The sequence below is a fragment of the Homo sapiens genome, chromosome 1 (genome assembly GCF_000001405.40).
Source record: "Homo sapiens chromosome 1, GRCh38.p14 Primary Assembly".
Taxonomy (NCBI): Eukaryota; Metazoa; Chordata; class Mammalia; order Primates; family Hominidae; genus Homo; species Homo sapiens.
The window spans coordinates 106,445,202-106,517,290 of record NC_000001.11 but is presented as its reverse complement, the minus strand read 5'-3'; the positions used below and the strand labels follow the sequence as shown (position 1 = coordinate 106,517,290).

Sequence of the window (72,089 nt, the reverse complement as noted above, 5' to 3'; positions counted from 1 at the left end):
AGGCTATAATACCCACGTATTTAACCAAATAATAATCTAAGCATTTCTGAGAAGGGATTTTGTATATGTATATGTATACGTATATGTATATATATATATATGTATATGTATATGTATATATATGTATATGTATATGAAATCAATCGACTTTATGTAAAGATTACCCTTCATAATGTGAGAAGAGGCCATTATTGAATGGTTATAGGTCTTTAGAGTGAAGACAGGTTTCCTGAAGAAGAAATTACATATTATCTATATTACATATGATATATACACACCCGCTCACATGTGTATATCTTATTGGTTCCTGTTTCTCTGGAGAATACTGAATAATGCATCTCCATTAAAAAAAAGTAACAGGGCAATTGGAGCCTCAAGGAAAGAGCTATTCCTGGTAAGATCTAACTTCCACAGATTGGGCAAGAATGCTTGACTACTGAATATTGCCATGGATCAAGTAGATGTGAGGAAGGGAGCCTGAATTTGGTAACTATGAAAATAATTATTTCCAAAGGTCCACCTGGAGAGGAAGCATAATTCCACAAGGGGCTGAACTACTTGAAGTCAAAGACAGGAAGTTGTAATAAATGCTCAGCTAGAGAAGGCATCATTATGTTAGAGACATCAGCTAAACCCAATCTAGGAGTTTATAAGGGTTGCTAAGAGTGAACAAAACCACCCCATGAAAGTTAAAATCAACATTTGAGTAGTTGCACTGAGGGCAGATCATAACCCCATCAGTCACTTTGTTCTTTTCTTGAATTCCTTCTGCCGCCTTTGCTCTAAAAAGGAGAATCTAGAAAAAGCAGTAATAAAAAGGAACAAAGCAAGTAAAAGGAGGGGTGAATTCATCACTGTTCCCTTTCTAGGCTTCAAGGCCTTAAATTAGAACTAACTATAGGAGATAAAAGTATTAAATGTAGGTAAAAATGAGAGAATAAAATTATATTTAGATTACTAAGAATTTACAATACATAAAAAATACATTTGTTAATACATATTTTAACTGAGAAAACTATGTTATCTACTATTTTGTCCAAGTTCATGGAAGAATGACTTTTGGGAGCAAAGGTACAGAAGAATAGTATTTAATTTATAAATTCACATGAGAAATTCCAGTTTATTAAGCAACTGGTTATATTTCTATAATAATGAATTTTGTCTAAAAATATATTTGGCTCCACAGAAATATTATTCCTTCAGAAAATATATATTATTAGAAATGATACCATAAAATAATTATAAGTTGAAAAAACTTGATGAGGAGCTCAGAGTTTCAGAGTCCTAAAGTTATTTTTTCTTATAAAAATTTCGATATAAACCTTTTAACAATTAAAATAATATATTTAATGCCAAAGTATTAAATAAACACCAATCATTACTTGATTATTCATCTATTAATTAGGTAAATATATTTGTTTAATAAAACTGATCAAAAGAAATTTAAGACCATTAATTTAATACTTAACATGGTCAGACCAAAATTTATGTTTCTAAATCATCATTCTTAGTTATTATAATAAAACAAAAATGGAAATGTGATTGTTTAAAGAAAAAGTACCTGATTTACACGACAGTTCATAGCCAGCATTTGTAAGGAAAACAAATTAGATGTCAATGAACAGTCACTAACAATGGTTTTGGTATGCTGCATTGCAGATTTCCTCACTTTTAACCAATATTTAACCAGCTGTGTTCCCATTGAATCACTCAGCAAGTACTGCTGAGTGCCCAGTAAGTGCAGCAACTACAGGAAGAAACACAAATGATGAAGTTGGGTTTGTTGAGCTTCTACCCTGAGGGGAAGAGACAGAGAAAAAGAGATATGAGTGTCATGAAGTGCCATTAAAATCGTACACCAGATGAGGACTAGAGCAGGTGGCTTAGTGGTTGCGGGTGAGGTGGAGGAGGAAGTTCTCTCAGGTGAGGTGGCGTTTGAGCAAGGTTCTGAATGAAGTGAGGGAGTATCCAAGGGAGTGCAGTGGGAATAACACGTTTGTTCTCTAGATAGTACTGAACAGATACAAAATCTGGCTGCTCATTTACCTGTATCTGAACGCCAAACCCTTTAGTTTTTCTTTCATTGTTTTTTCTTCTAAACGAGTAGAAACCTTAGTATTTCTAATCTATTCTCGTATTTTTATTATTCATTTTTATTGAAATTATCCCTACATTGGTAGTGCAGATCAATATTTTAATTTGGCTTAAGCTTCAACAATTTTATTTACAAATACAGAGATCTAAAATACCTTCTGGTTAAGTTATTGTGGTTTAATTTCATTCTTAGCAGTCATCACTATAATATCAAATTTTTAATAAATATTTTATTTCCTTATGGCCTGTACTCAACCAAAAACTTATACACTTTGTTCGAATCTGTTTCATATTTTAAAAAATAATGTTTAAAGGAAATTCATAAAGTAAAAATCCAAGCTAAATGTCAGTGATGAGAGAAAAATGTAAAAATTTTCATAACAGGCATAAAATGGTATAGACCTATATTATTAGATTTAACTGTATGTTCCATGTTTCAGATAACTATTTGTGCAATAAATAATTCATATATTTTATTTTTTATGAATTTGTATGGTACTTTTTTTGGCTTATAAATAACTTTAGTAATATACAATGATCTTATTTTAAAGTAAACGAAAATACGGAATACAACTAAAATTATAAGGTACTAATATAATTGCATATTTAATGATTATAAATGCTCGCATGTATTTTTCATTCATTTTCTTTTTTAAAAAGTGTTCTTTCATTCAGTGTATGTAATACCACTCCATCATCTTCTCCAGGGTGAATAAGTATTGTAGTTTCTTGAAACTCTTTTAGGATAGAATATATTACAACAGTACTTTTTCCCAGTGAGTATAATAATCACCTTGTTATTTTACCTTTTAATGCTTCTCCTAACCACGTGGCTTGCCAAAGCTTTTAAACTATTGATCTGTGTGCCAGCTATAACGTTACCATTTCATAACACATGTTGTAGGCTATCCCTATGCATGCATACTTCTCTTTTCACTGGGACACACTCTCTTAGTGCTTAAGCTTCCTTACATTTGGAACAATCATAAAAGTTCCATTTACTATTTTAGGCATTAAATCCAATAGTACAATCCTTCCAGTGTAGTGCTATGGGTTGATAAGTTATGCTGAACTTGGAATACTGGACGTGGAAAGCAGAAATTATGACTTACATTTTTGGTCTCTTCATCATTTACTAGCTAGATGATGTCAAAAAGTCACTTCATCTCTTTGAGTCTGGTCTTCTTAGCCTTAAATTATTAGATAAGTATTACATAAATTATTAGTCTTTACATTGGATTCTTTTATTATAAAAGTTTAGAAGACATTGTCTAGCAAGGATAATACATAGCTAAAAAGCAGAGGGAAAGCTGTGATAGATATCTCTAGCAATCTCAAATGCATTAAAAACCCAGTCAAAAGATCACATTTAAAAAACACAACTTAATATGAAATACGTTGGCTTAAAATAAATTGGCAAATGTCTTCAATCTATCTTGTAGAAAGTTGACTAAATTTTTTGAAAGGTTATGGAAGAAATAATGTAGTAGAATCATGTCTGAATAAGAACTGTGATAAGAAGAAAAGGTGAACTCATAAAGCAAAGGAACTGTGAGATGCCTCCAGGAGCCGAAAGTCCCCTTCCACTTCCAATAGCTGGCAAGAGAAAGAGGGCCTTAGTTTTACAGCAGAGCATGTATGCACACACACACACACACACACACACACACACACACACATGAACTCTGCAAACTCTCAGGTGAGCTTGAAAGAAGACCCCAAGCTCCAGAAGAAAATGCAGTCTAACTGACAGAGTGATTTCACCTGTGAGACCTTCAGCTAATTCCCGCCCAGAATTTCTGACCGAGGGAAACTGTGAGATGACAAATTTGTGTTGTTTTAAGCAGTTCAGTTTTTGGTAATGTGCTATGCATGCAGAAAACAAATACAGTGCTCTTTAAAATACATTACTTCTTCAGATTTTTTTCCAAATTAGTTAAAATAAAGTCAACATGGGTAGACAGATGAATTAAACAAATGCATGTATTTTTAAATTTTAAAACATTACCAGGATATTATACTTAAAGAAAAATTTCTTCCCCACAAGAATTTATTACATTCACGTAGTCCGTGTGACTACCCTAGTACCAGTGACAGAAATAATCTCGTATCACAAACATTAAAGCATTTATGTGTGTATAGACTCTATCTTGGCACTCAAAGTGCAAACAAGGAATGGGAGCATCAGCATCTTCTAGAAGCTTGGTGAGTATGCAGAATTTCAAGGCCTACCCTGGATCTACTGAATCATAATCTGCATTTTAACAAGATACCTGAGTGATAATGCATTCACATTAAAGGTTGAAATGCATTTTCCACCTATTTTGTTAATAGTACATACCTCTAGGTATCTTCTGCTGGGGAATGTTTAACTATCCAACTCAGGAAGTGTCATGAAACAATTCAAAGTGAGATCCATTTCCAGGACTCTAAGAGGGAAGGAACTACCTCCAATAAGGCAGTTAGAGAAAGGAACACATACATGGCCTTTATTTGATGTTGGAGTTTAGTCATTAAAAAGAGAAATACTTTTTTTGTAGCCATAAAATTTAGTGGTGGGAATTAGGGTCTTGTGTAGTTACATACAAGGAATAAGGTTTATTTAACAATGTTGCAGTAAGGATGCTAAGAAAAGAACTGGACAAATCGAGATAAGCAGTGTCCCTCACAGATGTATATCTCAAAATCTGATGGTTGTATTCCTCAGGACTCTCTAATGTCCTCCTGCATTGGAATCTCCACTCATCAGTTTTAAGCATATGAATTTTAACAATCCTCTGTAGGTGATTCTGAGTTATAGTTTTAAAACTACTTGTTTAAATTCTAAAATAACATTGCTTTATTTTGTTGTGTAACATGTTACTAGGTACATAATTAATTTGAAGTTGTTGACATTTTCAAATTCTTAGTTTCATTGCTGTAAGGTTTATTTACTGATTTTTTGGGGTTTGCTTTCATTTGTGTAGTCCTGTTTTATAAATATATTTTGTGATCTTATGTTATTGAAGGAGATTTCATATGCCACTAAGTCATGTGTGTGTAATGTTACAAATTGTTACATAACCTTAATGGATCTGGAAATAGATTCAGCTAAAATAATTAAAATAGGCATAAAAAGGCATTAACTCTGAGTAAATGCATTAAGTTTATGGGATAATTTTATATTTGAAGGTTTAGATCATTAAACAATGATTTATTAATCTGATCCAAGGTTAAGCAAAATGAATCTTGCATCATGTCTACCCATGGATCAGAATAGGATAGGAAGAGGCATGGGCAAGTGTTGGGCATGAAGATAGCAAATGGAGTGGCAAATCCATATGCAGACCAGACACCCTTGCCCTGAGGACAGTTTGTGTTAAAAAATAAAAAAAAAGAGCCTCTGATATTGGAAGCTTCGTTACAAACAATAGATCGGTTGCTGAAGGTCCTAAGTAGATGATGTACCTCCAGATGAAATTAGCAAAACAGATCTCAGCAGTGAAAGCAATAGAAGACAACACCATGATTAGTTAGAATAAAGGAGAAGAAAATAGTGAATGACTCCATACAATGAGAATTATTTGAATGAATTCAGCTATACTTAGAAATTTAGAAGGGATTGGTTTAAAAAGGGGGCAAGGGTCCATTTCTACAGATAGCCTAGGAGGAAATCAGAGCAATATTAAATTATGGCTACCATTGAGACATAAAGAAAATGTAGCCTGGGAAATAAGAGATATTCCTGAATCATATCGTGGACCTATTTTAGGTTTTATGCCCAACTTCTCCTTTTATGCTAGCTATAATTGATTTTGAGGAGATCTCCATCTTCAGAAGTTACTATGGAAACAGTTGCATTTGTTTAAAAGTGACCTCACACCTGAAAACTGATTGTATGAATTTGGGGTATTTTACCTAAGGTGGGTCAACTAGTTCCTTCCTGAAATATTTAGGTGAGAGACTAAGGAATTCAAGACAGTCTTTTCACATAGTTGCAATGGCTACATTTACCCTTGGAGATTGTGGTGACCATGTCTTTTTCCACATGAACTTGTCTGCAATAGGAAAGAAAGATACTTTGCAGAGAAGGAGTGTTGTCACAGTTAATTTTATGTGTCAACTTGTCTGGGTCATGAATTGCTCAGATATTTGGGTAAATATTATTTCTGAGTGTGTCTGTAAGAGTGTTTCTGAGGGAGATTAGCATTCAAATCTGTAGACTAAGGAAAGTGGATTGCCCTCTTGATCTAGTTTGGATATTTGTCCCCTCCAAATCTCATGCTGGAATTTGATCCCCAATGTTTGAGGTAGGGCCTGGTGGGAAGTTTTTGGGTCATGGAGGCAGATCCCTCATGGACGGCTTGGAGCTGCCCTGGCAGTAATGAGTAGGGTTTCACTTTATTAGAGTCCAGGAGATCTGATTAAAGATCAGACTGAAAAGAACCTGGCATCTCCTTTCCCTCTCTATTCTTCCTCCCTCTCTCATCATGTGATCTCGCCAGCTCCTCTTTGCCTTTGCCATAGTAGAAGCAACAGAAGCCCTCATCAGAAGCAGATGCTGACATCATGCTTCTTGTATAGCCAGTAGAACCATGAGCCACATGAACCTCTTTTCTTTATAAATTACCCAGCTATAAATTATCCTTTGTACCAACACAAATGGACCTATACATCTCCCCAGCATAGATGGGCATCATCCAATCCCTTGAGGGGAACCAAAAGGCATAAGAAATAATTTTTTTTCTCTGCCTGACTGATTGATCTGAGACATTGGTTTTTTCTTGCCTTCAGACTGGGACTTATACCATCAGCACACCTGGATTTCAGGCCTTCAGATTCAAATTGGAAATATACCAATGGCTTTCTTGTGTCTCCAACTTGCATACAGAAGATTGGGGGAATTCTTAGCATCCATAATTCAATAAATCAATTCTTTATTATAAATCTCTCTTTCTCTCTCTCACCTGTTAGTTCTGAAGAGTCTTGACTAATGCTCTAAAAATAAGAGTAAAGATTCAAATATTTTTAAAACATAACTTTGGCTATTTACTAAAACATCTGTGTGTGAGAAGTTGACTATGACAATTCTTCAAAGATCAGTTTTATATTTTATTTTTCTCACATAAATATGACTCAAGATCAACCCTCCCACCTGCTACATGGACACACATACATAATGTTCTGAAAAATGTTTTGCAATCCTCAAATAAGGGAGGCCCTTATATTCATAAGTATATAATATAAACTAAAAATGACACACATACTGCACACACACACACACACACACACAGATAGAGAGAGAAAGACAGACAGACATAAAGCAATTGAGCACATATTTTGAAAACAGGAAGAGTAGCATTATAAGAGGTCTTTAGAATACAGTAAAAGAGAATAAGAATTTCATCACTTCCAGTTTGTGGTCCCATTTGTTTCTGAAACCTGGATAAATTTTGTTTCATAGATTTTATTAGACTCTTTTAAAAGACTTTTCAAGCTAAAATTTGTTTCTCTTACTACTACCCAGAAAAATTTGGGGAGAGGACTATTAGAGGAGAGGTATAGGAGACATACATGAGCTGTGGACAAGAATTAAAATGTCCAAGTTGGTTAGGAAACAGGGTGAGGGTAGGAAAGAATCTCAAGATAAGGACAGAAACAGTCTGCCTTGTTTTCTGAGTTAATTAGAGGTCAACTCCATACAACCAACTCCATACAACAATTGGAGTATGAACTGCAAGATCTTTTTTTGGAATGAATGAGCTATGTTGTACATAAATTTGAAGGATTACTGTCCTGTGAAGCCATAAGGCATTTAGTAGAATATCAAAGTCCTAACAAGTACTCTCTTCAAGCATTGCTTACAGTACTAGTTAAAAATTTCATTAACCTAATTATGACACGCATGGAGAAAATGATACTTAGGACCAAGAAATCCTGGTGGGCAAGAATATGTGTACATTTGCCTTTAGTTTATTTCTACTAAAATAAGCATCGACTAATGTGATCAATAAGTTTGAGCACAGTGGAAACACAACATTGAAAAATATTCTCACATCTCAAGAACATTAAGATAGAACTTTAATTACACATATTCCACTGGTAATTATTTTGTTGTTGTTTTAAGTCATAAATCACCAAAACAAAGGAGAAACCCTAAAGTCATGTTGAAGCAACTAAAAATTTACTGTACTTCAAGGGGAAATGTGAACGCAAGATTGAAACATGAGTATCTAAACAAAAATCATTCCTTCTTTATTCACTCATGCATACATACACTCACCAAATGTTTACTGAATAGATACAGTGTGCCATGCACCATAACTACTTTATGTAAGTTAAAACAGTGATGCTTGTGTGTGTAGGAAAACTGAGAGTGTATTTCTAAAGCACCTTCTGTCTATGACATCCTATCGACCTTCTAAAGATTCTGCCTCTAGTGCATTTTGAGTGAGAAGACGTGTGCAAGACCAGTATTGTATTTTATTTCATTTTGTGTTGCAAATAGCCTAGGGCACAAACATACATTTCCTGGTGTTTCCAGGCGCAGGTGCATTTGACGATTATTCCAAAATTCTGAAACTGCTTCACAGAACTCCCAATAGACATATCAATACTGTTATGGCCAGTGTTAATCTTGTCAAAAGAGTGTGGATTATATGGATTCTTTAATCACTAGCAACTTTTAACTCTGAGTTCTGGGGGATCTACATTCTCCTTGGACTTTTATTTCTAATTTTAATAGATTCAAAAGAAAATATCTACTTGTCTACCTATATACTTATTTACTTTTTTTTTTAAGAGATGGAGACTTGCTCTGTCCCTCAGCCTGGGGTGCAGTGATGCAATCGTACCTCACTGCAGCCTCAAACTCCTGGGCTCAAGCGATCCTCCTGCCTCAGCTTCCTGAGTAGCTGGGACATACACCATCACACCCATATTTATTTTTTAACGTGTCAAAATCTCTTTCTGAAACTGACAATATTAACAAAAGTAGACTATATTTATGAGTGCTTATCAACCCACAGATTGTTCTAAGTGCTGTCAGAAACCTAAAAGGCAGGTACTCTTTTATATGCATCTTACAGAAAAGGAGAGAAGATATTGAAACAGTAAGAAACTTTCCTAGGAGAAATAGCTAAGAAATTTTGGTAAAGTCCAGGTCCTAAAGCTTTGTGGCCCTGCTATACATACTGCTTTTTTAGCAGATTTAGTAGTATTTGGGATGCTGATAGATATTTGTCTAAGAAAACTAGAAATACCCAAATCGTGCTGGGATAATTTTTCTCCTCTCTCTGTAGGTTTCAAGGGACATGTTTACAACTTTGAACAGTAACAAATGAAGAATCAAGAAATCACTTAATTACTAACTAGGCTAATTCCCAATTACCTACCACAGAACTCTTTTTTTTTTTTTTTTTTTTTTTAAGACGGAGTCTTGCTCTGTCGCCCAGGCTGGAGTGCAGCGGCTGGATCCCGGCTCACTGCAAGCTCCGCCTCCCGGGTTCACGCCATTCTCCTGCCTCAGCCTCTCGGGTAGCTGGGACTACAGGCGCCCGCCATCACGCCTGGCTAATTTTTTGTGTTTTTAGTAGAGACCGGGTTTCACCGTGTTAGCCAAGATGGTCTCGATCTCCTGACCTCGTGATCTGCCCGCCTCGACCTCCCAAAGTGCTGGGATTACAGGTGTGGCCCACCGCGCCCAGCCTAGAACTCTTAATGAACTGGACTAAATTAAGAGTTTTATACCTAAACTCTAAGTATTAGTAGTAATAATAATAATGTTATTCAATATTGGATGCTTATTATCTGGCAAGTACTGTGCTTACCACTTTATATGATGCAGTTATTCTTTCCAATAACCTTATTATTATCTCCATTATATAGATGAAGAAACTAAGGCAAAAATGTTTTAATAACTTGGCCACAATCAGAGAGTTAAATAGTGGTGCCATGCACCTCTGCCAAGTGTCATGAAAAGCTTGCATCCAGGCAAAAAGAACTTAACCTGGATGCATACTTTCTTGTGAAAGGTGGATCAGAATACAGATGGCTTGACCTCCTTATTAACTCACCTTTGGCCAATCGATTGCTCAGAACTGATGTAATATGTATTAGTATTCTTTTTCTTTGGTTAAAAGGGAGTGCTGCTTGAGGAGGAGGGTCGGAAGAAGAAAAAGAGACACCCTATCACCACAGCATCTATTAGATATACTAAATGATACTTATATTTATTCCACTATTTATTTTAATAAAATACTTAAAAATGTGAAGTTTCTAGTTATATATCTTTCTTACTGTAGCAAATTATTCTTTCAGTTGTACAATTTGTATTGTATGCTCTATGCACTAAAAATTGAACTGAACTCATTATTTTTGTCGTTTAAAAAACGTTTCTCAGGATCATTATAACAATGGTGGCAAATCTGCATACCACGGCACATGAAAAATGAATTATAACAATATTGTTCTAGAAATGAAATAATCTATGTTAAATATCTCTTAAAGATTGCCTCATGATAATCTTCCTCTTTTTAATGTTTACTTGATCTTCTGTCTTACTGCCTATTTATCATAAGGAATAAGGCCAGATTTAAGTTAAAGCTCTCTTATGTTTAATTCCACATATGCAAAACTTTTCTCTTGATCAGAACCTTTAGCTTTTGGCGGGCTTTGTACACATGTACCATGAAGGGACTCTTAATTTTCATCCCTCGCCAGCAGTCCATTGCTATTGTTTGTTACTCTGTGCAAGGTTTATGGGGTTTATGGTCATGGTGGGAGTTGAGAGTCCATTCTCTTGCTCTGGTTTCTGTCTCAGTCATGGGGTTTTCTCAATATTCTCATGCCTCACCCTCCTGGCTCCAGTGGCAGCAAGGCTCTGCCCTATATCTGGTATAATAAGCCTGTGTTCTGTCTTTCCAACAGTGGCGATGACTTTTTCTTCTACTTTTCCTCTAGCAGAAGCCAACTTTTGCAGCAGACGATGTTTACTTCTATTACTTTTCCAACAGCAATGCATATTTGCTTGAAACTAGGTGAAAGAGGGCATCTTTTTACTTCTGTGGTGCCAAGCAGCTTTGCTTCATAAGAAACATGCTTCTGTATACCAGAGAGGAAAACTTTCTCAGGTCTTTGCCCTACCCACAGTCTTTCTTGTGGGCAGCCAGTAGAGGCCAGTGGAAGAGTTGGAAGTTGGACATTGACTCCACTGGTATCTGCAACTCCCAAGAATTTTTGGATTCAAAAGGTCAATTCCCAAGGAACTGATACTCTGGCCTGTAGTGGTCTTTAAGAATTCATTAAATTTTAATTTTAGTTATTTTCATCTTATCTACTTTTTTTTTTTTTGAGATGGAGTCTTTACCCTGTTATCCAGGCTGAAGTGCAGTGGCATGATTTTGGCTCACTGCAAACTCAGCCTCCCAGGTTGAAGCAATTCTTCTGCCTCAGCCTCACCAGGAGCTGGGATTACAGGCATCTGCCACCACGCCTGGATACTTTTTGTATTTTTGGTGGAGATGGGTTTTCACCATGTTGTCCAGGCTGGTCTTGAACTCCTGACTTCAAAGGATCTGCCAACCTTGGCCTCTCAATGTGCTGGGATTACAGGCGTGAGCCACTGTGCCCGGTCTTATCCACTTTTATGATTGTTTTTCATTCCTCCTGTGCTCTGTTGAAGGTTAAACAACTAACGCATTCTGTCCCTATTTAGGTAGTCTTGTCACCCTTAAGAATTGACTTTATTTGGTTACCTTGTGACCTCAGCTTCCTATCAACTCAAGGTTATAATTTTGCAGAATATCTGGATCTTCATCATCATTAGGGTGAGGATACCATTCATTTGTGATATTTTACATCTTAAATAATCTATAACAGATTTTTTTGGAATTCCACCAAATATCTAATTTTAATATAAGGAACAAAGATAACTTTTAAAATATAACTTATTGGTTTACTACCATCTTTATAATAACATAATTTAAAATAAAAATATTAATTGGATTAACTCTAAATAAATAATTATGCTATTTTATATTTAATAAACAACATTATGGAGACTAGGAAGACTTTTCAGAAATGTAATTAGAAACAAACTTTTTTGTATAAAAATAATTCATGACTTCATGACTAGAATTTATTTTGATAACATGCAAATAACTTTTGTGTGTATTTACCTGAGCTTAAAATAAATATTTATAATGGGAAGGAATTTTTCTATAATAACTTCTGTTTTTCTTAGTAAGACATTGTTATTTGTGATGCTCATGTAATTATATGCCAGTGTAATTCAAGTATGTAATGACATTTTTCTTTGAAAGCATTTAAATAAGTCAGGAAATTGCTTTACTCTTCTGTTTCCTGACTTAAAGCCCACTTTTGCCATGTTTATTTTATTATACAATCTGCTTCGACTCATCCAGGCAAAATATATTCCACCCAGTATAATGTGCACAGAATGTTTTACTGGTTGATAGCCATATATTTGTATCCATTCTTGCATTTATATTTGTACGTAGACATTTAGCATATTATATACAAATAGTTGGGTTTCTAAATGTGCATGCAAACATATCTGAAGAAGGATTTGCACGTATTTATTTTCCTCTCTTTATTATTCCAGTTGATTTTAAAATCAGATATTTCATGAATTAGTATTTATTTTATGAATTATAAAAGATTCACTAAGGAAGGTTGAAAGAAGAATAACTCAATCAAATTGTAGTGTGTAATTAGTTTGATTAGAAAGTAGAAAAAGAATTAGGCCTTTTACCTCTCTAAATGTATTGGTGTTTTTCAGTTCATATCACATAGCCACCTTGTGTACTGATTACAATGAATTAATACAATTCTAGGTGACAGCATACATTCACGTATTATGAAGGTAAAAGAGCTATTTGCACTCAGGTGGCAAGATAGCCACTAACGTTTATGAACACACTTGTAAGCAAATGCTTACTAAACCCCTTTCCCATTGATATCAAGAATTCTCACTGGCAGGAATTTGATCTCCGTTACATGGGGGGACCTTGCTTTGTCACCATTTTTATTTTGAAATCTTCTTTTAAGTGATGTTCCTCATCTCTCCTGCCAAAATGAGCATGGAGACAACAGTCTTGTACTATTTGTATGTTTCTTTGCGTGAATCTGTAGAAATATTTTGAAGTACTAATGAAAGCACAAGGACCCAGGCTCAGAGAAAAGTACAAGTTACAGAACAAAGGATGAAAGAAAAAGACTAAAATAACACATGCTAACAGTGCTGCAAAGATAAACATTGTCGGGAATGCATATTCCCTCTATTTTTTTTTAAACAAAGTTATCTTATGTGTACCCTGGAATACAAACTTTGACCCTAATAATGTTTTGATTAGGTGCCATTATAAATTGAAAACCATGTTTTGGAATAACAATTTATTGTCCCTATAATCATGTCTTGATAATTTTTTCAAGGAACCAAGTATGCTTATATTCTATGTCTTTTATATGCTTATTTTAATAGGCATTAAAAAAAAACCTTCTGAAGTAGGGATGATTTTTCTTCCATATGCTGCTTTCTTTCCCAATTTGCAAGAAGCTGACCTCACAATCAATTGCTGGCCCTTTGTGAAAACTAACTTACATACGTATTCCCTTCTCAATTCTGTCTTTTTCCTGTTTTACTTCCTACCCTTCGTGTGAATTTGTTCATGTGAGGGATCAGGCAGAGTGGAGATAACATTGGACTCTGCCATTAGCTAATGTATATGAAATTGAAAAGTTATTTGGTTTCTCTAGGTGTCATTTTCTTCCTCTGAAGACTATTCCAATGGTTATGGAAGTAGATGCCAGCTAGGACTCAAATAAATAGGAATGCGAAGTTAGCTAATTTGTCTCCTTTCAAAACCAAGTGTTTGTTCATATCTACTGGTTTATGTGGTTTTCATGGAGCCTCCTAAAGAGAGAAAATAAATTGTCCCTCTCCTCAATCCATGATCAAATACTTAAATTTTGCCTGGAAGCTTGAGATGGGAAGAGGAAGGAGCAGCCATTAAAGCTAGAGCTCTGCAATGCACAGACAGGCGCTACAAGAGAAAAGTCATCCCAAAGGAAGAAGAGTAAACCAGAAAAGAAAAGAGATCTTTTTAGATGGCTCTGAGATCAGCAAGATAAAAAATTCTAGAATCCCTGCAATTTTAAGTTATGTTGGCTACAAACAAATGCCTTGATGATAAAATGGCTTTTTGTATGTTCTAAGTATGATAAAGCTTGGGCAAGTCCATTCTTGAGTGTGGGCATGTAACCAAAAAAAATGCATTCTTTGTTTGCCTCAATCTGACAATCTACTGGAACACTTTGTGTCTTGAACAGCCCAGTGGAATTGTAGGGATACATAACTTCTCACTGACACAGAATCAGATGGCATAATAAGGGTCACCTGAGTTCAGAAGAGACCGACAGGAATACTGTTGAGGGCATAGAGTAGCTTAGGCCAGTAGAGTACCAGCCTGAACTCAAGTGTTAGTGCCTAGAAGGCATTCCCTCTCAGTATGGGATTTTGGAGCCATCATATTTGAGCTTTAGTATTAATGTGACCTAATTTGCAGCTGTAGGGTATGGAATATCACAATTACATTCTGTTTTATGTATCTCCTCTTCACTGCCTAGTTCCAAGAAAAAAAAAACTTTTTGTGTGGAATTTTAAAATTAACCTTTATAAAAGGTAAACTCAGCTGGGCATGGTGGCTCATGTCTATAATCATAGGACTTTGGGAGGCTGAGGTGGGAGGATCCTTTGAGGCCAAGAGTTCAAGAACAGCCTGGGTAATATAAGGAGACCTTTGTCTGCACAAAAAAATAAAAAATAAAAAAAATTAGCCAGGCATGTGATGCACAGGTGCTTGTCATCCCAGCTACTAGGGACACTGAAGCAGGAGGATCATTTGAGCCCAGGAGTCCATGACTGCAGTGAGCCATGATCACGCCACTGCACTCTAGCCTGGGCAACAGAATGAGACCTTGTCTCAAAAACAAAAACAAAAAAGTTATAAAAATAAAAATGATTAATTCTCTTGCACTAATATATTAGTGAAGATCCTCTTAAATTTCACCTTTATTTCTAGCTAACAATTGGCACTAAAATAGGAAACTTCTGATGAAATGGTACTAATTACTTTAGGAATCTTAGACAAAGTAAGAGAATAGTAAAGTGAGGGGACCGTCACCTGGAGCTATTCATACTACATAAACAAACCTGTGTAAAATTTTAAATATAATTGAGTTTGCCAATTTTAATAAAAGAAACACTGAAACACTAAATTAATATAATTTGTACTTGAATGAAGAAAAATAAATATTTTATTGTGTTTTTGTTAAATATAAGTTTAAATGAAAGATGTGTGTTTGAAAAATTTTGATAGCTTTAGGCACCATATCAATGTCCAAAAGGTGATTATCTTGAGATGGGACAGTTGTGAGTAGAGTTTGTGAGTAGAGATGAGACAGCTGTGAGATGGGACAGTTGTGAGTTGTGAGTTTGTCAGCAATGCAGAAGTAGAAAGTAAAATAAGTGAAAAGCGGGGTTTAGCTGGTGGAGCCTCTCACAGTACAAATAAATGAGTTAAGAAGGATGGTAGAAGCTCCTTTAGGAGTTCCTCCAATAAAGCCAGAGGCAGAAGCTGAGACTTGTCAGATACTGTTTTAAATTGCTGTTAAAGAAAGTTAATGGTTCCCACACCATTCACCCTGGAGTCCTAAAGATTTGCAGATATGGATGAAAGTGTTTTAAAATAAGAAAAAGCGTGGGCTAAAGGGGGATATTTACATGGTGGCTGAACTTTTCTTTTCCTGCTGACAGCACAGTGTCTTTTTAGTGACTGGTGGCTCACACTGTCCATTAAGCCTAGCTGATGTCCTGTTGGAGCAACAGAATTGCCCCATGTTTTCTTCCCAGTTCATCTGCAAAACTTCTCTCTTTCATGTTCACGTCCTCTCATTCCAACGTCCAGAAAACACTCAATGCCTTGAAAACCTAGCTGTGGTGCCTCTGATTTGCATTTCTTTAGGGTTCAGATGAAGGTGGCTGTGGCTATTTTTTTTTTAGCTCTGAGATATCACTGGTACCTTACTCCATTAGAAATAACCATGAAATTTTCTTATTTTAATTTACATAATTCATCTAACTTCTGTTTGTTTTACTTTTCACTATTATATTTCCAGATATCTACAAATATTGGTTTATTTAATTAATTTTTAAGTAAATACATTTCTGTAATATTTCACTTATACAGCATAGTACAATAGAGAGTACTTACTCATCAGAGAAACCAGAAAATATATTAACTTTGGATATTTGAGCATTAAAATATTAAGTATCTTCTTTATTAAAAGAATAAAAATGGAAAGCTTATTTTTCCAAAGATGGTAATTTCTTAAAATAGTAGATTTTTAAAGGTAATATAAAACTGAAGAAAGTTAGACAGTGGTAGATGTGTAGCCATGATGTCAAATATTGAAGACAAGGAAAGAAAGATTGTGCCATGAGGCTTATGTATGTCGCTGTCACAAGACATGAAAGTGTGAGTAGCCTAAGAACCCCTCACTTTATGAAGCCCAAGCTATGTGGAAAATCCATGGAGGAAGAGATGACATATAGAGAAAGAGGGAGCTAAAAAGAGAAGCTCATGTAAGTTACTTAGTTTTGACACAGTTACATAGCAAAGGGGCAACAAAAGCACTTGACCAAGGTCATAGCTAGTAAGTGTTGGCATTGAAATTCAACTCAGCTATCATGTTCCAGAGGTTGAATGTCGAACCTCTAAGCTGCCCAGAGTTTTCTTAGCTATAAAAAGGAGATAATTGCATATATTTAATCAAACTGTTATGAAAATTTAATAAGTTATTATATTTCAAGCAATTAGAATAAACTCTGGTATGTAGCAATAATTATATATTTAACTTTTGGTTTAGTTTTCATGATTATTGTTAACAAATATAAGCAAATATATGGGACCACATTTTAAAAAACTTTTCAAAAATCCTCATCTAGATATTTTATTTTATTTTATTTATTTTTTATTATGCTTTAAGTACTGGGGTACATGTGCAGAACATGCAGTTTTGTTACATAGGTATACACGTGCCATGGTGGTTTGCTGCACCCACCAACCCGTCACCTGCATTAGGTATTTCTCCTAATGCTATCTCTCCCCTAGTGTCCCACACCCTGACAGGCCCCAGTGTGTGATGGTCCCCTCCCTGTGTCTATGTGTTCTCATTGTTCAACTCTCACTTATGAGTAAGAACATGTGGCGTTTGCTTTTCTGTTCTGGTGTTAGTTTGCTGAGAATGATGGTTTCCAGCTTCATTCATGTCCATGCAAAGGACATGAACTCATTCTTTTATATAGCTGCACAGTATTCCATGGTATATATTGCCATATTTTCTTTATCCAGACTATCACTGATGGACATTTGGGTTGGTTCCAAGTCTTTGCTATTGTGAATAGTGCCATACGTGTGCATGTGTCTTTGTAGTAGAATGATTTATAATCCTTTGGGTATATACCCAGTAATGGGATTGCTGGATCAAATGGTATTTCTGGTTCTAGATCCTTGAGGAAACACCACACTGTCTTCTACAATGGTTGAACTCATGCTCTTCTAGATATTTTAAAGTTTTGTTATGGAGAGATCCTTTTTTTGAATTTTTATAAACAAATTCATTAAAATTAATGAAGTTAATGAATAAGTTAATTCATTACCTTAATAAGAAAGTATTAGCTAATCATTGCAAGCTACTTTGCCATCAAAGGTTGTAGCCATTATGTCAAATGTATATTTTTGAGATCAAAGGGTAAACCACTAAAAATGAAAGTAAAGGATTCTAGCATATGCTAGTTACACAAATGATTATAATTTTATATATATTTTTTCTAAATGAAATTCAGTTAGGTCTAACTGCTTATTAAATTATTTTTAAATTGAATATACTTTTATATCATAGATAATATAAATTCTTATCAACTTTCCTCTAAAAATAAATCATTTTTATAAACTGATACATCATTATTTTCCTTAAAAATATATCAGCTTATATCGATTTGAAAATAACCCATTGAAAATCACCCTATTATTTAATCTACTTATTTACTCCCCAAATATTTAAAATGGGTTACAGAAATACATATAATATAAAAAGGTTAAAGAATGTAGACAGTATCTGAGTGAAGGAGAACAAAGAAAACCCTGGAAAAGAAGCTAGTAAAACAAAATTAAATTCCATAAGTACCTTTTCAGTTTTTAAAGACACACTGGGATTAAGTGGGAAGGAAGATGGAAATGTCATATACCCTGATAGAGTTCTGGGTTATTTAGTTGTATCAAAATTTGTTCAGTTTAAAATATGTAAATTTTACATAAAGTAACTGTGATTATAATGAAAATTGTACAAATAGGAAGTGGTTATATGAAACAAAAACTGCAAATTAGTTGTTCAAGTTTAATGACCGATACATGAGACTGCAAATAACTATTCTGTTTATTTTGAATATACTTGAAATTTTTCATAATAAAATGTTAAATAAAAGTAGAAGCCAAAAACTTAATTCTACAAATTCTATTCAGTTAAAGCAGACTTCATATTACTATTTATAATCTTACTAGGATATACCAGACAATCAGGAGAAGTGCATGTTTTCTTGATTTTGATGCCTGAAAGAAATTGTTCCCTTGTCTCTCATAAAAAAGAATGTAATATGATGTATTTGACCACATTTTCAGTAAATAAAATAGTACATCTTCAATAGATGAGTCATCTTCCTTTGTGGCATAAATGCAAAAGCAGTTCTGAAGGTAAAAGAACAGTTAAATGATATTGACAAGTGTTTCTCTCCGGTTGTTTAGCTTGACAAAAATCCTCTAATTTAAAAAAATTAATTTGCAAGTTCCAGGACCTTATTAAAAGTAACAAATTATTCTCAATAACTTTCTACTTTGTTATAGCAAAACTGAGCACTGATTTAGACACAAAAATAGGTTTCAAATTTTTTAGATAGTCATCGAGTTTTCTAGTAAGAACTGAGACTTAAAACGCAGCAGTCTGGACATTTGAAGTAGTCAGGTAAACTTCTATGCCTCTGCTTTGTGTCCTTCAAAACTTACTTCAAACATAACTAGTTAAGCAAATTAGGTTGATTAACCAAATCACATGCCACCACACTGCCAGAGGAAAGATAGCTTTAAACTTTTATACCAAAAGAGGTGAATCTGTCTTGACTATAGACCAGGCGAGATGGTGATGATGGCTGAAGGCACAACAAATCCTAGGGTACATACTAAAACTTGTTTCCACTTAATTTGAAAATATTTGTTTAACAATTATTTCAGTAGCATTCATCCATGTTTCACTTTCAAAACTCAAAAACTTGATCAAATTTCTGAGGTGCATAGTTGTGAGTGGATTGCGGCAGTGGGTGCTTCAGGCCTACCTGACTGCAATTGTTCTAATCAGTATAAGAGATTTATGTTAACTCTTCCCACCTACCTGTCAACTTACCCACGTGTGAAGAAATTATAATTACCTATTAGAAAGACCTAACTTTAAATACCTTTGATATTTTCAGAGCAAGACCCTCCTCCATCACATACTTTAATTGCTTGAAATTCTCATGTTCATCAGTCTGTCGAATATGTGCTCTGTCATAAACACTGTCATCTTTAATTTGTTGGGTTTTTTTTGTGTTTTGTTTTTTGTTTTTTACTCTTTCCTCTACACTTAGAAATGGATGGCATGAAAATTAGGGAAACTTGTTTTTATAATCTAAAAAATAGCTTTAGTCTATTAATTCCCCTGGGTTTTTATTTTGGAATAATTTATTAAACTTCATTCTCAGTATGGTGATCTTTTGTTCTATTATTTTTATTCATTAGCAGAGCTTTCCTCATTTCATTGTTCTTCAGTGAAATTATATTTTAAAATGACTTTAGGCAATTGGTTGTACATTTTTACATTGTAACTTCTGTATTAAAGCATTCGATAATTAGTTTTAAAAGAGATCTTTATATCATTGATGGAAAGGGACTCAGTCATAAATTTTAACCTTACAGTAAAATTGATTAAATCAGAAATTATGAGACACTATGTATAACAGTTTTACCCTTCTCTGAACCTCAAAGGTCCTATTCGGACAGACATACCATCTGCTATGCATATCAAAAGGTACTGATAGTACTTTAATTATCAATATTGCATAGGATGAATTCCAGGGAGTTCACACCTGTGATACAAAGCTTGGGACCCAGTGCTTTTCCAGAAATGTTCACGTTTTTCAGAAACTGTACCAAGTCTTTGTCAGACTGATGAGGATTCAAGTTTGGCTCTTTACGACATTCTCTCACTGATACCATTTTGGTATGAAGTGTAAAGCATCAGTGTATTAAGTGCTAAAGGTCTACTTAAGAGCTAGAATTGTGGAGAAACACAGAGGCCCATTAAACAAACTCTGACTATAGACTTAGTCTATGCCAATATGATATTAAGCATATCTATACTGGGCTTACTCAATCTTATCTGACCACCAATAGCACCTTATTTAGTTTGATCTTAACTTATAACTTGCCATGCTTCACAAGTCAAGTTTCTTTCCTCTAATGAGTGCGTACTTTTATGTGTAGCATTCAGGTACGCCTTCAGCCTTACCTACCAAGTCCTCAACCTTGCCTGGAATTTTCATAATTGATATTTATTTTGATATAAGACTTAAAATATTTGCTAAGTCAATTCTGTTATCCTTGAGTTGCAACATGTAAACTAGCACTGTATTTCTGTAGCAAGAGTTAATTCATGTGAGTATTGCCTCTTAGTACTGTGTTGAGTCCAGGCAATTTATCGGGGTAGGTGGGACAGAGGTTCAGTACTCCATTGGTGCCTTGAGAACCAGGGTGGATTGACTAGAGTCAGGTCCTCTGGGCAGCCAGGTGATTTTTACCACTCAGGTAGAAGAGGAAAAATAGAAGAGATGGCTCCACGATGGGAACGAAACAAGTATTAGAAACACATTACACCTTTGGTCCATCAGTATTCTTTCACAACTACATGCAAATGAAAATACCAGAATAATTTACGATTTTTTTTTTTCTTTTTGAGATGGAGTCTTGCTCTGTTGCCCAGGCTGGATTGCAGTAGCACAATCTCGCCTCACTGCAATCTCCATCTCTCGGGTTCAAGTGATTCTCCTGCCTCAGCCTCCCGAGTAGCTAAATTTATGATTTTTTCCCCTGCTATAAAGCAGAATTATTTCTGGATTTCTCAGAAAGCAATTCACTAGTTTATGGATTATCTAATCTTTTTGTTTTTTCTTTAACCTCTTTCCATTTCTTGTTGTCATTTCTCTTTTGTCTAGAAAAAGGATGAGGTCGAGAAAAGGCTGAATTAAATTGTGAGGTTTTCTATTATATCTAACTTAATGCAGATGAAATGTAATTATAATAATTGAACCAGATATCTGGAAAAGTATAATATGGTAAGGTAGCCTAACCTCCCACCCAACAATAACATTTTGTCTTAAATCTTCAAATGCTTTTTAAATAAGCTATTGGATCTAATATTTGCCAAAGTACTAAATCATTTACTACAATAATAACAACCATAATAATGATAGTATTCTTAGTAAAGTAATATGACTGCTATTTAATGAGTATTGTATACTAGGCACTGCATTTAGTGATGAACATAATTGTTATGAGGTAGATAATATTACTATTCCCCATTATATGCCTCTATTCAATGAAATATTTTCTCTTTTATGCAAAATAATAATGAATAATCTTATCATTTATACAAAATAGTAATATGCCTAGAATAACTTCCATACTGGTTGCCATTCTACATGCAACTGTACTGCCTCCTTCTTTCAATGACATCACTTCGTGATAATTTTTCAAAACAAGTGTAATTTCCCCCAAATTTTCTTTCTCTCCCATAATCATCTCCTTTCTTCTGTCCATTATATTATGCTGCACCTATGAATCTTCTTCAGGATTTCAACATCTCCTTTATACTGTGCTTCCCAGAACTGAACATAGCACTACAAATATGATCATGCAATTGCATTTAATTTCCACTCTACAGTTGAAAACCGGCTTTCATACAATTGAACAGTGTTCCAAATATTGTGTTCAGATACTGTTTGAAGTTTGGGAGCAAGTTCTAAGACCCAAAAGTTTTTTATTGAGTTATGGACATTTTAATTAATAAATAACATTTTCTTTATCACTTAGTTAACATATGCACCTAGTTAGAATTAATATCCAATTAGTAGTATAAATTCGCAAAGAATATATCTAAGAAGAGATAAGGGTGAGGAGTATACCAGCTTCTCTGTACTGATTGTGCAATCTATGTGAATATAAATTTGTCTCAGCATTAAAAATTAAAAATAAAAGTTAATACCTAGTGTTAGTAAGAATGCAGATAAAAGCAAATATTCTCTTGCAAACTACCAGTACAAGTGAGTCCAGCTGGCATAAGAGGTTAGAGCTAAATTTAGTAGTAAGCATCTAAGGCCTTGAAAATGTATATGCTATGATCATAAATTCCTCATAGAAAACTTAATCCTGAAAAACTTAAGGTAAATGTGTTAAATATTTATCTACATATATTATTCTATCATTATAGTATCAAATTATTAGAAATCTCCAACCTTAGGAAAATAAATGAAAAATTATAACTATGAAATAATGTATTATATCAAATAATGTTATAAAAAATATGTGTAAAGTACATTTTATTTTAAAATTTTGCAACACATACATTAAACATTTTACACTTTATTTAAATATTTGTAAAATAATTTCAAGCACTGCTATAATCACTTTACAAATATTGATATGTTTATCCCTCTTACAGCTCATGGAGTGAGTATAATTAAAATCTTTATTTTAGTGATGACAAAACTGAGGCACAGAGAGGTTAAACAAGTTGTTCGAGGTCGCACAACTTCAGTGGCAGGATTTGATCCAGGTTGTCTGGCTCTAGAGCCTATAATCTTAGCAATCACATTTACTTTGTTTACCAACAATCAAGTGAAAAAAATAGTAATGTGTATGCTATGACTATGTAATCTAGCAAAGAAAACAGGGCTGCAAATATTTTTAATCGAAATCAGCACTGACAATTTTACTCTGAAAAGGAGCAGCAAATAAGACCTCACTACCCTCACTATCACTTTAGAGGGTTTTTACAAACTGCATATGGGGTGGAAATTAAGAAAAAATAAAATGTAAAAGAGAAAAAGAAAATCCATTGGTAATATTATTTGCAATTAAGGCAAAGAATAGTGGGCATACAGAGACCAATGTTATTTCTTACAAAACATGTTGTTATAATTCCAATTGTTATTTGCATATAACAAAAAATTAGGGTTGAATGCTTAAAGATAGCTCTGTGGTTTAACAAAAACAAAACTACAATAGTGGGAGAGTCCTTAGCTTTTTATATTGAGTGGAAGGGAAACACAACAGAGAAAATCTGCCCCATAGGATAGAGAAGAAAACATATTTAAGTAATCTTATTAGGCCCTTTGTTCAATTTAAAGAACCAGTTCACTAACGTGTGCTGTGTGACTTATTATGTTATAAATTTAGTTTCTTATCAGTACAGACTAAGATTTTTCAAAGCACAAAAGCTAAGTGAACAAATATTTTTGCACATAACGAAGTTGCTTTGTGTATGTATAACATGATTTTTAATCCTATGGTTCCCGTTTAATACAAAGCAGGGTAAAAAGGAAACAAATAATTTTTATTTCATATTGCTTTTCAGATAAAAATAAGACCAGTTCCACAAAGCATATATCAGCAATGAGCCCATAATTTTTAACTGCTGAGTACATTCATAGTCACAGTATCTCCCAATACCTGCCAAAACCCTAATGGGCCAATAGAAAATAGTCATTATCTTAAGAGATATTCTTCACCAATACTTGTACGAGTCCCCAGTTACGTTCATGCACATACTCTGGCATTCCTCAGACCTCACCAGTTTTGTGGGCCAGAGCAATGTCACTCTACACTATTACGTTTTCCCCTAAGACTGCAGGATTAATAATAGCCTCCACCTCTCTGGGAATCCCCAGGGAGAGATGGCGCCTCAGCCATGGTCAGAGGTCTTTGCCTGGCCATTTCCTCTCTCCTACTCTAGCTGCCTCTTTATAGACTGATGTCTTTCTGCTCATTTCAGGTCATTCTTCCTGCCATTTGCTTAGCTATCTGTACTGCTAATATCCATTTAGTCCATAAATTCCTTGCCACCTTTGACTTTCAACATCACTTGGGTTATATGGCATTGCTTTGTCTGCAGCGACAAGTTTCAACACCACTTGGGTTGTGTGACATTGCTTTCTCTGCAGTGATGATAGAAAACTCTTCATTGTGTCCACTTCTCTTAGATAGGGTTCCCATAACTGAGCTGCTTGTAAGAGATGTGTGTGTGTATTTCTATATATATGGTTATTATTGTCACATGCATAATATAATATACATATTATTAGTTAATATATTTATGTTTAATTTCTACCATAGTCTTCTCTATTCTAGAGCAGAGAGATACTCAGGGTTACAAGGCTGGGTTTAAATAAATGTGAAGCTACTGAACTATTATTATTATTATTTATTATTATTTTTTGTGACAGAGTCTTGCTCTGTCACCAAGGCTGGAGTGCAGTGGTGTGATCTCAGCTCACTGTGCCCTCCACCTCCCAGGTTCAACCAGTTCTCCTTCCTCAGCCTCCTGAGTAGCTGGGATTACAGGCAGGTGCTACCATACCTGGCTACTTTTTTTTTTTTTTTTTTTTTTTAGTAGAGACAGGGTTTCACCCTGTTGGCCAGACTTGAGGTCTCAAACTCCCGACCTCAAGTAATCCACCTGTCTCGGCCTCTCAAAGTGCTGGCATTACAGGTATGTGCCACCTTGCCCAGACTGAAGCTGCTGAATTATATTTATTAAAGTGGCACTATATGTTCCGCATGGTCTTGGTCACTGGAGAATAATCATAAATAGGCCAGTCCTGAAACCTTAAGAGATTCCTCATCGGGTTGGGAGACAAAATTTACTCACAAGGTAATAATTTACCTTAATGGTTCTAAATATGAATAAGTATCAAAATTACTGAGAGTAGCTTCTTCAAAATACAAATGCTTGGTCTGTGTTAAGATACAATAATCAGAATTTCCTGAGGTGGACTTAAGCAGGGATATGTATTTATAAGCAACTCACGGGAGATTCTCGACTATCACCTAAGAGCTGAATTGTGTGCTATGTATGATCTCTAACTCAAAGCAGTTTTCCCTTTCCCCTGAATACAGTAAAACTCCATCATAATACAGTAAATGTGGTCCAAACATTCAACCACTTATTAAAAGACTAATGAAATGACTGTCAGAGACTGGCCTGTATAGCTGGCCTGCTGAAATTTTTGAGTTCCATCTAAGATTCATTCTAATGCTGGCTATTCTAGTGTCTTTCGTGTTCCCTGCCATAATTGGGAGGAGGATCTATATCCTGGGCTGGGTAGGAGTTCCTGGACAATAGCAGATATTCAGAACTCACCAAGATAGTGAGAACTCACAATTCACTCTATCCAGGAAGATTTGAACTGAATGAATTTGAGTAAAGCTGCCAATCCAACTTCCCAAGACATAGTTACCTAACCTTTCCCCATCTGCCTCATCTTTCCCTCTTCATTTACAAAAGATAAGGAGTTTAGCATTTCCCCATTTGAGAGAGTGGGTTGAGATGCATTTAGGTACAAATTAGCTAAGGCCTAATATCTAAACTAACAGTTATATGAAAATTTGCAGTATCACAGGTGTGTTATAAAGAATGCTTTTCTTGAATTCTTTGAATGATCGATTATTCCACATTTACAACATACAAATAAACATATTTAAGAAGTTTGATTTTTTAAAAATTCTTCCAAATAATTTCAACATGGACATTGTTATTTGTAATGTAATATCTCTAAATGATTATAAAAATTGAATGGACTTCTAGAGTGCATATTTTCTTTAAAAGCCATCAGAATCTAAAAGGCAGAAAGCTCAGGTAAAGCAGCCAGAATCACTCATAGATTTTTCATTTGTTTGAGTTTATTAAATAAAAAATATATCTATTGTTCCAACACACAGATTCAAGCCACTCTTTAGGATGAGTGATTAATAAAAGCTTTACCTAAATCCATAAAGAAAAATTGGAGTCAAATCCTAATCCAAACATAAACCCTGTTTGCAAATTAGAACCCAAATCCTAATCCTTCTGAGGCTTGTCCATCTCTACTCAAAATGGCATTGTTGTTCTGATTTAAAATCTAGCCTTCCATAACATCTTTTAAAAGTGATTGCTATTTCTTTGTCTCATTAAACACAAAGGCTTTTAAGAGATTTTTTTCTCCAAAAATGTGCTCATAAATAAAGCTGAATATTCAGCTTACCTAAAAATGAGGAGAAATGTGCTTTAAAAGAAAACTGTTAAACCGAGACCATAGATAAAATATTTTTTGCTCAATATGACTCAGTTTTCAGGTCTAATTTTGATAGATGAACTGAAACTCACATAAACCCAAATTATTTACACCAATGATCTCTCTAAATTGCGGGTAATTCCTAAGATGTATCCATTAAGATTAGATTTAGCTAATGTGACAGTGACTTCCTTTAATTTTCAATAATCCCAAAGATAGGGAATCCAGAACCGGTGGAATAATTCCACAAAAGATTCATGAATCCAGGAAACTTTCAGCTCATTATTCCACAGTCTCTGTATGTGACCTCTATTCTTGGGTTCAAATGGCCTGTTGAACTCCAATCTCTCAACTACATTCCAGGTTGGATGAAGAAACAGAAGTGGAGGAGAAAAGAATGTGCCTTTTTCTTACCTTATAAAGTAAGTATTTCATAGAACAACCACTTAACAACTTAATCTTTCCACTTATGTTACCCAGTTGTATGGTCACAACAAATAATAAAGACAGCTGGAGAATAAAGTTAGAAAGTCATGTGACTAGATAATTATGTTTTACTTAAGTAACAAGAGGAATATAGATGTTAAAGATAACCTGAAACTTTTGCCACGGAAGTGCAGGGCAATAGTGTTTAGAATAAAAAAAATCTTGTATGTGCAATTAAGATCATAATATTTATTGTGCATGTACCATACTTCCTAGTCCTCAACTAAGATAGGTTTCAAATGGCCTTGATTTCTTGCCCTCCCAGACACGACAATTGTCTATTCATCTTTAAATATCTAAATAGGATGTGACTTCTGGGAGAGAAGTCTGGGCAGATGGCAGAATAAAAAACACCAGGAAACTGTCTTTCTACCTAGACAAAAATGCACTGGCAGAATCTGTCTGATGTAATTATTTGAGAATTCTGGATCCTATTGAAGGGTTGCAACTTTGAGGAAAAGGCTTGGAAAGTAAATTGTGGTAAATTTAAGCCAACTTAAGATCTTAGTCCAGTAGATATTACCTGTCTTCCACCCCAGCCCTGTGGTGGGCAGCTGTGAATTTCTTCCTAAATCAGCTTATACACAGCCCTTGGGAACCAGGATGACCAAAAAGGATCTTGTCCTCCAATTACTGGAGATCAGTATTCTGATTGCTGATTGCTACTTCTAATCACCGAAATGCACAAAGAGGCAGACTGCCATTGATGTTGTACTTCCTGTCATTTTTGTGAGCCACCCCTTATCCCCTGCAGTTGAAAGGATCTCCAGAGGATTTAGGGCCAGCATTGTCCTCCCCACTTCATTTCTCCCACCTTTCAGAGCCAGACTTACAAAGACTAGAACATTTAAAAACAACTCCATACACAGAGAAAATTAGAACATGACCACACATGCCCAGGGAGAGGCTCAAAAACCTGAGAAGAACTTATGTTCGTACTGCAGGCTGAACCTTAACATAAAGACAACATACAACATTGAAAAAAATTACAAAACTCAACAAATCCTTGGGAAGGTGGAGGATCTGCTTTCCAGTTACCACATTTGATTGAAACGTCCAGGTTTCAAAAAAAAATCACAATGTATAAAAAGAAACAGGAGACAATGGCCCGTTTGAAGGAAAAGATCAACAGAAATTGTTCCTGAAAGAGATGTGATGGCTGATCTACTAGACGAAGACTTTAAAACAACTGTCTTAAAGAGGCTTAAAAAATGAAAGAAATATGTGGTGAAAATCAAGAAAATGATGGATGAACAAAATGGCAATATCAATAAGGGAAATAACTAAAAAGAAACCAAAAAGAATTTCTGGAGCTGAAATATACAATGACTTAAAATTAAAAAAAATCAAATCACTAGATGAGTTCAAAGGCAGATTTGAGCAGGCAAAAGAAAAAAATCAGCAGACTTAAAGATAGGACAATGGAAATTATTGAGTCTTCCAAATGAAAAAAAATGATTGAAAAAATCAAATAGAGACTCAGAACTGTGAGACACCATCAAGCAGACCAATGTATGTACTGTGGGAGTCTCAGAAGATAAATGGAGAGAGAAAGGAGAACAGAGAATATCTGAAGAGATAATTGCTGAAAACTTCCCACATTTGAAGAAAGGCAAGAATACAAATATCCAACATGCTCAACAAAATCCAAGTTAGAAGAACTCAAATAGATCCACACTGAGACACGATATAATCAAACTTTTAAAAGAGAGAATGTTGAAAACAGCAAGAGAAAAACTTCTTACATATAAGAGATCTTTAATAAAATTATAGTCATCCCAATAGGATAATTTTTTCAACAAATATTACTGTGAAAACTAGATATCTGCATGCAAAATAATACATTTGAATCCTTACTTAACAGATACATAAAAATTAACTCACGGTGGATCAAATACCTAACTGTAAAACCTAAAACTATCGAACTCATAGAGGAAAATGTAGGGCAAATCTTCATGACATTTGATTTAGCAATAATTTCTTGATTATGACACAGAAGACGCAGGAAGCAAACAAAGACAAATTTGCACTTCAAGAAAAAATTTTTAAATTATGCATCAAAAGACAATAAACATCAATAAAAAGACAATTGTGGGATTGGAAAAAAATATTTGAAAATTATATATCTGAAAAGGGATTAATATCTATAATATTTAGAGGACTACTAACATTCAATAACAAAAAATGTGATTCAAAAATGGTCAAAAGACTTGAATAAACATTACTTTAAGGAAGATATATAATTGGACGATAAGCACATAGAAAGATATTCAACATCACTAACTTATTAGGGAAATGCAAATCAACACTATAGATATCACCTCACACACACTAGGATATCTACTCTTAAAAAATCAGAAAATAAATGTTTGTGAGGATGTGTAATTTTTTTTTTTTTTGCACTGTTGATGGGAATGTAAAGTGGTACAGCTACTGTAGAAAACCTTATGAAGGTTTTTCAAAAATTAAAAATAGAATTACCATGTGATCCAGCAATTTCACTTCTGGGTATGTACACAAAAGATTTGAGAGCAGGATCTCAAAAGATATTTGTACACCCATATTCATAGCACAATAGCTGAAACCTAGAAGCAGCTCAAGAGTTCAGTGACCAGAAGAATGGCTAAGCAAAATGTGGTATATACACACAATGGACTATTTCTCAGCCTTTAAAGGAAAGGACATTCCGGCATATACCGTAAGTTGAATGAAACTTGACGACTATGCTAAGTGAAATAAGCCACATACTTAGAGTAATCAAAACTATAGGAGCAGACAGTAGAATAGTAGTTCCTGGGGCTTGTGGGAGGGAATAATAGGGAATTATGGCTTAATGCATACAGAGTTTCAGTTTTGCAAGAGTGAAAGATTTCTAAGGATGGATAATAGTGATGTTTGTATAGTATTATGAATATAATTTACACCATTGACCTAAACCCTCAGTGAGGGTCAGAAGAGTTAATATGGTAAATTTTTTATTATATGTATTTCACCTCATTCAATTGAGAAAAAATCTTTCTTCAGAAAGCTCTCCTTTACCACCAGACTCTAATCTAGCACGAGTGACTCACTCTCCTCTGTACTCCTATGTCAGATTTCATAGCTGCTGAATGTAGAATAAGATGCCAATATGACATCAAATTGCTGCTCAACTCAAGTTCTGTATGGTTATAGTTTGTCAGCTCTTAATGTGATTCTTAACAAGATAACTTGTGAAGTTAAATTCCTGCCTCTGTTTAGTCAAAACGTAGGAGTTACAGTATATCTGTTGTCCTCAATTGGAAGATGTCCCCAACTGGAAGCTATGAATCTCAAACCAGGGTGCAAACAGCTTTGTCTAAGTCAGATGTCAGTAACCAATTAATTAGTGTGTTTCTTATTGGTACACTTGTTTAAAAAATTCTCTAAACTCATATTTTTAATCTGCATTTACTTAACTTCAGGTGATTGTTTCTTATCTTTCCAAACTTTAGACTGTTTCTTTTGCTGGGCCCTAAGTTCTTTACATATTTCACCCCTTAAAAACTAAGGACCTGACTTGAATCCACCACCTCCTTAGATATGCAACATCTTCTAGAATCTGAATCAGGCAATTTTCTTAATGAAATTAATTGCTATTTTAAATTTTGCTGGAAAACATATGAATAGGAGCTCTCTTGGGCAAATGGCGATATACAAACATCCTGGAATAATGGAGAAACTAGAATCCTATAATTTAGAAGATACTTTGGCTATTCTTCCACTGGGCAGTGTTCTGGGAATAAATTGTAGTAGGAGAGCCTAATAGCTGCAGCAAAGAGAGTTAATATATATATTTAAAAAAAAAGCTCCAAAAGTCAGGACAAAAAAATATTATAAAGGCATTCTGTGACACGGGCATGCACTGTTTGAGACTGTAATAGCTCCCCAGACCATGTTGTATAAGCATGACAAAGTAGGGTTAGGGTTTTTGTTTCTGTTTTTATTTGTTTTCCTTCTTGTGCAAAGGCATGGGGTAGATTACATTAGACAGCTAAAGTCTTAAACATTGCCAGTTCCAAGAAATAAGCTGCACATCCCAGCTGTAGTTTTGAAATCAAAGGAAAGCGTTTATGTGTGTTTAATATGGTAAGGGGGAAATAAGCAGGTAATGTCATTTCAGCTGCTTCAAATACTTTCTCCTGACCCTTATGTTAACAATTACGTATATTTTGTGACAAAGTTAATTTGTGGAAAAAAACTTGTAAAGCAAGTTTGATAAATCTGATGTATTTTTTAGAGGCGTTTTCTTTTTCAAAATAACCATTTTATTATCACTCTTTATGTCTACTCTCTCAATGCCCCCTACAAACATGAAACATAGAAACATACTCTAAAAACCTGGAGTTTTGGAATTTAAAATGTTGCATTGGAAAGAATTTAAAGAAGAGGCTTTGGTGCCAATATGTATAGCTTTTACCATTATCCCAGAAAAGTTCCCAAGGTTTCCAAGCTGCCTGAATTTCCGTTAATCTGGACTAGGCTAAATTAAACATAAAATAGTTCAGCTGTGTTTGTTTTTAATTTGCAAAGGAATTTAGTGTTCCCGAAAGTGAGGAACTAGCAAATGAGGCTTCAATCAATCAGGAATATTTTGGGCATCTCTGCCAGTAGCTTTAATGGGAAAGACTTGCTATTATAACCCAGAAGTTCTTTGGCAGGTCCTGAAACGAGATAAAAATAAATTTATAAGAGAATATGAAGCCTAAAAACTGGTTAGGGAAAGAGTTGGTAAAACTAACATATGGAATTTTAGCTGAGGTGCAGGAGTTCTAGGGTTGAAGGAGCCTTACATTAGAGTGTGGGAAGTTTTTAAAGAAATGCTATTTAAAAATGAATGTACAATTGTATCCATTTAGGCGCACCATTTAAAATTTCAAGTCCTACTACAAAATCCTGAGAACACAGTTTCATTCTCCCTGACCCTGTCACGCTCCTCAGTGAGCCATTTCAAATTGTTTAATGTTTTCTTCTGTTATTTACCACCCTATTTCTAAATACTAAACTTGTACTGCTTTCTTAGTTCCTAAGCACCTGATGTTAGCCAACAATAAACTATTACAGGAGATAAGAATTTCTTTCACCACCTTTTTCCCTCCTAGGAAGAGTTATAACATAGATTTTATTAAATACATACTTATCATGATTTTTTAAATGTGGTTCACTGCTGAGTCATATAATACAATATGATTTTTTCCTTATATATATTATTGTTTTCTTGCAGTAATTATGCATTTTTTAAAAGTTCACTTAGTTTTTACTTACAGTAAATTTTTCATAATGCTCAGGATCATGGATTAAACTCTTCTCAATGATATTTTCCAATACATGAAATAATTTATTGGTTCTATTTCTTTTTCTAACAGTTTCTTTCCTGTAAACCTCTGACCCACTCATCAATTTACACTGTTTTCTGTAGGCTGCTGGCATAGCTATTCTCCTGGGTTATCTTTTATTACTCACTTTTGTTGGAGCTCTTGATTCTGCTCTCCCAATATCTTCTTTTTTCATTTACTTTCTTATTTTCAAGGAGCATGTCCTCCAGGAGTTTCTTGAAAAAGAATGCATGGGTGGTTAAAAAAAAAAAAAAAAAAAAACAGCAAAACAACAACAACAACAATGTGACAATTCTGAAGTCCTAAAAATATTCTTGTTGTCCCTCACGCATAAGGGTTAGCTTGGCTGAATAAAGGCTTCTGGATAAAGTTAAAAACATTTTCCTCTTACACTTATGCAGACATTTGTTTATTTTTTTCCTCTAACGTCTTGTGATGTAGATAATACCTGACATCATTCTAATTCCCAAAATTTTACGTATAACCTTTCCCCGCACTACCGCCAAAGCTTTTATGATAATCATAATAGTGATAAATTCTTGATTTCTTTCCCTAAGATACTACTGCAAGAGCTTTGTGTGCATTTAAATAATTTAATCTTCAGAATAGCCTTAGAATAGAGATAGTATCAATATCACACCCATTTTACAGATAGGAGATAGAAAACCAACATGTCCAGTGAATGGTCCAAATTCCTGCAACTGACAAGTGGTAAAGATGAGCACTGAATCCAGGCAATCTGGCATTAGATTACGTATGCATAGTCACTATACCATCTGCCTGTCTTTCACAGGAGTTCTGAAATCAGTAATTGTTGGACTTTCAATTCGGATACATGCCTCAGTGTTGTGAAATTCTGTTATGTGATTATTTTTCTTTATTCTATTAGTGGGATGGGGAAACTCTTGATGAAACTTCTAATTTAAAAACTCATTATTTTGCTTTTATTTATTTATTTGTTTTTTGAGACAGAGTCTTGCTGTGTCACCCAGGCTGGAATGCAGTAGTAGCATGATCTCGGCTCACTGCAACCTCTGCCTCCCAGGTTCAAACAATTCTCCTGCCTTAGCCTCCCGAATAGCTGGGATTACAAGCATGTGCCACCACACTGAGCTAATATTTTTGTACTTTTAGTAGAGATAGGGTTTTTTCACCATGTTGGCCAGTCTGGTCTTGAATTCCTGACCTCAAGTGATCTGTCGATCTTGGCCTCCCAAAGTGCTGGGATTACAGGTGTCAGCCACCACACCCAGCCTGCTTTTAACATTGTAAAAACAGTTTTATACTTCTTTTCAAGAAATTCCATAAATCTTCCAAACTTTCCATTGCCATTATTATTACAAGTAATAGTATATAATTTCACTGATCCTTGTTTTTAATTTTCAGGGGACATTTTCTGTTTCTTGGCTTTTCCTGTTAAATACATAGTACCTTGCATTTCTTTATTGATACGTAATAGTTTTACATGTTTATGGGGTACATGAAATATTTTTTATATGCATAGGATGTGTAATGATCAAGTCAAGAAATTTAGAATATCCATCGCCTCATGTACTTATCATTTCTGTGTATTGGGAACATTTCAAGACTTTTCTTCTAGCTCCTTTGAAATATGAAATACATTATTGTTAACTATAGTCACCCTACTCTACTATCAGACTTGTAGATCTTATTCCTTTTATCTAACTGTACGTTTGTACCCATTAACCAGCCTCTCTCACCCTACCTCACCCACACTCACCCTTTGCAACTTTTGGTAAACAGCACTCTACTCTCTACCTCCATGAGATCAATTATTTTAGCTCCCACATATGAATGTGAACATATATTGTTTGCATTTTTGTGCCTGGCTTATTTCACTTTAGATAATAGTTTATCCAGCGTGGGCAACATAGTGAAACCCTCATCTCTACAAAAATTAAAAAAATTAGCTCACCGAAGTGCAACGATTGTGTCACTACACTACAGTTGGTTTGACAGAGTGAGACTCTGTCTATGGAAAAATAAAAAAGAAAGAAAGAAAAAAATAATTATTTCCAGTTCCATTCATGCTGCTGCAAATGACATGATTTTATCTTTATCTTTTCAATTACTAAACAGTATTCCATTATGTACATATGACACATTTTCTTTTTATTAATTAATATTATTATTTTATTTCAATTATTCTGGGGGTTTGGTTATTTGAATAAATTCTTCAGTGGTAATTCCTGAGATTCTTAGTGCACCTGTCACTCGAGCAGTATACTATACCCAATATGTAGTACTTTATCCCTAACCCCCTCCCAACATACCCTATCTGAGTCCACAAAGTTCATTACATCACTCTGTATGTCTTTGCATCCTCATAGCTTAGCTCCCTCCTATAAATGAGAATTTATGGTATTTGGTTTTCCATTCCTGAGTTACTTGGAATAATGACCTCCAGCTCCATCCAAGTTGCTGCAAAAGACATTATTTCATTCATTTCAATGGCCGAGTAGTATTCCGTGGTGTATGTATACCACGTTTTGGTTTTCCACTCATTGGTTAATGGGCACTTAGGTTTGTTCCATGTCTTTGCAATTGTGAATTGTGCTGCTATAAGCATCTATGTGCCTGGGTCTTTTTCATATGAACACTTCTTTTCCTTTGGGTAGATACCTAACAGTAGGATTACTGGATCAAATGGTAGATCTAGTTTAAATTCTTTAAGGAATCTCCATATTATTTTCCATAGTTGTTGTACTAGTTTACATTCCTGAAAACAGTGTAAAACTGTTCCCTTTTCACCACATCCACAACATCTATTGTTTTTTGACTTTTTAATTAATGGCCATTCTTGGAAGCGTGAGGTGGTATCTCATAGTGGTTTTAATTTGAATGTCCCTGATGATTGGTGATATTGAGCACTTTTTTCATGTTTGCTGGCTGTTGGTGTATCTTCTTTTGAGAAATGTCTTTTTGTGTTCGTTGCCCACTTTTTGATGAGATATTATTTTTTCTTGCTGATTTGAGTTCCTTGTAGATTCTGGATACTAGTCCTTTATTGAGTGCATAGTTCGCTAATATTTTCACCCACTCTGTAGGTTGTCTGTTTACTCTGCTGATTCTTTCTTTTCCTGTGCAGAAGCTTGTTAGTTTAATTAGGTCCCATTTATTTATTTTTTCTTTGGTTGCATTATCTTTTAGGGTCCTAGTAATGAATTATTTGCCTAAGCCAATGTCCAGGAGAGATTTTCCAATGTTATCTTCTAGAATGTTTATGGTTTCAGGTCTTAGATTTAAGTCTTTGATCCATCATGAGTTGATTTTTGTATAAGGCAAGAGTTGGGGATACTTTTTTATTCTTCTACATTAGCTTGCCATATTTCCTAGCATGATTTATCAAATAGGGATCTTTCTCCAATTTATATTTTTGTATGCTTTGTCAAAGATCCATTGGCAGTAAGTACTTGGCTTTATTTCTGTGTTCTCTATTCTTTCCCATTGATCTATGTGCCTGTTTTTATACCAGTACCATGCTGTTTTGGTAAATATAGCCTTGTAGTATAATTTGAAGTCTGGTAATGTTATGCCTCCAGATTTGTTCTTTTTGGTTAGTGTTGCTTTAGCTATTTGGGCTTTCTTTGGTTCCATATGAATTTTAAGATTTTTTTTTCTATTTCTGTGAAAAATAATGATGATATTTTCATAGGAATTGCATTGAATCTGTAGATTGCTTTGGGCAATATCATTATTTTCATAATATCGGTTCTTCTCATTAATGAGCATGGGAAATGTTTTTATTTGTTAGTGTCATCTGTAATGTCTTTCAGTGTGTTTTGTAGTTTTCCTTGTAGGGATCTTTCACCTCCTTGTTTAAATGTATTCCTAGATTGTTTTTTTCTTTTTGTGCAGGTGTTGTAAAAGCAATTGACTTCTTGATTTTTTTCTCAGTTTGGTCATTATTGGAGTACAGCAGTGCTACTGACTTGCGTACATTGATTTTGTAACCTGAGATTTTACTAGGCTCATTTATCAGATCTAGGAGCCTTTTGGATGAGTATTTAGGGTTTTATAGGTATACAATCATGTCATTGGTAAACACTGACAGTTTGACTTACTCTTTTCCAGTTGATTGCCCTTTGTTTCTTTCACTTGCCTGATTGCCTAGGCGAGGACTTCCAGTATTATGTTGAATAGAAGAGAGGAAAGTGGGCATCCTCGTCTTGTTTCAGTTCTTAGGGAGAATGCTTTCAACTTTTCCTCATTCAGTATGATATTACCCATTTGTTTGTCATAGATGGCTGTATTAGTCTGCTTTTTTTTTTTTCTGCTAATAAAGACATACCCAAGACTGGGAAGTAAAAGAGGTTTAATGGACTTACAGTTCCACATGGCTGGGGAGGCCTCACAATCATGGTGGAAGGCAAGGAGGAGCAAGTCGTGTCTTACATAGATGGTGGCAGGCAGAAAAAGCTTATGCAGGGAGACTCTTTTTTAAAACCAGCAGATCTTGTCGGACTCATTCACTATCATGAGAACAGCACAGAAAAGACCTACTTTGTGATTCAATCATCTCCCGCTGGGTACCTCCCACAACATGTGGGAATTATGGGAGTTACAAGATGAGATTTGGGTGGGGACACAGAGCCAAACCATGTCATTCCTACCCTGGCCCCTCCTAAATCTCATGTCCTCACATTTGAAAACCAATCATGCCTTCCCAACAGTCCCCTAAAGTCTCAATTCATTTCAGCATTAACTCATAAGTCCACATTCCAAAATCTTATACAAGACAAGGCAGGTCCTTTCTGCCTATGAGCCTGTAAAATCAAAAGCAAGTTAGTTACTTCCTAGCTAGAATGGGGATAAAAGCATTGGGTAAATACAGCTGTTCCAAATGGGAGAAACTGTCCTACTACAGGTCCCATGCAAGTCCAAAATCTAGCAGGACAGCCAAATCTTAAAGTTCCAAAATGATCTCCTTCAACTCCATGTCTCACAGCTAGGTCGCACTGATGCCAGAGGTGGGTTCCCAAGGTCTTGGGAAGCTCTGCCCCTGTGGCTTTGCAGGGTACAGCCTCCCTTTTGGCTCCTTTCATGGGCTGGCATTGAATGTCTGCAGCTTTTCCAGATGCATGGTGCAAGCTGTCAGTGAATCTGTCATTCTGGGATCTGGAGGACAGTGGCCCTCTTCTCACAATTCCACTAGACAGTGCCCCAGTCGGGACTCTGTGTGGGGGCTCTGACCCCATATTTCCCTTCTTCACTGCCCTAACAGAAGTTCTCCATGAGAGCCCCACCTCTGCAGAAAACTTCTGCCTAGACATCCAGGCATTTTCATACATTCTCTGAAATCTAGCTGGAGGTTCCCAAACCCCAATTCTTGTCTTCTGTGCACTGCAAGGCTCAACATCACATGGAAGCTGCCAAGGCTTGAGGCTTGCACCCTCTGAAGCCATGGCCCAATCTCTATTTTGGCCCCTTTTGGTCATGGCCAGAGTGGCTGGGACAGAGGGTGCCAAGTCCCTAGGTTGCACACAGAACAGGGACCAGGGTCATAGCCCACAAAACCACTTTTTCCTCCTAGGCCTCCAGGTCTGTGATGGGAGGCGCTGCCATGAAGACCTCTGACATGCCCTGGAGAAAATTTCCCTATTATCTTCGGGATTAACATTCACCTCCTTGTTACTTGTGAAAATTTCTGCAGCTGGCTTGGATTTCTCTTCAGAAAATGGGATTTTCTTTTTTATTGCATTGTCAGGCTGCAAATTTTCTAAAACTTTATGCTCTGTTTCTCTCTTAAAACTGAATGCCTTTAACAGCACCCAAGTCACCTCTTGAATGCTTTGCTTATTAGAAATTTCTTCTGCCAGGTACCCTAAATCATCTCTCTCAAGTTCAAAGTTCCACAAATCTCTAAGGAAGGGGCAAAATGCCACAAGCCTCTTTGCTAAAATGTAACAAGAGTCACCTTTGCTCCAGTTCCTAACAAGTTTCTTATCTCCATCTGAGACCACCTCAGCCTGGATTTCATTGCCCATATCATCATCAGCATTTTGGTCAAAGAGATTCAACAAGTCTCTAGGGAGTTCCAAACTTTCCCACATTTTTCTGTCTTCTTCTGAGCCCTTCAAACTGCTTAAACTACTGCATGTTACCCAGTTCCAAAGTTGCTTTCACATTTTCAGGTATCTTTCCATCAGCACTCCACTCCTGGTACCAATTTACTATATCAGTTCATTTTCATGCTTCTGATAAAGACATATCCAAGACTGAGAAGAAAAAGAGGTTTAATGGACTTATACAGTACCACATGGCTGGGGAGGCCTCACAATCATGGTAGAAGGCAAGGAGGAGCAAGTCATGTCTTACATGGATGGGGACAGGCAAAGAGAGAACTTCTGCAGGAAAACGTCCATTTTTAAAATGATTAGATTTCTTGAGACTGATTCACTGTTGTGAGAATAGCACAGGAAAGACCCGCCCCCACGACTCAATCGTCTTTCTCGTGTTCCCTCCCACAACACCTCGGAATTATGGGAGCTACAAGATGAGATTTGGGTGGGAACCCAGAGCCAAACCATATCAATGGCTTTTACTATTTTGAGGTATGTCCTTTTTATGCCATATGTGTTGAGGCTTTTTATCATAACAAGATGCTGGATTTTATCAAATGCTTTTTCTGCATCTATTGAGATTATCATATGATTTTTTCTTTTAATTCTGTTTGCATAATTTATCACAGTTTTTGACTTGTGTATGTTAAACCATCCCTGCATCCTTGGAATGAAACCTACCTGATCGTGATGTATTATCTTTCTGATACTCTGTTTAATTTGGTTTGCTAGTATTTTATCAATGATTTTTGTATCTATGTTCATCAGGAATATTTGTTTGTAGTTTTCTTTTTTGTTATGTCTTTTCCTAGTTTTGTTATTAGGGATTAGGGTGATACTGGCTTCATGGAATGATTTAAGGGAGGATTCATTCATTCTCTATTTTTAAAATAGTTTTAGTAGGATTGGTACCAATTCTTCTTTGAATATCTGGTAGAACTCAGCAATGAATCCTTCTGGTCTTGAAATTTTTTGCTGGCAATTTTTAAATTGCTGATTTAATCTTGCTGCTTGTTATTGGTCTGTTCATGGTTTCTATTTCTTACTGATTTAATCTAGGAGGGTTGTGTGTTTCCAGGAATTTATCCATTTCCTCTAGATTTTCTAGTTTGTATGCATAAAGGTATTCACAGTAGCCTTGAATGATATTTTGTATTTCTGTGGTATTGACTGTAACATCTCCAGTTTCATTTCTAATTGAGCTTATTTGGATCTTCTTTTCTTGGTTAATCTCACTAAACGCCTATTAAGTTTGTTTATCTTTTGTAAGAACCAGCTTTTTATTTCATCTATCTTATATTTTTTGTTTCAGTTTCATTCAGTTTTGCTCTGATCTTTTTTTGTTTCATTCTGCTTGCTTTGGGTTTAGTTTGTTGTTGTTTCTCTAGTTCCTTGAGATTTCAACATCAGGTTTTCAAATTATGCTCTTTCAGACTTTTTGATATAGGCATTTAATGCTATGCACTTTCCTCTTAGAACTTCTTTTTCTGTATTCCTGAAGTTTTGATTAATTTTGTCACTATTATTGATTCTAAATAATTTATAAATTTTCATCTTGATTTCATTGTTAACCCCGAAATAATTCAAAAGCAGATTATTTAATTTCCATTTATTTGTATAGTTTTGAGGGTTCCTTTTGGAGTTGATTTTCAGTTTTATTCCACTTAGTCTGAGAAGATACTTTATATAAGTTTAATTGTCTTACATTAATTGAGACTTGCTTTGTGACCTAGCACGTGGTCTACCTTGGAGAATGTTCCATGTGCTGATGAGAAGAGTGTATATTTTCCAGTTGTTGGGAAGAATGTTCTGTAAATATTTATTAAGCCAATTTGGTCTAGGGTATAGTTTAATTCCATTGTTTCTTTGCTGACTTTCTGTCTTGATGGGCTGTCTAGTGCTGTAAATGGATAGAAGTGTCCCACTGTTATTGTGTTGCTATGTATCTCATTTCTTAGGTCTAGAAGTAATAATTTTATAAATCTGGGAGCTCCAGATTTAGGTGCATGTAAATGTATGATTGCAATGTCTTCTAATTGGACTGATCCTTTTATTATGTATCAAATGATAAATGATGTTGTCTTTTTATTTTCTTATTGTTGTTGTTTTAAGTCCTGTTTTTTTCTGTTATAAGACTTGATACTCCTGATCACTTTTGGCTACCATTTGCATGGAATATATATATATATATATATATATATATATATATATATATATATATAATATAGATAGATAGATAGATAGATACAGAGCCTTGCTCTGTCTCCCAGGCTGAGGTACAGTGGCACAATCTTGGCTCACTGCAACCTCTGCCTCCTGGGTTCAAGTAATTCTCCTGCTTCAGCCTCCCTAGTATCTGGGATTATAGATATGCACCACCATGCCTAGCTAATTGTTGTATTTTTAGTAGGGATGGGGTTTTTCCATGTTGGCCAGGCTGATCTCGAACTCCTGACCTCAGGTGACCCAACCACCTTGAACTCCTGACCTCAGGTGATCCACCCACCTCGCCTCCCAAAGTGCTAGGATTACAGGCATGAGCCATCGTGCCCAGCCACAGAATATCTTTTTTCATCCCTTTACCATGAGTTCGTATGAATTATTATGGGTTAGGCTAGCCTCTTGAAGACAGCAGATTTTTGGTTGGAAGATTTTTTTAATCCATTCTGCCATTCTATATGTTTTAAGTGGAACATTTAGGCCATTTACATTCGATGTTAATATTCAGATGTGAGTTACTGTTGTATTTATCATATTAGTTGTCACCTAGATAGCGTGCTTTTTTCATTGTGTTATAGTTTTATAGGCTCTGTGAGTTTCACGCTTTCAGGAGGTTCTACTTTGGTGCCTAACAAGCTTTTGTTTTTAGATTTATAACTCCTTTTAGTATTTTTTGTAGTGCTGTTTTTGTAGTGGCAAATTCCATCAGCATTTTTCTAAAAAAGACTTCTCTCCTTCATTTATGAAGCTTAGTTTTGCTGGACACAGAATTCTTGACTGACAATTACTCTGTTTAAAGAGGCTCATGATAAGATCCCAATCCCTTCTAGCTTGTAAGGTTTCTGCTGAGAAGTCTGCTGTTAGACTGATAGGTTTTCCTTTATAGATTACCTGATGCTTTTGTCTCAGGTCTCTTAGAATTCTTTCTTTGTGTCAACTTTAAGATAGCCTGATAACTATGTGCCTTGGTGATAAGGTGTGTGACATATGCCAAGGTGATATTTGCGATAAATTTCCCAGGAGTTCTTTGAGCTTCTTATGTTTGAATATCTAAATCTCTAGCAAGGCCAGGAAAGTTTTCTTCATTTATTTCTTCAAATAAGTTTTCCAACCTTTTAGATTTCTCTTTTCCCTCAGGAAGATCAACAATTCTTAGGTTTGACTGTTTTACATAATCCCATATTTCTTGGAAAATTTGTTCATTTCTTTTGATCCTTTTTTCTTTATCTTTGTCTAATTAGGTTAATTCAAAAGCCTTGTCTTTGATATTTGAAATTATTTTTTCTACTTGTTCTAGTTTATTATTGAAATTTTCCAGTGTTTTGTAGTTGCCTAAGTATGTCTTTCATTTCCAGAAGTTCTATTTGGTTTTTCTTTATGATATCTGCCTCTCTGGAAATTTTTTATTGATATCCTGAATTGTTTTTTAAATCTCTTTATTTTGGTTTTCACCTTTCTCTGGTATCTCCTTGAGCAGCTTAGTAATCAATCTTCTGAATTCTTTATCTGGTATTTCAAAGTTTTCATCTTGGTTTGGATTCATTGCTGGGGAGCTAGCGTGATCGTTTGAGAATATCATAGAACCCTATTATGTTATATTAACAGAATTACTTTTCTAGTTTCATCTCATTTGAGTAGAGTATTTTTTCAGTTATTCTTGAATTTATTTTTTATTTGACTGTGTTTTTAAATTTTTTTCTCTCTTAAAGATGTGATTTTAATGTGTATAGTTTATTATACCCTAGTTTGCTTCTTGGTGCCTGGTTTGACTCTGTATGAGTACCTTGGTTATAGAGAGTCTTTGTGAGCTGACTTTCTCAAATGCTGGTTGTAGTACTTATGTACTTGGTGTGTGGGCAAGTTCACTGTCTCCTATGGGGTTGAAATAGCCTGAATATCTTAAAGCTTATCTCATTCCCCTGTGTTGTGTACTTTTTTATTCACTTAATTTTTTCCCCAGTATTTTTATGTAATGAGTTGATGGTTTAGGATTTAGGCCAGCAAGAGATCTAGGTCAGTATCCCTGGGTAGAAACTGGATGTAGCTAAAGCAGGTGGGTAGATGCAATAGCCAATGGTGGACAGAGTTTCCAGCCTTGATGAAGGTGGCTGAGGGAGCTCTCAGTTAGATGCACTGAGATTTTACCAGGGAGAAGAGTGGAAGCTACCTCAGCTCCCCTGCCAAGCCAGCAGGAAAGCTATACACCTCCCAGCCTCCCTCCTGTCCCAGTGTCCTGGCTATTCAGATCAGACAGGTACCTCTTTTTGTCTATAGGAATGTTGATGTTCCAAGTAGAAAGGAACTGTGACTCTGACTCTCATGCAAGCCTGAACCTGGACAGTGCTCCTCCTGGGGGGATGCAATCACCCTGAATTATTCCAGGAATGCTGTCTATAGGTGCATCCATGCTGAGTTCCTATGGGAAAAGCCCCAACTATGTCTACAGTGGTGGACAAGGGAACTACAAGAATCTCTTCTCCAAGACCTTTCATGAACATGAAGGTTGCCTGACTGTTGGGGTAGAGATGCAGACTTTCCTGGCTGTGCCTAGCACTTCAATTGTGACTCTGCTATAAGAAACTTCCTAGCAGTGGAAAGATATGGAACTCAAGGACTGCCATCCAGATTCCTTTATCCCACAGGGTTTTCTCTTGATGTGCTCTCCCTCTTCTTCTAGGTGTAGGAGTTTCTGACAACCAGACTACAGTGACTGCTCTTGCTCTCCTTGTCTAGCCATCCAGTGGGGCTGCCACACTCTGTGCTGGCACTGGGCAATGTCTTCAAGGGATCCACTGATGTAACCTGTTTTCAAATCTCCCAGCAGTGGGTACCAGCACCAGCTCTGCTGGAGGTGTCAGGAAAGTGACATAGACTCTGTGTGATTTCTTAATTGTAGATAGGTTTAGTGTGCTGGCTTCCTTTAAAGCTGGTTATAATTTTATTGAACTTTTCATGTGGACAGACTCAGAACCTCTGGTTAGCCATGGTGTTGCAGGCAGTGGTGATAGCTGAAGTCATTCATTTATTTTCTGCTTCCTGGGCACAATATTATTCTACCTAGAGGTGCTTTAATGGACTGTGTTGGTTGGCCTCCAACCAGGAGGTGATGGTTGTAAAATAATACCAGCTGTGCTAGTAGCAATGGGATATGAGCTTGCCCTACCTAAGTTGCCAAAGAGAGGTAATTTTGTTTCTCTGGTGTTGGAGGGGCTACAAAATTCCCAAAAGTTTATATCCTACACTACCAAGGTGGGTGGAGGGGCACAATCAGATGTGGGCAAGTTTAAGTGGGTCTGCACTCCGACACTCCCTTAGTGGGGCCATCCGTGGCTCCTGTGAGGGTTGCAGATGGTTCTCAGGCTGCTGGAGTAATGATCCAGAGCTCAATATAACTACCTCTGCCACATAAAAGAGAATGCAAAGGAGTGGAGAGTAACAGGCCACAGTAACTCTCACCCAGCTCCCAGGCAGATAGCAAGGCTCATCTCACTTCTGCATTGCTCCACTAACAGCACTGGGTTAAGACCCAGGCAGTCTGGGAGTCAGACCCGTCCCAGGCCATAAACTCCCTGTAGAAATAGGAACCATGAATTTTAGGCTATGCCCCTCCCCATCTGCCAGCAAAGCCTGGTGCCCAGCTCCTGCACTTATGTCTGAAATGCATTCCCCACTTGCCACCTTGCCCACTGTAATCAGCTTCTTATTGAGGGGGTTGGGAGTTTGTCCCCACTTGAGATTAAACCACAAAATCACAAAATCACAAAATTCAGTTGGGAACTTCTTTCACCCTGCATCCCCTACCTGAGCTAGTTGGCTGCCTTCCACAAGGTCCCCTGTGAGATGGATTCAGGTGTGGCTTCCCTCAGTTCATGCTGGAGACCGGGAATGCCTGCAAGTCACTTTCTGCTGCTGCTTCTACCTTTATATTTCTTGCTGCTCCCTAAATCAGTTCCATCGCTGGGTAGGGTCAATTCCTTCTCCAGTGGCTTGTATTTTTAGATTCCCTGGTGGGCATGTGTATTCTGGAGGCATTCTCTCCCCTTCTCACACTCTTGGAACTAACAGCTTTTCATCTGTCTTACGGAATAGGCTGCATCCCAACACTTCTTTCATAGGGTCTTTGCATTCTTTCAGTTTTCCTGTTAAGTTTCTGCATTGCTTCTTGAAAAAATGTGTACACTGTGAATCTCTACACACCATTCTGTCCTTCCAAGTGAGTAAGGCATGCTAACATTGCCTCCAACCACCATCTTGGGAAAAAATAAAACCCCCTTTTTTTTTTTTTTGAGACGGAGTACTCACTATGTCACTAGGTTGGAGTTCAGTGGCATGACCTCAGCTCACTGCAACCTCCACCTCCTGGGTTCAAGTGATTCCCCTGCCTCAGTCTCCCGACTAGCTGGGACTACAGGCGCACATCACTACGCCTGGCTAATTTTTTGTATTTTAGTAGAGACGGGGTTTCAGCATGTTGGCCAGGATTGTCTTGATCTCCTGCATCATGATCCACCCACCTTGGCCCCCCAAAGTGCTGGGATTACAGACATGAGCCACCGTGCCTGGCCACATTTTCTTTATTCACTTATCTGTAGATGGACACTTAGGTTGATTACATATCTTTGCTGTTATGAATAGTGCTACAATAAACATGGGGATGCAGTTATTCTTTAAATTTCTGATTTTCTTTTCTTTGGATAGATACCAAGCAGTGGGATTGCTGTATCCTATGGTAGTTCTATTTTCAGTTTTTTTAGAAGCTGCTATACTGTTTTCCACAATTGTTGCACTAATTTACATTTATACCAACAATATATGAGTTCCCTTTTCTCTGCATTCTCTCCAACATCTGTTATTTCTTGTCTTTTTGATAATAGCCATTCTAGCTTGGGTAAGATGATATGTTGTTGTGGTTTGGATTTGCATTTCCCTGATGATTAATGATGCTGAGCATTTTTTTCATGTAACTGTGGGCCATTTGTATGTCTTCTATCTTCTTCTGAGAGATATCTACTAAGGTCTTCAACCGCTTTTTAATAAAATTATTTATTTTGTTGTTGTTGAGTCATTTAAGTCCTTTGTATATTCTCAATATTGGTCTCCTGTTGGATGAATAGTTTGTATCTGCTTTCATTCAATAAGTTGTCTCTTCACTCTGTTGATTGTTTCCTTTGTTGTGCAGAGTGTTTTAGTTTTATATAAAATCATGTGTCTACTTTTGTTTTTGTTGCCTGGGCTTTTAAGGTCATAGATATAGAATCATTGCCTAGACCATTATACTGAAGTGTTTCTTCTAGGTTTTCTTCTAGTACTTTTAGTTTCAGATCTTACATTTAAGTTTTTAGTTCACTTTGAGTTGATTATTTATATAGTGTATGAAAGGGCTCAAGTTTTATTCTTCTATATATGGATAATCAGTTTTCCCAGCACCACTTATTGAAGAGGGTGTCATTTCCCCAACATATGTTCTTGGGGTCTTTGTTAAAAATCAGCTGGTTGTCAATATGTAATTATATGTCTGGGTTCTCTATTAAGTGTGTATTTTTATACTAATACCATGCTGTTTTGCTCACTATAACTTTGTAATATATTTTAAAGTCAGGTGGTGTGATATCTCCAGCCTTTATTTTCCCCCCTCAGGATTTCTTTGTCTTTGGCCATTGGGGCTCTTTTTTGGCTCCATACAAAGTTTAGAATTTTTAAACAGTTTCTGTGAAAAATGACATTGATATTTAGATTAAGATTGCGCTGAATTTGTAGATTGCTTTGATAATTCAACATCTCAGTTGAATATATTCCTATGTATTTTCTTTCCTTATTTTTGTAACTATTGTAAAAAAGATTGCCTTCTAGAATTATTTTCTAGATAGTTCATTATTTGTGTAAAGCAATACTACTAATCTTTGTCTGTTGATTTTTTATCCTGAAATGTCATGAATTAACGATAACATCATGTCATCTGAAAAGAGGGACATTTTGATTTCCTCTCTTTTAATTCGGATGCCTTTTTTTTTTCTTTCTCATGCTCAACTGCCTGGCTAAGACTTCCAGTACTATGTTGCATAGCAGTGGTAAAAGTGGGCTTGATCTTTTTTTTCAAATTCTTAAAGATTTTCAGCTTTTCTCCATTCAGTAGAATGTTAGCTGTGGGTTTGTCATATATGGCCTTCATTATGTAAAATAATGTTTATTCTGTTCCACATTTATAGAGAGTTTTAATCATGAAAGGATGTTGAATTTTGTCTAATACTTTTTTTGACATGTGTTGAGATGATTATATGATTTTGTCCTTTTTTCTATTGATGTTATCATATTAGTTGATTTGGGTATATTGAGCCAACCTTGCATTCCAGAGATTAATCTCACTTGATCATGGTGTTGATATGCTGTTGGATTTGTTTTCCTAGTATTTCAATGAGAATTTTTATGTCTATGTTCATCAGGGATTGTTGCTATTGTTGTGTCTTTATCTGGTTTTGGTATCAGGGTAATGCTGGCCTGATAGAATGAGTTAAGAATAATTCCTCCTCTTCAATTTTTTGGAATAATTTAAGGAGAAGTTGTGTTAGGTTTTTAAATATGTTTATGTTTTCCACAGCAGTAAAGCCTTTGGGTCCTGGGCTTTGCTTTGTTGATAAACTTTTTATTACTAATTCAATCTCATTTTTATTGGTTCACTAAGGTTTAATTTTTTTTTCGTGGTTCTATTTTACAAATGGTACGTTTCTAGGAATTTTTATTTTCTTTAGGTTTTGTAGTTTCTTAGTGTATAGTTGTTCATAATAGTCTCTGATAATCTTTTGTGTTTCTGTGGCATCAATAATAATGTCTCCTTTTTCATTTTTGATTTTGTTTATTTGGATCATTTCTCTCTTGGTTAATTTAGTAGTGGTTTAACAATTTTGTTTATCTTTTCAAAAAACCAAATTTACATTTGTTGATTCCTTGTATTGTTTTTGTAGTATTTATTTTGTTTAGTTCTCTTCTGATCTTTGTTCTTTCCTTTCTTTTACTAATATTCAGTTTGTTCCTGTTTTTCTAGCTTTTCTAAATTCTCAAGAAGCAAGAATATTAGGTGGTTAATTTGAAATCATTCTACTTTTCTCATTTGGGCATTTATTGCTACACTGTTCCCTGTTAGCATTGATTTTGCTGTGTTCTGTAGGTTTTGATATAATGTGTTTCCACTTTTATTTGTTTTAAGAAGAAATTTTAAAATTTTCTTAATTTCTTCATTGACCCAGTGGTTGTTCAGGAGCATGTTCTTTAATTTCCATATATTTGTACATAGCTTCTAAAGTTCCTCTTGTTTTTGACATCTAGTTTTATTCCACTGTGGTCTGAGAAAATACTTGATGTGATTTTATTTTTAAAAAATTTGTTGAGGTTTGTTTTGTGTCCTAACATATAGTCTACCCTGGAAAATGTTTTATGTGCCAATGAGAAGAAGGTGTACTTTATAGCTTTGCACAAAATATTCTGTAAATGTTTATTAGATCCATTTGGTGTAAAGTTTGAATCCAATCTTTTCTTGTTAATTTACTGTCTAGATGAGCTGTCCAATGCTGAGAGTGGAATGATGACATTTGCAAGTATTGTTATATTGTATCTTATCTCTTTAGATATATTATTATTTGCTTATGTATCTGATGTTAGGTACATATATATTTAGAATTGTTATATTCTTTTGCTGAAATGAATTCTTTATCATTAGGTAGCAACCTCCTCTGATTGCTCTTTTGACCTTCTCTTTATTTTCTGGAACAACCGAAATTCAAAATATTTGTTTGCTTTTTGGTGCCCCATATGTTCCTTAGGCTTTATTTGTCCTTATTTATTCTTTTTTTTCTTTTGTGTGTGTGTAATTATTTCAAAAGACTTGTCTTCAAGTTCTGAAATTATTCTGCTTGATTTAGTCTATTGTTGACACCCTTGATTGTATTTTTTATTTTATTTATGAGTTATTCAGTTTCAGTACTTCTGGTTTACTTTTTTAAAATGATATCTATCTCTCTGGTGAATTTCTCATTCATATCCTGAATAATTTTCTGATTTCTTTGTATGTTTATCTGTGTTCTTTTATATCTCACTGAGCTTCTTTAACAACATTATTTTAAATTTCTTTTTGGGAATATTATAAATGTCTTTTTCATTGAAATCTGCTGGTGGGGAATTATTGTATTCCTTTGGAGGTGTCATACTTTCTTGCTTTTTCATGTTCCTTGTGTCCTTAGGCTGATATTTGTGCATCTGGCATAAGAGTTGCTTCTTCCAAATTTTCTTATTGGCTTTTGTGGGAAAAGATATCTTCCTGAAGATGTGTTTATGGTGATTGTTGTATTGGGTACTTTAGCTATGATTCTGGATGAATGCAGTAGTGTAGTATTTTTATGATTTTTCAGCTGTGAATAATGCCAGTGGTGTCTGTGGTTTCCTCAGTGGCTTGGCTATGCTTGGTAGTGGAGGCTGTGGTGAGGCTTTCTTGGGGATGTGGGTTCCAAGTGGTCCAGTTTTGGGGCTCCAGTGGTGGCAGCAGCAGGCCAAGCATGTCTATCTTTTGGTCCTTGGGTACCATATTTTACTATCATTTGGCCCTTGGGTAGCATGATTTTACAATCATTAAAGCTGGCATGAGTATCAATGTTAGTGGGTCCTGCTGGGTCAATTCTTGGGCCTCTGTGCATCTTGTTCAAGTGAGAGCAGTGACATCAGTGAACCTGGTGGGTGAGGTGGACCTCGGGCCCCTGTGCAGCATGCATGGCATGGGCAATGATAGTAGTAATGGACCCTCAGGCCGTGCTTGCTAAAGTTATTAATAGGTGTGACTGTGACATGCCGGGTGAGTTAGGCCCCAGGTTTCCAGCTGATTCATACAGGTGGGTGCTGGAGGTGGTGTTAGCAGTAGACCGGGTGGGCATATACAAAGGTTCCAAGAACGAGTGAACAGATGACAGTGGTGGTGGACTGGGCAGGGTGATCCCCAGTCCCCAGGCAATGTGCTCAAGCATTGAGGGAGGAGAATGACAGGCTTGCCAGGCGTATCCTCAGGTTCCCCAGTGGTATTCATGGGCACAAGCTGTTATTAACAGAAGGTGATGATCCATGGTGGTGACTGGGGAGAGCCTCTCCTCAGGGTGCATACAGATGTGCAGCAACCCTGTTTCTGACAGTGGGGTTGAGGACTTGTCAGTGGATGTGGCCCCATGTATGAGGTGGCTTTCAGGCTCTGGGGAGTGTGTGCTTCAACCCTCAGTTGTAGTGGCAGCGATAGCAGTGTGCAGAAAGAGACTGTCCTTTGGACATGTGCTAGTGCACAGTGCCTGTGGTATGGGGAATAAGTTTGCAGTCAGTGAGAGTGGCCCCAGGCAGGCTGGTGGCTTTCAGGCTCTGCCTTTCTGGGGAATGTATGCTTTGGCTCATTTGCTCCTACAGGCAGCCTCCCAGGTGAACTGCACTGCCTGTTCCCTAGGATGTAGGACTTTGTGAGGGCTAGTTGTAGAGACTATGCTAGTTAATGACATGCCAGGACCAAACTCAGATTTCTCAGCAGCAATTATGCATTAAACACTTGTTGATATTCATGAGTATTGACCAGGATCTGTGATTCTTTCCATGGCACTAGTCATTCATGTTAGTGTTATTTATTTATTACTTTTCAATAATTGTTACCTCGCATCAAACCTAATTTGGAGTTCAATATATGGGACCACTGATTAAATAAAAAGAAATGTTCAATTTTACTATAATCACTATTTTCTAGCATTTATTGCCTCCTATATGCTGGACCATATGTTAGATAATTCACTTTTGTTTTCTCATTTAATTATTACAAGACCATGATGCTGCAAGTATTAATATATTTATTTTACATATGTGGAAACTAAAGGACTAAAGTTGAGAAACTTATGCAAAATCACAAAGCAATTAAATTGCAGTGTTAGCCATCAAACTCTAGTTTTTTCAACCTTCTAAGTCTTCTTACACTATATACTTTGACTTTTTTGTAAGTATTATCAATGAAAATTCACTTTTGACTTTGACTATGTACCAATTCCGTTAGTTAAAATGCAATATATTCTCATTTGTGGAACTTTAATTTGGCCTTTCTAAATAAAATTGCTATTTTATAAAAAAAACTTGTCAATACGAAGCAAAACAACATCCTCGTGTAATATGCATTATTGGGTGCACATTATCATTTCTGAGTTGCTATGCCTATTTCTTCTTATTAAAAAATGAATGCACAACTAATGTTTACTCAAGAGATGAATTATTTTGCAAATGAAAAATTATAATTGTTATATTCAGTCACATTTCAACCTTACATCACCAAAAGAGAGCCTTTCACTTGGAGCTCTTTTGCAACAATGTTTTTCTAAAGCTCTCCAGCCAGCTTTAATGATTGTAAAATATTTAGGTATTTTTTAAATGTTGTAGACCAAATAGAATAATGCATGAAAGCAATAAATAAATAAGCAGACAAATCACATCTAAAGCAGACTGATAGTGAAGCTTTTACAAAAGGGTCGACCACAGAGGTTTTAAAATCCGTTTGATAGTTTTTATTTGTGGTAGACAGATTCTTACACAGCTGAACCTCCCTGCCCTTGGAAGAATACAGAGGAAGCAGTGATTAAGATATTATTATCAAGCCAGTGAGACATGTTAACCACAATGAAAAATACTGAGCTTTCTGGAAGGAATACATAGTGAAGCTACCAACTTTTGGCTACCTTCCAAATCCCAATTTATCTGTAGGCATGCCTTACCCCAGGGAAAATAATCCTCTTTGGCCAAGCAGGCAAATTCTGCCTCATCATTGTCTACAACCTGGAAAATGCTTTTAAAAAGACTGCTCTAGACTTCTCACCAATGTGGAGTTAGGTCTTATTCACACAATGCCTTTGTACCATAGACTTGTCCAACACCGTTGAAATTAAGGGTTTACCAGAAGGAATCCTTTTGATTTGGAACTCCTCTTACTTTCTTTCTTTGTCTTGTAATGTTTTTATATTTTCAAAATATCCACAATGGCATTTCGACGTGTCTGTGTTTTCTCCAGTAAGTACTTTCCGTACTTCAATCACCTCTATTTAAGAGAAAAATTCTGATATGTCCAACTTTTGACATACACTAATTTTTGATTACGAATTCATATGACAAACATGCTACCTTAGTCTTAATATTAATGTGTTCATTGAAAATGACATAGAAGAAAGGGCATTTAGCCTTACAGAGAATTAATTAGCATGTAATTCTCAGCATATCATCTAGTGTTAATTAGCAGTTAAACCATCTTCTCGTACATGACCTGCTGATTTCAATACAGTGTTCTATTTTGGAGGCCCTAGGGGAAAGCAACTTGAAAGGATATTCTATCTTCTTTTTTTGAAAATAAAATGTGAAATCACAACTGTGATTTTCCTGTGTTTTGTTTAACTAACAGATTTTCCTCATTTTGCCCTTTCCTAGATCGATGTCATAAGCGTTATCCCTTCCCTTTCTAATAAAACAGTAGTCAAATCACTACACATTGATGAGTAAAATTAATATTCACAACTAAGTCTTTTTTAAAGCTAGAGCTTTTTCTGTTTTTTTTCATATTTACAATTCTTAGAGGAATGTTTGATATGATTGCTAGGTAAAACTGTGAATGAGCTGATCTTACTGTTTTTTTTTATGTTTATATATATATATGTTAGGTGACAAGCAGCTTTTTTAAACAAATAAATGCATTAAGAAATCTGATAAGTCATCATGAAAAATAAATTTTGAATTTTTTTTTAGCACACTCATATTTACTTATCTCAATAGATGCCAACAGAGTAAGACCATGGCTAATCTATTCAAATCATTCAAATTTATCTTTAAAATGCATAATTAAGGCCAGGCGAGGTGGCTCACACTTGTAATCCCAGCATTTTGGGAGGCTGAGACAGGCAGATCACGAGGTCAGGAGATCAAGACCATCCTGGCTAACACGGTGAAACCCCGTCTCTACTAAAAATACAAAAAAAAATTGGCCGGGCATGGTGGCGAGCACCTGCAGTCCCAGATATTTGGGAGGCTGAGGCAGGAGAATGGCATGAACCCTGAAGGCAGAGGTTGCAGTGAGCTGAGATTGAGCCACTGCACTCCAGCATGGGTGACAGAGCGAGACTCTGTCTCAAAAAAAAAAATAAATAAATGCATAATTTAATGTGTATGTATGATATGTCAGAAATTCAAAATACTTACAAAAATGAAGAAATGTCATTTTTATCTTTTTGAAAGATGCCACCCTACAGACCTGCACTGCTGACTCAGTGTTCATGGGTCATTGTGCCTCATTCTCCCCTATCTTTGGGTTCAGGCTTGGCTCTCCCCGTGATGGAACCAAATACTTGTCCCTGTCCTTTGACTATTACTTTAGTTCACAAGTTTCTTAGATTGGTAGTAAGACCAAAGATGTCAAAAATACATTATTTTTTCAAGGCTCTTATGGCTTTTTGATTTATACTCATCTTGAGAAGAGATTGGTTATTAAATTATCTTCTTCACTGCAAAAGAGCAACTTATATTTGCACAATCCACAAAGCATTTTCACACACATTATCTCATTTGATTCTCACAAAAACTCAGAGCACGTATAATTACTGTCATTTTACAAATGAAGAAAAGAGTCTCAGAGAAATTAAATGATTTTCCAAGGTATCAAAAGTAGATAGTGGTGAAATCAAGAGAAAAACTTAGGTTTTTGACTTTGGCATACAATTCTTTTCCCCCTTTATTACACTTCAGGATATAGACATGAAATCTTGTTTTTTTTGTGAACTCCCATTAGGCTGCAGGTCTTGGAAGATGATAAGGTAATCAAATAAAGAAGAATAGAAATAAAGTGATCTGGATTGAATTTCATATAAAGTTTCCTATTATATGACATTATTTCTGTATCCTGGGGGAGCAGGATTATTTGTTCCCTTTCAATATTATTTCTCACATTCTCCCTTAATGATATAGCTTTACTTAAATCTATGATGCCATGGCTACAGGTTGACTTTGAGACAAGCACCAGAAAGACACTGCTGTCATTAAACACAGTTTTAAAGAAATTGAAATGTTCCTATCTTTATTTTATAATTTGAATAGATATGGGCTTCTGAAGTGTCTGAGGCTAAGACCCCATTCTAAATATCTTCAACCACTAAAAATTTAAATTCTGCTTACCTAAGCTGCATATTTAAATTTATAAATTTTCCAGGCAAGGCTTTGGAAAATATGAAAATTGCAATATTTGAACAATTAGCTCCATCACTTTAATTAAGAACTTGAACTAAATTTATTTCAAGTTATTTATACTTCTAGCTTCATATTTTTAGAGTTACTCATGAGGACAGAATAAAAGCTCAAAACACAGGCTTTGACTTCAGATGAACTAGGTTCATAAATATTCTTATAGTTACTGAATTGTTGACTTCCAGCAAGACAATTGATATCTGTGTGCTTTGGTTTGTTTTAAAGATTAACTAAGGTGGTGCACTTGTAATTAATCAAGACATGGTGTCTATTTTTTTTACTATTATATATTCAAGGAGAATACAAAAGTGCCTAGCATCTTAAGTCATCTCTTATAATAATGGTGTTTTGAGAATGGTAACTTGATCCTTATTTATTTATTAATTATCACCACAGCTTTTATATTTCTATACAAATTTTCAGTAATTTTGACCATTAGTTTAGATATATATATATATATTTATACTTTTGTATTTGTGTAAGGCATAGGTAAAGCCTTCCATACTATTTCCATGCTATACCCAGTCTTTGAAAACAGGAAATTTCCTACATTTGCAAATACCTTTAGACATATAATACCAAGTGATTTATCTTACATTTAAAATTTTAAATACATGTAATTAAGACTTTTTTGCCCTTTGCTAGATAATTGAATTGAATTAATGTTGGCATTTTATATGCCTATCTTGAATTAGGCATTTTTGTTGTTTTTGTTTGTTGTTGTTGTTGTTGAGATGGAGTCTCGCTCTGTCTCCCAGGCTAGAGTGCAGGGGCGCGATCTCGGCTCACTGCAACCTCTGCCTCCAGGGTTCAAGCAATTCTCTGCCTCAGCCTCCTGACTAGCTGGGATTACAGGTGGGTGCCACGACACCCGGCTAATTTTTGTATTTTTAGTAGAGATGGGGTTTCACCATCCTGGCCAGGCAGGTCTGGCTGGTCTTGAACTCCTGACCTCATGATCCACCCGCCTAGGTCTCCCAAAGTTCTGGGATTACAGGTGTGAGCCACCTCATCCGGCCTGAATTAGGCATTTTTAGAAATTGTTTTTCAGCTTCTTAAGATATCATTAATACGTATTTCTGATAGTGGTTTGAAAATATTCATGCAGCTTTCAAAATTTCTAATTTATTTCAATATAGTAGATTACATATTGGAAAAATCTAATTCAGCATGACATATTTGCAGTAAAAATTACTTTGCCATAATAAATGTACTTAAAATATATTTGTACAGAAAAGTTTTTTCTCTTCTTTCAGGTTTATTTCTCTTAGAGTTCTTATTGAGCCTCTCATTGTGATGACTACACAGGGAGTTTTATGAAGAGCTGTGATGTGCTGGACATAGCTACCTGGCTATCAAGGTTGTCACTTCAATTGCAGAAGCTAAGCTTCAACTGTGCAAAGGTGGTCCTCTCATTATTCTTTTATTACTCCTTCCTTTGATGAAATCATTCTACAAATATTTGATAATTTTTGCTTTCAGTTCAGAGTCACTCTGGTTTAGTCTTATGAAAAGATGAAACATGCTTTTGGACATGTGATTGATTATATATCGTCAATATAGAAACTGAAATAATTTAATCCAATTCACAGATTCCAAATCAAATATTACACATACCTAAAGAAAACTAGAGATGATAGCTTTTTTTTTTTTTTTTTTTTTTTGAGACGGAGTCTTGCTCCCAGGCTGGGGTACAGTGGTGCGATCTCGGCTCACTGCAACCTCTGCCTCCCGGGTTCAAGCGATTATCCTGCCTCAGCCTCCTGAGTAGCTGGGATTACAGGCATGCACCACCATGCCCAGCTAATTTTTGTATTTTTAGTAGAGATGGGGTTTCACCATGTTGATCAGGCTGGTCTCGAACTCCTGACCTCTGATCTGCCAGCCTCGGCCTCCCAAAGTGCTGGGATTACAGGTGTGAGTCATTGCGCCCAGCCGGATGATAGCTTTTTTATCTCTCTGCTTTCTTCCTGTGTCTGTTGTTTTTATATGATCTCAACAAACTAGTCAGTTCAAAGTTCCGGTGAAGGCTGGGCAAGGTGGCTCATGCCTGTAATCCCAGCACTTTGGGAGGCTGAGGTGGGCGGATCACGAGGTCAGGAGTTCGAGACCAGCCTGGCCAATATGGTGAAACCCCATCTCTATTAAAAATACAAAAATTAGCCAGGCGTGGTAGCAGATGCCTGTAATCCCAGCTACTTGGGATGCTGAGGCAGAAGTGCTTGAACCCAAGAGGCGGAGGTAGCAGTGAGCCAAGATCATGCCATTGCACTCCAGCCTGAGCGACAGACAGAGCAAGACTCCATCTCCATAAATAAATAAATAAATAAATAAATTTCCAGTGAGATCTATTACTCGCATGGTAGTAGTATAATAGAGGTTAATGAGATGTGGTCAAGAAGTCTATATGAGTCAAACATTTAAACTGGTTGGCTTCTTTATAAAGCCCTGGTAGAGGAATGGTGTTAACAAGGAAGAAATTGAAACATAAACATTTCCTTCTGAAATGTTTTGTTCTATAAAGTGGAAAACAACGTTTTATATTTTTTGCTCTACTAGGTGGTAAGGCAAAGTGTAATATATTTTTTTGATACAGATGAGTTAAAAGCTGTCTTGCTCCTATTATAGATGCCCAAAGGAGGTGGTCTACAATTGTTGAGGTAGCCTCAGGGCTTTCTCCTGAGATACCTCAAAGACTCTAAGGGTATGTCTTTACTGAGATTACGAGTATTTGGATAAATCTAATCTTTGGAGTTTTATTTGGAAGAGACCTCTTTAAAAATATAAACTTGTTCTTTTTAAAAGGATAATGTTTTTCTTTCATTCATTCCTGAGTACCTTTATCATTCTTTTCATACCCAAATACGTGACAGGTACTTTGTTAAGTACCTGGGAGAATAGAATGAAATGGAAAGAACCTACTTTCAAGATATTTTATATGACTATCAACTTGCAAACTATACACAAACTAGACTAAACTTGCTTTCACTTTTCTGTTTCATGTCATACAACCACGTGACAGCATTTAGTTTCTCACTTCCAGTAGCCAAGTTTAGAAAATTAAACAAAATTGTGCTCTTGGAAGTTAGATTTTTGTTAATCCCAATGCATGTACTTTGAGTTATTTTTGTAATTCCTTTTTCAATTAAAAATAAATATTTATTTTTAGATTGACAAATAAATATTGTATATATTTATGATGTACAACATAATGTTTGGATATATGTCCACATCGTGGAATGGCTAAAATAAGATAATTAATATGTCCATTAACCTCAGATACTTAATCAATTTTTGTGGTGAGAACACTTAAAATGTATTCTTAGCAATTTTCAGCTATACAATAAATTACTATCCACTATAGTCATCTTATTGTACAAGAGATTTTGTGAATATATTTCTTCTGTCTTACTGAAATTTTGTATTCTTTGACAAACAGTATCGCATTTCACCACTTATCCCCTGCTCTGCCCTCCACCCTATCAACCATATTTCTCCTCTGTTTTTATAAACTTGACTCTTAGATTCCACATATAAGTGAGATCACTCTCAATAAGTGAGATCTCAAATACCACATGATCACTTTAACTCTTAAATGCAATTTATCTATTCCAGTTGCTTTTATACTGGACAATATTATGTACTGGAGCAAAGGTTAAATTAGAATATTTGCTTCAGGTATTACGCAACTAATAAAAATTACTTGATGCAACAAGAGAACGTTCCCACCTATCTCAGACCATTCTACCTGCTTCTAAACTCCTGGTGCAACCTGGTACATGAAATGTAGACCTGGTCTCAAATCAATGAGAGCTACTTTGCTACCTCCCCAAATCTATGTTACTTAGGTAATGGATTCTTGAAAGACATGCTATGTGGACAATTTAAATTTAGCTATAATAGAAAAGTTATTTCTCATCATATTACAGATATGACTATTCTCTTTATGACTTTACAAAATAAAATTACAGTATGTTTCATAATTTCAAAATATCCTAAAGTGAAATTCTAAAATCATTGTTTTGATTCTGAGGATTCCATAGACCATTAAAATCAAGTTAGCACCTTCAGATATAAAGTAATAACTTACTCCCATCCTTGTATATTACATGTTTTGAAAATGAAGGTCAAGGCTCTGAGGTTGCCCCATCCTCTTTCTGAAAAGCATGGTGCGATCTTTAACTCCACTTGAGCAGCCACTAGAGGTAAGTGGATAAGACCTCAGTTTAATGTCTCAGCTGAAGGGCAGACAGGCAGAGCCATTATTAATGCCTGACAAGCCGAGAACTCTGCTTCTGTGCAGTTAAAGCCTCAGCAACAGGCAGTGGAGGTTTATAATTTATAAGAATGGAAATAGATCGAGACTCTATTTCTGGGAAGAAAATAAAGTCATAATGCATTTACAACTGATGCTTAGTTGCACTTAAGTGCCCCCGAGGGCATTCCATTAATGAGGACCTGAGATTACAAGAAAGATATAGATATATAAAAATGTTGAATTAACATATTTTTCCTTTATTTAAACTTGAAAAAGCGTATAATGTCCTTTCAGCATATTTGACAAACATATACCTAAAGGCAAAACTGTTACTTACAAAAGCCATAATACTATGTGAAACCATATGGTAAATGGTCTTTCTTGGTGATTACAAATCCCAGTTTTATAGCACCCTAGAGATATCATAAAATTTGGAAATTATTTTTAATTAAAAATGTATAATAACTTCAATGTAACACATTCTCTGTATACCAGATTTTCCTTAAAACAAATTTACCTTAACCTCTGTCTAGATGGGCTTTGTACCAAGAAGACTTCATATTAGAGGTATTTATATGGAACCAATTTGAAGCATTGATATGGGAGCCATTATTAAATCACATGTTCTTTAGGACTGAAATGGCTCAAAAATCAAGTAGCACACAATAAGATACATCAAGTCTGAAAGTATTCAGAATGACTGAGCCAGAAAATACATATTTCATTTTCTACTTTTTTTTTAAAAAAAAAGTTTTTCTAATGTCTGCCTCACTCAAAATATTTGAAATAATACCTCCTGTCCTTGGAAGAGACTTAAATTTTAAATCACGTAAGTCATATATATGTGTGTGTGCATATATATATGTGTGTATATATATATGTGTATATATATGCACACACACTTATATGTGTGTATGTATGTGTTTATATAAATATTACACACACATACACACACACATATGTATGTATCTATTTAAAACCAGAATACCAGAATTTAATACTTCCTTTGCATGATGACAGCAAAGAGTGTTCTTAAAGCCATTCTTTCCTTTCCCAAGTAGTTTTAGGTTTAGATATGCTTCTAAGTTAACAAAAAAATGGATACATTTTAGGTTGACTTGATTCACCTCTAAGGTGTACAAGCAAAATAAGAGCCCCTCAATCTTTCAAATGATATGTAAGAATCCAATAGAAAGACAATAGAAATTAAATAAAGAATTAAGCTAAAAAAATTGTTTGCTACAATAGCCAGCTTTGGGGCCCAAAGTTTACTTGCAATACTGTTAAATGAAGAAAGAAATTAAGTCCTTTTTTAAATTATTTCTCCAGGTAGTCATACATTAAAAGAGAAAAAAAATGGCCTGAGCCTTTGTAATTATGGCTGTTGTAGAAAGTCACTGGGAGAAATCATAATTCATACATTTTATCACATTAAATACCTGAAGCCTGATGAAACTAGATAGTAATATGTGTGCAAACATCAATTATTCCATACTTTGATGTAAAGATTCATCAGTGTCCGGAGCAGCAGCCAGACAATGAACCATGGGCAATGTGTTTTTAAATTGGTCTCATATAAATTTTATTTATATTTTAACTTATGGTTTCTATTAAACCACAGAGCAGTGATTCTTAACTTTTTATATATTTTTTCCTTAATTCATAATGAAGATTTCTCATTTTCAGTGAGCAGAGAGAAGAGCTGCAAGAGATAGGTATTAAATTAACCCTGCAAACATGTGCTGCTTAACCACACTGATTGCTATTCCTCTGTCTCACATTTGCAAAGTGTATGAATAAATACAATAATGACATGCCACTAATGACTATAATCCTACAGAACCCTCATTCTTGCAGCTTATTCCTAATAGTTGTACAAATATTACTCTATTTGTGCTTCATGGATTCCTAAATATATCTTCGAAGATAAAAGCAATTTCTAATTCCTAGGGCACTTTTATTTTATTACAGTCATCTACTCATTTATCCTTCAGTCAAATGCACACTAACTGCCTGCTTATACTGATACTGTGCTTGACATTGAGGATTTAAAGTAAAACGTAGTCTCTACTCCTGAAGTGCTACCAGGGTTGTAGAAGGTGACAGACATATAAAGAAATAAGAGGAATAAATTACTGTAGAGCCTATCACAGGAATGTATGCATTACAGTCAAGAACAAAGAAGGAAACGTTTATCTCCACCAAGAGTTAAATAATAATACGGAGGAAGAATTATGCTTAATGGGTATCTATAATTGAAAATACAAACGAATTAAGCAAAAAGAAGAGTGAGTGAAAGTGAACACAACCAAGGGAAAAAGACCATTAAAAAATAGATTTTCACAGAAATAAGATGAGAAAAAGGCTTACTGAGAAAACTTTTAAAATGTTATTAAAAATAACTGAAAATGAATGATAAAATATCTTTTAGATTTTCTTCTATTCTGGAAAGATATTGATGATCAATCAATTATGGAATAGATCCTTATTGAAATTTATGTAAAGATTCTGGTTTATTTTTCCAAACACATTTCTGGAATAATACTCTGGGATCAATAATTTTTCTCAGTAGATGTTTTACTTTAGTCTATTTGTTAATTCTGCAGTAATACCTATTCAATCATCACATGGATTGAATCACGTCGTATGCAAGTTAAATACACACATGTGTAAATCCATTAAACTAGTATAGCAGGTTTGTTAAATGGCTGGTAGGATATGTTCTATAAAAAATTAATTAAGATTTTAGAGTCAGAAACATTACGGTTTTTGATGGCTAATACTGAGTGTCAACTTGATTGGATTGAAGGATGCAAAGTATCATTCTTGGGTGTGTCTGTGAGGATGTTGCCAAAAGAGATTAACATTTGAGTCACTGGGCTGGGAGAGGTAGACCCACCCTCACTCTGGGTGGGCACAATCTAATTAGCTGCCAGTGCAGCTAGGATAAAAGCAGGCAGAAGAACATGGAAGGACTAGATTGGCTAAGTCTTCTGGCCTCCGTCTTTCCCCCATGCTGGATGCTTTCTACCCTCAAACATCAGACTCCATGTTTTTCAGCTTGTGGACTCTTGGACTTACACCAGTGATTTGCCAGGGGCTGTCAGGCCTTTGGCCACAGATTGAAGGCTGTGCTATCGGCTTTCCTACTTTTGAGGTTTGGGGACTTGGACTGGTTTCCTGGCTCCTCTGCCTGCAGCCTCCCTATTGTGGGTCTTCATCTTGTGATCGTGTGAGACAATTCTCCTAATAAATTCCCCTTCATATATACATCTGTCCTGTGATTTCTGTCCCTCTGGAGAACCCTGATTAATACATGGTTTTTGCATGAAATAAACTAATTCAGAATACTGCATATGTAGTAGTGGCAGAAACCATTGCTAACAACTGGAATAATAGTATGACATCCTTTAATAGACAGCTTCCATGTTGGATGGCATGAAAGGCAGAGAATGTCTCCTGCTACATTAAAAAGCAAGAAATTTATATACAAATTAAATCACCAGAGCAACTATTTAAATATGTATTTTTATGTCTAATACACTCTGGCACTAGGTAATAAGTGTTTTATAATTCAAGAACTTTTCCCAATCATAAGTTTTTCGGACTTGGCAAGATTATTAAAAATATTTAGTCAAGGCCAGGCACGTTGACTCGTGCCTGTAATCCCAGCACTTTGGGAAGCCAAGGCGGGTGGATCACTTGAGGTCAGGAGTTCAAGACCAGCCTGGCCAACATGGTGAAAACCCATTTCTACTAAAAGTACAAAAATTTTCTGGGTGTGGTAGCACAGGCTTGTAATCTCAGCTCCTAGGGGGGCTGAGGTAGAGAATTGCTTGAACCTATAGGGCGGATGTTACAGTGAGCCAAGATCACACCATTGCACTCCAGCCTGAGTGACAGAGCAAGATTCCATCTCAAAAACAAACAAACAAACAAACAAACAAACAAAAAATATATATATACACACACACATATATATTTAGTCAAATGCCTTGTGCTATGGGTCATTAGTTATTGTGAATCTGAGTCACAAAGAACCAGGGATAAGAAGCCCTAATCTTGGAACTTAATTGGTTTGAATGAAATTGTCAGTAAATTATATGGTTAATATTTGGAGTTTTAGTCTTTATTTTTTATAATTTCCATGCATTTGGGCTATATTATGTGCAAACAAACATGATATTGAACATGGAAACCATGGAACCTGACTTAGAGAAATAATATCACACTTAATGGAAACTAAACCCACTTATAAAGTATAATTTTTATTTTTTTTTTGAGATGGAGTGATTTCTGTCCCTCCGTCTTGCTCTGTCTTGCTCTGTCACCCAGGCTGGAGTGCAGTGGCGCGATCTTGGCTCTCTGCAAGCTCCGCCTCCCAGGTTCACGTCATTCTCCTGCCTCAGCCTCCCGAGTACCTGGGATCACAGGCACCCGCCACCACGCCCAGCTAACTTTTTTTTTTTTTGTATTTTTAATAGAGACGGGGTTTCACCGTGTTAGCCAGGATGGTCTCGATCTCCTGACCTCATAATCCACCTTCCTCGGCCTCCCAAAGTGCTGGGATTACAGGCGTGAGCCACCGCACCTGGCCTATAAAGTATAAATTTTTAATAGTGTTAAGCAACAGGTCAAAATGTGATGCAGTGTAACTCTACAAATTGAAGGTCTGAGGGCTGAAATAATGAGTCAAAATGGAATAATGAGGCCAGAATAAGACTGATTTCCAAAATGTTCCCAGAGTTATTGAATTTTGTAGCTTAAAATCATGACATTTATCTATCTGATAGCTTTGTACAAAATTAACTATTGGAACTACAATTCCTATTATTACTTTTGCAGGTTAGTTTTGGCCTCAGGAGAGATTTGTGTGAGATTTGCAAGGCAAAAGTGTAGCAGCAGCCACCACTCTCTGAAAGTCAGTGTAGGGGAAAGCACTACTATATCTCACACAAATTGTCACTGATCTTCTGTCACACAGAGATGGTGTAGGGCAGCAGCCAGGGTTGCAGAGATTACAGATCCCACTGGATCTCTTTCTTAAGTTTCCCAAACCGTGGTCCAGATGAAAAGTATCAGCTTCTTTTCCACATCACTGTATCACCAAGCTGGCGTGTGGTGAGAGACAGAGGCGGGGTTTACAATGCTCTGCGCTCCCCGATGCCTTATGGCTGGCGTTTTATCTTGACTAGTGGCCTTCCTGATCTACAGTAACTTCATTCTCTTATCACAGTCAACAACTTTCTATAGTACTCACAATTGCATATGGTGGATTCCCTATAATTAGCCCTTTATTATATAACTCAGTGGTTCTACTTCTCTGACTGAACTGCAAATTATAGAGAAATTCATATTAGAAAAAGTTCCAGGGGAAAAAAAAACTTTTTGGAAGTGTTCTCTGTAATGGCTCTGGGCTATCTGGAATTGATATTTGATCTAATTATATTTCAAGACATTAATGATCCCACGGAGAATGGTAATATGGACACCGTTAATCCATGGCAAAATTATTACTTATAATAACCTGTAGACACCTGTAATCAAATGTTTATAAAAGGAAAGGTTTTTGGTGACAAAATACTTTCTGCCACAGATTACTTTATAAAAATAAGGAGGGTAATGGGGTTTGGTTAATTACTTCTGATTGTGCTTGAGGACTTGGGAAAAGTAAATAATGAGTTCAAAGTTTTAATTTTCCAGTCAAATACAAGAAATGAGAACACTTCTAAGTCTTCCTTAAAATAAACTTTTGTATTCTGTAGCCAAAGGACTGAGATTTCTGAAAACCTCACCAAAACTCTAACTCTGTTAGTAGCTAAATTAAAAAGCAATTAAATTTACAACTTCACAGGATCTTTCATATTAAAGTTAGGATATTCATAAGGAGTTATACTCTGAAAATATGGATGGGATTATATGAAACAAATTCTAATGAAGCTAGGGAATTTAATCCTAAATTTTTCTGTGCTTCTTTTATCATTAGAAACATCCTTTCTCCCTTGTTTGAAAAAGTTAGTTTTCTTCTGCCTAAGGAATGTGTAACAGCCTCTTCTGAAGTATTTGAATTACAGGGGACTGCTGATCTTTAAAACATAACCCTTAACCTCTCATTGGTTCTAGACCTACAATCAGACTCTAATCCCAGAGGGTGAGATTATAAAAATGTGGCCTATGTGAAGGTGAAAACCATACCAAAATTCTTAAAATTTTGCCAATTAGTATTGTCAGAAACCTGAAGAACATGTGAGAAATAGATCCTCATGAATGTTGGATCAGATTGGAAGGAATATAATGTTAATATTTTTCTTGAATTTGTTGGTATGAATATTCTAGACCACAGATTCTAAATTGAATTTGAAATGTTAAGTATCTAAGAGTGACTCTGATTGCTTGCTTGCTTGCTTGTTTCATTAAAGGATTACTCTCACTAAATGAAGTTAGGATGCTTGAATTTTCTTGGTACGGAGAAATGCATCAAATGGCTTAGGAAGATTGGAAGAGTAGGGTGGATTTATCACATATGACAGACAGTTTACCTCTAATTATGTGTCCCCAAAAGGACCCCAGAAAATTCCCATCTCCAAAGCTGTAAGAAAATAAATTTGGGGAGGAGATGCCCAGAATCTGTGAAGAATTCAGTGCAGATATTCGCTGCAATGACAGTTAGAAATGCTGCCTTTTAAGTGGGCACCTTGAAGGCAATCAGGCTGATGGGATCCCAGAGTGTCAGGGCCAGCTGCCATCGTGGTTACTGCAATAGGTTGCAGAGCTGGAGTGTCCCAAATGCTTTGATCTGCAGAGATCTCTTGCATTAGCTCAATGGTCATGGTTCTCTAGAATTGAAATGCGGTGGTAGTCTATTAAAATCCTCTTTGATTTGTGTAAGTAGAAAAGTTCTAAACATAGTAAAAAGAAGTTTGACTTGAATCAAAATTCTCACCCTCCAGGCAGTCACAGATCCACAGCCCTTTGAATGAAGGGGAAGCTTGTCTCTTTGAGGAAGGACCTTGCCCACACAGTCAAACATGTATATCTTCTGTCTTTCTCCCTGCATTCTCCAAAAGGAACTGTCACATTTACCAGGGTGTGTCTGTGCATTGAAGGTAGACAAATAAGCACGCTTTTTCAGGGATCACTGGGGCCCTGGTTCTGAAATAATATGAATTCCTGGAGACATAATACGCCATTTTGTTTTACTGGTAGTCAAAATAAAGGCTTGGGGAGTAAGATTATCAATGTAATTTTTGCTCAGATTCTTATTTCAGTGGAACCTGTGGTTCCTAAAACCTACTTTATGATTATTTCCCTAGTTCAAAATGCACAGTTGAAATACACATGTGATATGCTTGCTAGATGTCAACTACTTAGTGGGTATTAGACCTTGTTCTAAGTACCACTACATATATTGATTTATTTCTCACAATATGCTAAGACCTAGATACTATTAGCAGACAGGTTAAGAAACTCACCCAAAGTTATGAAACAAGCACATACTGTATTCAGGATCTGAGCCCAAGTAGTCTGGCTACAGAGTCATTGTTCTTAGGGTGATATGGTTAGAGACAAGAGGTTTGACTTCAGACATTAGAGTCTATAAATTTATAAGATAGTTGTAATAAATTACACAAGAAATAAAGTGCAGGATTTAGTTAATACATCTTAAAATGTATTTATATTTTTCCTGAAATTTTCACACGTCTTTTCTCCATTCCACATACATTCGGTCAAATGATTGTCCTTTTTAAAGAACATATTAGATTTATTGCAGACAAGAAAAAATAATCCCCAATCCTCACAAAATTCTGTGAAAGAGAGGGTCTGAAACAGATCAATAATATGATGTAAATCTTCTGATAAATGAATAGGAAGCAGTTGAAATATTAATTGAGTGTGAGAGAGAGAGGGAGAGGTGAGAATAAGCTCCATTCTAAAATATGACTGCATATGTAACACATTTTATATTTTCACAGTAAGATTGATGTATATGTTTGTGTATTTGTGTGTATGTGCATATGTGTGGGCATGTTTGTGCACATACACTTTATGCTGTTATTCTGTCTTATCCTCAGACTAAACTCTTTGGAAGATAGCAAAGGCAGGCAAGCATTATAAATAGCTGTCCTGATAGACAAACCCAGACTGTTTCCAGGAGTGAGCTTCTAACTTTTCCTACCTTTTCGGTTGAGATGCTGATGAATAGAACAGGACACATAATAGAGATACTGCTATAGGATGTCACAGCTAAACTGATCTACTTCGGAGACACAATGCTTAGGATGTGTCTGGATGGTCTGCTGAGCACACAGAGTTGATTCTTTCACATAACAGCATAATTATGTCCCTTCATGAACTTGATATGTTGGAACATCACCCCTTTCAAATTTTCTTTTGTTTCTTTTCCTTAAAAGGAGATAGAGAGACATATAGAGAAAACATATAATTGTGTTTTACTTTATTTAAATAGAATTAGAAATTTCTTCATTATTATGTTAGTTTTTTATTGCTATGTATTACCATAAACAATATTGCTACAACTTACGATAAATTTGGTAGATGAAAACAATAGATATTGGCCCTATAGGAAAAATCAACGAACATTATATTCAACAGTGAAAGACTGAAATATTTTCCTCTAAGGTCAAGATAAAGGTAAGGATGCCTACTTTTACCACTTCTATTCAACATAATACTGGAAGTCCTAGCCAGAGCAATCAGGCAAGAATAAAGAATAAAAATGGGCTGGGCTTGATGGCTCACACTTGTAATTTCATCACTTTGGGAGGCCTGGGCAGGAGGATCGCTTGAATCTAGGAGGTTGAGATCAGCCTGGGCAACATTGTCAGGCCCTGTCTCTACAAAAATTTTAAAAATCATAAAAAAATATTAGCCAGGTATGGGTGGTGCATGCCTGTAGTCCCAGCTACTTGGAAGGCTGAAGCAGGAGGATCATTTGAGCCTGGCAGATTGAAGTTACAGTGAGCCATGATCACGCCACTACATTCCAGTCTGGGTGACAGAGTGAAACCTTGGAAAAAAAAAAAGGAAAGAGGGAGGGAAGGAAGGAAGGAAGAGTCCAAATTGAAAAAGGAGATGTAAAATAAACTCTGTTCATAAATGGTAAGGTCTTATATGAGTAAAATCTTAAACATCTCCAAAAGAAAACCTGTTAGATATAATACACAAATTCAGCAAAGTAGTATACAAAGTCAACACACAAATATCCTGTGCATTTCTATACACTAACAATCTGAACAGTATATTATAAAAACAATTCCATTTACAATAACATCAAAAAGAATACATAGTTAGGAATTAACTTAATCAGGGAGGTGAAAGCCTTGCACAGTAAAAACTACAATATATTATTGAAATAAAGATTTAAATAAATGAAAACACATCCCATGTTTATGGGCTGGAAGACTAAATGTTGTTAAGATGTTTATACTACCTAAAGTGATATAAAGAGTCAATGCAAGTCCCACCCAAATTCCAATGACTTTTCTTTTTCTGCAGAAATAGTAAAAACTGATTATAAAATTCATAGAAAACCTAAAGGGACCACCCCAGATGTCAAAATAATTTGAAAAAGAACAAAGTTGGAAGACTCATACTTCCTGATTTCAAAAGGTAGTAGAAATCTAGAGTAATCAAAACAATGTGGTGCTGGCATAAAGACAGGAATATAGATCAATGGAATAGAATAGAGAGCCCAGTAATATAACATCATGTATATAGCCAAATAATTTTTGACAGTGATTCCAAGACCATTAAGTAGGAAACAAAAATCTTTTCAACAAATGGTGTTGGGAAGTTGGGTCCTTACTTTACATCATATTAAAATTAACTAAAAATGGAATTATGAGCTAAATGTAAGAACTAAAAACATAAGACTCTTAGAAAAAAAGCATAGAGGAATAGCTTCTTCACACTGGATTTGGCAATTATTTCTTAAATATGACACTAAAGACATAAATAACAAAAGAAAAAATAGATAAATGGGATTATATCAAAATTTAAAACTTTTTTGCAGCAAAAGACATTATTAAGAGTATAAAAAGTCAACCTGTGGAATAGAGAAACATATTTGCAAATTTTATATCTGGTTAGAGATTATATAAAGAGATTATATATCTGGTTATATCTGGTTAGAGAACATATAAAAACCCCAACTCGACAATAAGAAACAAACCAATTTTAAAAAATTGACAAAGGCATTGAATAGACATGTCTTCAAAGAATATAACAAATGGTCAATAAGCACAGAAAAGATGCTCAACATCAGTCTTCAAGAGGAAATGCAACTAAAATTCACAATGCGATACCACTTTATACTTATTAATATGGCTATTATCCCAAAACAAAAAACAAAATTAAAAACAACCAACAGAAAATAATCACTCTTGGGAAATTGGAATACTCACACATTGCTGGTGGGAATGTAAAATGGTGCAGCTACTGTGGAAACCATATGGTGATTTTTCAAAAAATTAAACATCAAAATACTCTATGGTCCAGTGATTCCTGTTTGAGGTATGTACCTACAAAAGAGTCAAATGCAGGGACACAAACAGGCACTTGTACACCAATGTTCACTGGAGTATTATTCATAGTAGCCAAAAGGAGGAACCAATTCAAATATTTATTTAAAGATCAATAAATAGACAAATAAAATGTGATACATAGACAGTGGGATATTAATCATCCTTAAAAAGATATATGTTACAACGTGGATGAATCTTGAAGACATTATGGTAAGTGAAATAAGCCAGACATAAAGATACAAATTTTACATGGTTCCACTTATAAGAGATACATATAAGAGTTAAAATCATAGACAGAAAGTAGAAGAGTAGTTACCAGCTGTTGAGTGGAGACATGTTGAGGAATTCTTGTTTAATGGACACACAGTTTCAGTTCTGGAGATGGTAGTGGTGATTTGCAGCAGTGTGAATGTATTTAATTCTACTGAGCTGTGCACTTCAAAATGGTTAAAACGGTAAGCTTGATGTAGATATATTATCACAGTTAAAAAACAAGATACCTTTATTACCTCACAGTTGTGTAGGTTGGAATTCTCTGTTTCATTTCTCACACAGCTTAAATAATGGTGTTGGCTGAGGCTGCAATCTCCTTAAGAACCTTCTGCAAGTTTTTTTTTTTGTTGTTGTTGTTAAACATAATTCAGTTTCTTGTAATCATAAAACTGAGGTCCCTATTTTGTTGATTATCAACTGGGAGCCATTCTTACTCACTGTTTCCTGTCACCAGATTCTCTCCAAAACAGGGCAGGTTGCTTCTGCTTCCTGTCTTTTTTAAAGGTTTACCTGATTAGATCAGTTCTAACTGGGATAATCTTCCTTTTGATTAGCTCAAACTCAATTAGATTAGAGACCTTAATTATATCTTCAATATCTGTTTCTCCATAAAGCATAATCTAATTTTATGAGTGATAGCCCATAATATTCAAAGGTCCTGCCCATACTCAAGGGGAAAGTATTTGTGTAGGGCAAATACAACAGGGAATTAGACTCTTGGCAGCCATCTAAGAATTTTGCCTACCATATTTATACCCATCAGCACAAGAAGGAGATACACTTTTAATGCAAGAAAACACAATCTAAAATAAAAAATAACACATAAATATGTTTGTACTAAACAACAAAATATCTACTTTATAAGCAAAATGTCTAAATAGATTTGAGAAGACATAGAAGCATGATAATAAGAGTCTTTAACATGCAACTTTCAATACACATCATTTCAAATGGACAAAAAGAAAACATAGAAGAGATAACCATCATTAATAACACAAAGCATATGGACATATATTGAACATTACACACTGGTTATGAAAAATACACCTTCTTAAGTGTATATGAAACAGTTACAAAATTGATAGGTTATTAGACAATAGTGAAAACATGAATGAATTCCAAAATGTGGAAATATTTTCAACATTTTTTCTCGCAATGCTATAGGCTAGAAATTATTAACCTTATAAAAAGGACTAACAGTCTGTTAAACAAAACTTGTTTGAAAAGAGAAATATAAAAATGTAAAAATTTAAATTTTAAATTAAAAAATTAAATTCCTAAAAACAACACTAGTAAAAATACATATATCATCATCTATGAGATACATTTAAAGCAGTGATTACATAAAAATGCTAGCCCCATATACTTGTATTTTTAAAATTAAAGAATGAAAATAATTGAAATGATTTCTGAAACCAAAAGTGCAGAAACAACAAAACATACCAAAAGAAAATATGAGAGGAAATAGTAAAGCTGAAAGCAGGAATTAATGAAGTAGAAGAAAATATATTTATTAACTGAATAAATCAAAATTCTATTTTTAATTAGTATTATATAAAGCATTAGTTGACTACAGAGTGAAAAAGAAAGAAAATATACTCCTGCATCTTATGTAATACAGAAACAATAGAGACATTTCCACTAAGATTAGGAACAATCCCCACTACTAATCAATATTGTAATGAAAATATTAAACAGTGCAATTAAACAAATCTAATAGAAGAATAATAACTGGAAAAGAAGTAAAACTATCTCTGTTTTCATACAATATAACAGTAAACCTGAAAAACAAATAAATGATAAAACTATCTCAAGAAATGTAAGAATATAGTAAAATAGAGTATAAAATTAACATACAGAAATCCATATCTTTCATATACAAAATTAATAACCAGTCAAAGGATATAATGGCAGAGAACCCAATTTACAATAACAATAACAAAGATAAAATATTTAGAAATATAATTAACAAATGTTCAAAAACTCTATGAACATAGACAAAATTTAAACTTTTGAAAGATACAAAATTAAAATTGTACAAATGTAAATAATTTTTTCTTGTTTTTAGATAGAATCAAAAGCATCATAAAGATTTTAGTTCTGCTTAATTTATAAATGTTGCACTATCCAAATAACTATAGCAACAATGTATTTTCTGTGGATATAAGTTTATATAAATAAAAGCAAACACGCGAGAAAAGAAAACAATGGGAAAAAAAACTCATGAAGGGATATAATCCTTTCAGACAAAATATACTATAAATTTTATGAGTAAAATATTTTATACTACTGTCTGAGTAGACATACTTTAGAAAATAATAGAAAGACTAGAAATAGACATAAAACACATTTTATAAAACATACAAAAAGGTTTTTAAGAATTAAAAATTAAACCTTCCTCATAATTAGAGAAATGCAAATTATAACACTGATCTATCACATATCACATATAAAAATTGATGAATAATTAATGGAATGACAACACTTTTTATTGACAAGTTTGTGGGGAACCACAAACTCATATATTTCTGGTGGCCCTAAAAATTAGTATGAGCTCTGTGGAAAAAAACTGAAAATCCACCCTTATATAAATAGATAAATAGGAGTAGGAAAGCTTTTCCTGTAATAGAATTCTAACTAACCTACACACACACACACACACACACACACACACACACACACACACACACGTGTATATATATAGTTTATATGAATAAACATATACATATATATTGTTAGTATTTGTGGAAGAAAGGAAAGGGGAATGAGAAAGAAGAGAGCACAAACTTGAGTTATAACAAAATGTTAAAGTTATGAGAAAGGGACCACTATTAAGAACACTATTGCAAACATTTAAATTATTTTTTGAATTAATGACATTGCAGTAAAAATTGGAAAGAAAACAAGGTTGAATATTTTCAAATTATTACCAAGTAAATTTGATGGTACTGATAAATATTTAGAAAAGGAGAGGGAAAAAAAACCTTCTAAAAATTTAGTGAGACCAAGGATATCTTTTAACACTTCTCC

At 35.3% G+C, this 72,089-nt stretch overlaps 1 long non-coding RNA gene across 3 annotated transcripts; it reads right to left on the bottom strand.

Annotated features, from left to right (window-relative positions):
• Positions 1 to 31,610: 31,610 nt before the first annotated feature.
• LOC105378887 (uncharacterized) lies at positions 31,611 to 69,225 on the bottom strand. 3 transcript variants are annotated; one of them, XR_947674.1, is made up of 5 exons: positions 69,103 to 69,225; positions 68,667 to 68,783; positions 66,419 to 66,645; positions 32,537 to 32,624; positions 31,611 to 31,737 (listed from the first exon to the last, which is right to left on the bottom strand). It is a non-coding gene; the product is annotated as an uncharacterized LOC105378887 (long non-coding RNA). The 3 variants fall into 3 exon arrangements; XR_947672.1 differs by lacking the exon at positions 68,667 to 68,783; XR_947673.1 differs by lacking the exons at positions 31,611 to 31,737; positions 32,537 to 32,624; positions 68,667 to 68,783 and adding exons at positions 64,740 to 65,078; positions 65,186 to 65,335.
• Between the last annotated feature and the right edge of the window lie 2,864 nt (positions 69,226 to 72,089).